General features: G+C 38.3%; 3 protein-coding genes and 6 long non-coding RNA genes across 11 annotated transcripts; 2 read left to right on the plus strand and 7 right to left on the minus strand.

Annotated features, from left to right (window-relative positions):
• Positions 1 to 4652: 4652 nt before the first annotated feature.
• Positions 4653 to 6245, minus strand: LOC6045833 (torsin-like protein). The gene is made up of 7 exons (XM_038257018.1): positions 5938 to 6245; positions 5755 to 5875; positions 5656 to 5672; positions 5436 to 5560; positions 5187 to 5373; positions 4866 to 5127; positions 4653 to 4797 (listed from the first exon to the last, which is right to left on the minus strand). The coding sequence occupies exons 1-7, from the start codon at positions 6128 to 6130 to the stop codon at positions 4689 to 4691; spliced, it is 1014 nt and encodes a 337-aa protein (XP_038112946.1). The 5' UTR covers positions 6131 to 6245; the 3' UTR covers positions 4653 to 4688.
• A 1843-nt stretch (positions 6246 to 8088) lies between these two features.
• Positions 8089 to 8707, minus strand: LOC119767667. Its single transcript, XR_005277637.1, has 2 exons — positions 8612 to 8707; positions 8089 to 8537 (listed from the first exon to the last, which is right to left on the minus strand). It is a non-coding gene; the product is annotated as an uncharacterized LOC119767667 (long non-coding RNA).
• Positions 8708 to 9213: 506 nt separating this feature from the next.
• On the minus strand, positions 9214 to 11180 carry LOC119767442. 2 transcript variants are annotated; one of them, XR_005277516.1, is made up of 5 exons: positions 10767 to 11180; positions 10408 to 10693; positions 10139 to 10318; positions 9605 to 10060; positions 9214 to 9224 (listed from the first exon to the last, which is right to left on the minus strand). XR_005277516.1 is itself a non-coding variant. In XM_038256057.1 (4 exons), exons 1-4 carry the CDS (start codon positions 10780 to 10782, stop codon positions 9886 to 9888), a joined length of 657 nt encoding a protein of 218 aa, XP_038111985.1. In that variant the 5' UTR covers positions 10783 to 11180; the 3' UTR covers positions 9581 to 9885. The 2 variants fall into 2 exon arrangements, 1 of the variants encoding a protein (XP_038111985.1); XM_038256057.1 differs by lacking the exon at positions 9214 to 9224 and having other exon boundaries at positions 9581 to 10060.
• Positions 11181 to 14740: 3560 nt separating this feature from the next.
• Positions 14741 to 22418, plus strand: LOC6045831 (kelch-like protein 18). The gene is made up of 14 exons (XM_001863088.2): positions 14741 to 15020; positions 15234 to 15364; positions 15428 to 15568; positions 16082 to 16560; positions 17022 to 17184; positions 17443 to 17492; positions 17555 to 17655; positions 21191 to 21260; positions 21322 to 21360; positions 21423 to 21493; positions 21553 to 21625; positions 21688 to 21807; positions 21912 to 21967; positions 22077 to 22418. The coding sequence occupies exons 1-14, from the start codon at positions 14889 to 14891 to the stop codon at positions 22173 to 22175; spliced, it is 1725 nt and encodes a 574-aa protein (XP_001863123.1). The 5' UTR covers positions 14741 to 14888; the 3' UTR covers positions 22176 to 22418.
• On the minus strand, positions 19532 to 20694 carry LOC119767202. The gene is made up of 2 exons (XR_005277389.1): positions 20276 to 20694; positions 19532 to 20217 (listed from the first exon to the last, which is right to left on the minus strand). It is a non-coding gene; the product is annotated as an uncharacterized LOC119767202 (long non-coding RNA).
• A 2201-nt stretch (positions 22419 to 24619) lies between the features above and the next one.
• On the minus strand, positions 24620 to 24942 carry LOC119767322. Its single transcript, XR_005277455.1, has 2 exons — positions 24903 to 24942; positions 24620 to 24847 (listed from the first exon to the last, which is right to left on the minus strand). It is a non-coding gene; the product is annotated as an uncharacterized LOC119767322 (long non-coding RNA).
• Positions 24827 to 30559, plus strand: LOC119767321. The gene is made up of 2 exons (XR_005277454.1): positions 24827 to 25346; positions 30490 to 30559. It is a non-coding gene; the product is annotated as an uncharacterized LOC119767321 (long non-coding RNA).
• A 3489-nt stretch (positions 30560 to 34048) lies between these two features.
• LOC119767783 lies at positions 34049 to 50728 on the minus strand. 2 transcript variants are annotated; one of them, XR_005277702.1, is made up of 5 exons: positions 50714 to 50728; positions 45554 to 45816; positions 34585 to 34674; positions 34394 to 34526; positions 34049 to 34186 (listed from the first exon to the last, which is right to left on the minus strand). It is a non-coding gene; the product is annotated as an uncharacterized LOC119767783 (long non-coding RNA). The 2 variants fall into 2 exon arrangements; XR_005277701.1 differs by lacking the exon at positions 50714 to 50728 and adding an exon at positions 50484 to 50498.
• On the minus strand, positions 46760 to 48761 carry LOC119767784. The gene is made up of 4 exons (XR_005277703.1): positions 48171 to 48761; positions 47564 to 48090; positions 46873 to 47192; positions 46760 to 46814 (listed from the first exon to the last, which is right to left on the minus strand). It is a non-coding gene; the product is annotated as an uncharacterized LOC119767784 (long non-coding RNA).
• Positions 50729 to 62626: the final 11898 nt, after the last annotated feature.

Raw genomic sequence — 62626 nt, forward strand, 5'->3', positions numbered from 1 at the left:
CCGGGGGTGGTACATTACGTAGGGTTTGATGTAAGTATAAGCGCCTAACCGTTTAAAGTGTGCCTAACAACTTTCATTAAAGCAAACACTGTTTTATATTTAGTTTGAATTCAAAAACTAGTTGTTATTTTACTGTGTATTGTTTTCTCCTGAAATCATTCCTAGTGTTGAGTCGTGTTTATATGTTGCTATTTCTTTTGTCGCGGTGTTTTGTTACAATTTTTGGTCCTAAGCATTTTATAAAAGTTTTTCAAAAGTACAATAGTAATGTTTCTGTTGATTCTTTGATCATTCCAAAAATTGAGTAAGGGCTCAAACCTCACTTGTTTTAAAGAAAAGGGTGAAGATTGAAAACAATGGACAGTGAAAGAAATATATTATTGAAGAATCAATAGTAAAAGAAAGATAGTAATTAATGAAGTAGATAAAGAAATAAACAATAGTTAATAAATAGAGGCAACAAACAAGCTTAGATTGTATAAGGGCAATTTATAGGGCAGATGAAAAAATATTCAAATAGCTAAATAAAGATAAACAAAATTCACATCGCTACCAAATTAAGGGAAAACAGACAGTTTGTTACAGCAGCATCAATTAGTAAATAGAGTGGAAAAGCGTTGAGAAATAAGAGAATCAAGAAAATAAAATCGAAAACAAATGGACGATAATAAACAGAAGGCGTGTTAGAGAATCAGTGAAACAAAATAAACAGAATATAGATGGTAGATAGAGAGCCTGGAGCCTATTAGAGGACGGACATCTCAAACTAAAAGCACCAATCGAAGCACGAGAACTTTCAAACGGAGGTACCAATCGAGCAAAAGACAAAGGATTTTGCTCGATAGGCACCTCCGCTTGACAGCCTCCGCGCCTCGATTGGCACTTCAGGCCTGAGATGTCCGTTCTCTAACAAGCTCCAGGCTCTCTAATGGTAGATAAAAACGGAAAGAAGAGAAACCCCGTTGTGCGATGTTTCAGGTACATCCACAGCAGTTGACTCAACATACTGCGAATCAAAACAATACCGTCTACAATCACAAATTACTTCCCTTTCCAACATTGTTGCGCCCCTTTCTTTTAGCCGTCTCGACTCTGACCCGCGGTGGTCAAAGGTTTACGATCCGTTTCCACAGGCCACCAGCTAGGTCATCATGAAAACCAAGCCAACGTGGAGGTAAGAAAATAGGACACTCGCAAGGAACCAGAGCTATACTGTTCTGATCAAGATAATTCGGATGATCTAACAGAACTACGGATGTAGTTAGTTACGCTCCTTCCAGGATGTTCCTTACGTGGACGTCAACCGAAGAGCACGCAACAAGGTCAGTGCCATTGCATGCTCTTAGGTATCAATCCTTGGCCTGCTGATAAATTTTGCTATAACTTGTTAACAAATTTTATATTTTCGGCCTGCTTAATTTGATATGATCTAGTATTAATTTAATTGTATAAACAAAGAACATTCCCAGATTTGTAAAATAATTAGCTGATTTTGTTTTGATTTCAGTGTAATAAGAAAAAAGAAAAAAAAATCCTCTTCAAAATTTAAAAAATAAGTCGATGCCCGTGTGCTCTCTTGTTCTATCTAGATAAGAATCCCAGCAAGCTTAGTACAAAAGAGCATCCCGGCATCGAAGTACAATTTTTCAAAATGCAGCCACATTTCGTCAGAACAATGAAGATCATTAAAAATCTAGCGCAATTCATTATGAAACATATTTTAATCATAATAATAAGAGCATTACATTTGGTACAAAAATATGAAGATAAGACATTTTCAATCATTTTTAGTGATTTGCCCATACGATGCTTGAGAATATTTTTCATAATTTTATGTTTTGATTTTTTTTTATGTTTTGCATTTTTGTTCATCAGTATTTTTGTTTATTTATTCTTAATTTGTTAAATTAAATTTTAATTTCTAGTAAATTGTTTTTTGCATAAAGCAAACCTGTTTTCAACCTAAAATATTAATATAATTTTTTTTTGTTTGAATTTAAAAAGTTAACAACACCGGTTAAGCTAAAACTAAAAAAGTGATGTTCAGAACAACTTGTGTTCTGTAATAATATTGGTCATGTTGGTGAAAATTTACAGCAGTTTCCCTATTTTAAAACTGTAGTATTTTGAAAAAGCGCATGTAAATTTAAATGCACGAAGTTGCTTAAAAGTGGAAATCGTGCTGAAAATATTTCAAAGGCCATTTTTTTAAACTCCAGAATGTCCAAATTTCAAAAGAAAGGTATATGTTTCAGTGTTAAAATAATTCCTATTTCAAAGAAGCTCAAAATAAGACCATATTTTTCACAATTTGGCTGATTTAAGTTCAGCAAAATTCGCAATTTTCATTGTAAGAACGGACCTTGACCGGTCTTATGCACCAGGTTCCCGTGTTAATCCTTTAACCATTCCATAAATTGAGTAGGTATGGGCTCAAACATCACTTGTTTAAAAAAGGGTGAACAATAGACCGTAAAAGAGAATATATTTTATAAAAAAAATCAAGAATCAATAGAATGATGATTGTATTTTAAAGAATAAAAATTAGAAGCTGGATGTATTAGATGTAAAATTAGACAATAATAAATAGAGATAAAAAACAAGCTTAGATTATAGTAGTGGTAATTTATAGGACAGATAAAGAATTATTTAAATAAATAAATAATATTCGCAATGAAATCAAAAAAGATTAGGTAAATGATAAATAGACTTGATATTATTAGTACATTAAGGAAAAGTATATTTTTAAGGAAAAAAAAACTAAGTTTGTTACAGCAGTATCAGTTTGTAAAAAAGAGTGGAAAGCTTTGAGAGATAAGAGAATCAAAAGTTAGTAAAATCAAAATCAAATGATGGATATTAAATAGAAGAATCAGTGAAGAAGTGAGAATCAGTAGAGCAAAATAAAAATAGGAGAGATAGCTGAGAATGAAAAGTAAAGAAACCCCGTTGTGCGATGTTTCAGGTACATCCACAGCAGTTAACTCAACATACTGCTTCTGATCAACATACTGTTCTGATCAAGATAATTCGGATGATCTAACAGAACTACGGATGTAGTTAGTTGCGCTCCATCCAGGATGTTCCTTACCTGGACGTCAACCAAAGAGCACGCAACAAGATCAGTGCCATTGCATGCTCTTAGGTATCAATCCTTGGCCTGCAACAAAGCTCATCTTAAATATGAAAAATTTTACAACCCGCAATTCCGGTCGCCTCAACAAAACAAAAATAAAAATATATTTCGTATCATTATCACTGAAATGTTTTCAAATAATACAGTTAGCAATTCAGTTGTAGACGTAATTTTCTTTACATTTCGTAAAATAAAAACTTCGTTGAATTCAATGTTTAATATTTATTTTTGACTACATCCTGTAAAGCCGGATTTTTCTTGGCCACGTCGTGACGGCCGCACTCTGGATGGCGTAATATTCGATCATCATGATCTCCAAGATTTGTTGCAACGATACGCCGTCACGATAGCACTGCAGTAGTTTCTTGATGCTGTACTCAAAGTTGCATCATTGCGCTTTATAATTCCGGAAGCGGTAGCAGGACCACACTCAGGATGTTGGTTTGTTGAGGGCAGGGATGGGTATGTTTGTCCCAACCTGCATAACGATTACGAGGATGAGGGGCGGCTTCGATCCCGGTGTCAGCACTCGGAAAAGGGGAGAAAGCAAATCAATAAAATTTGACGAAAGACAAAATAATCTAACCTTAATCCCAAAACAGACAGCAAATCGACTATGTCGACGTTCTCCATGAAATGTCCAATTCTCCGCAGCACCTTCTTCATAAATCCACGTCCGAGTCTCTTAAGGTCATGTCTCGTTCTGGCCAGGCGGATTAAGTTCCAGTCACGATACATCCACTTCTATGGTCGTTCCTCCAGCTTGAGCTTTCAACCTCGGTCCTTCAGACGTGGGTTGTAAGACTCCTCCGGGGATCGTAAGAGGACAAATTGGCCGTGGATTTTTTTTTTCGAAATTTGCAAGGTCACTTTGAGTTTTTGTTTAGATTTTCGAAAACAAAAAAGCACAATGTCAAATAAGTATCAGTTAAGTGAACAGTGACAGTGAACCGATCGTGCCAAGAAGTCTTAAAATTGTTGAGTCATGGTTCAGTGCCCACTGGGTAGTCTATGGCACCCAAGGAAAGCCATGTATGGCACCATGCTAAGAAGTTTTGGTGCTCCGGGACCCTCGAGGATGGGACATTGTATTACCACAAATGCCGTGGCCACAGCGCCACAACTCGCTCTAACCAGACGGGTCCTCGACCTGTCTTTAAACTTCCTTTCCCATCAGGCAAACATTTATTGGCGCGTATTTAGTAAATAGCAAAAAAAAATATATCTAGTTACAAAATGTTCAATATGGACTGATCTTTCCGAATTCGTGAAGCAGCTTCCTCTAGTTTTTCTGCCATATATGATAATGATGTCCAGGTCCAGTTAAAAATAGTAAAATGTCAACTGTTTGCTCTAGATTTCACTTGATTTTTCTTCTTTATGTCAATTTAAATCCTTACTTCACAATGAAAACATTTAAATCCGCGAAAAACACGCAAAAAAGTAAAATTATCGAGGACCGATCGAACATCTTCCTTTTACAGACAAACGGACTCCCTGCTTAAAAAGATGATTATTTATTGTGTCAAAATACATGACTTCTTTTTATTTATCACGTGTTCATATAACAATAGGCCTCAACTTTTTTGCTCAACCGTTTACACCCATTATTCGAATACACGTGAGTTTCATCAAATGTAACAGCCGCTTTCATAATATCACTGAAAATGGTTTCAAAATTTAGATGAATGAGTAATATTCAACATATACGTGCATGTTAATATTTTACCTTATGATTTTATCGCTTGTGCTTCTGTGACATATTTTGTTAAACTCTTTCTTGATGCACTGTTCAACATGTCTTTGTTCCAGTGGTAAAAATGGTACAAAATGGTCGATCACATGCGATTCGATTAGTTTGCTATCTTGTAACCCTCCGACCACATTATAAGCACCCAACTCAGCAATACGTTCAAAGTCCACCAAGGTTGTTTCATCTCGAAAGCGGCCCGAATCGGTGATTGATTTCAACTTTACTGCAATTTCAGTGCCTGAAACAAAATTATATATTAGTTTTTCGTGAGTAACTAGCAATTACAGAGCAAACTACCTGCACTGTTGGAAAGAAATATGAATATGGCCTTTGAAAAGTCGTATCCTTTGAGTGATGAATGATGATCCAACAGATTGACGATAGCATCAAACACTCCGGGTTTTAACTTTTCAATTTCATCGAAAATAAATAGAGAGTAAGGACAATCCTTGATGGCTTTCTTTATTCCCGCAGCCAGTGAGAACTGAAATGTTGTAATCAGATTGAAAAAAAAACGTAACGAAATTGTCGAAGTATGTTACATACTTGGTTCATCACAAGCTCGTCGAATATGATTATGTCGGCAGTGAATTTGTGCACATAGTTACTTTCAATCCCTTTTTGATAGAGGGCCTGAGCAACGAAGTCAGAAACAAAGTTTTTGCCAGTACCTGTGTTAGAATAAAAGTATTACATTTTTGGCTAACTCTTCTAAATCAGAAAGATACAAATTAAATAAATTTAACTTGTAAAATGATCAACTTACCCGATGTTCCATGGAAACTGAAACCAACAAAAATAATTCAATCAGACTATTAAAAACTCTGTATATCTATAATTCAAACAATATTATTTATTTTATTACCTCATTACAAGTGGTTTTCGTGACGATTGGATGTTCTTCAAGTGGGCACCGATTGCATTAAAAAGCACTGTTTGCACAATGTGCTGACCATAAAGGTTAGCACTCAGCAAACGCTGCAGTTCTGAAATTTGCAATTGAGCTTAATAATTAAGTCATCTAACAAAACCACGTAATCTCACTTACCGGAAACATCGTGCTTCAAGTACGGAGCAATGCAACACTCACGAAAGCGGCAATATGTATTTTCCTTCAAATAATCATATTTGAACCACCCGGCTCCAACTGCCCCGCCAATGGCAGCCAACGAAAATGGATCAAAAAGTGCATCAGAAAACGCTAGACAAATCGTAAAGACAAAAACGCGACAAAAAATCATATTTTCTGCATTAAATCAATAACTATTGCCAATCATGGAAATCAATCACCAAGCTAATTTTGAACCTCGTCTCAACGCATGTTTACAAACACCCGCGAAAAGCAACGCTGACAAAAAAACTGACAGAATATATTCTGTCAGTTTTTATAAGAGACAGGCTAACAATTCACAGACTACGTTACGCAATGAAGAGACGTAAGGTCATGCTGAAAAATATTTTGTACGATCAGCCTGTCCCAGTCACGAAATATTCTAGCAGAGCTGGTTCTGCCAGAATCCTGCTAGAACGGTTGAACATTTTTTCTAGAATACTGTAAGAATATCCAGCTCTGTGAGAACTCTGCTAGAATCCTGCTAGAACGTCGTGACTGGGTACGAGGTTTGATTCAACAAAATTTTTGTTGAATATAATCAACGCCGATTTTGCGTTGAAACAAATCTTGATTTTCTCAATTCCATATGGTTCAACAAAATGTTCTGTTGATTCAAATATGCCTTATTTTTCTGCGTGGTGAAATAGTAGTTTATGCAACAAGTTGCAAAAAGAGGATTTTTTCAGCACGAGTCGTACATTTATCCAACGAGGTTCACCGAGTTGGATAAATACGACGAGTGTTGAAAAATCAAGTTTTGCAACGAGTTCCATGCAATTTTTTTGCAATTCCGAAAAACACCCATTGAGTGAAATTTTATGTAAAATTTTCATGTATTTTTCCAATAAATCGTTTAAATAAAAAAAATGTTGAAAAGTTTTAATTTTCGAAACAAGTGCTGAAAAGTTCAACTTTTCAGCACTCATTTCAGTGCTGAAAAGTAGAACTTTTCAGCATTTATTTTGAAAAGTGTTATTTTTGGTAGGAAAAAGTAGGCCGTTTCATTTCTTCAGAAGGACAGGAAAAGTTGACAGTTTCACAGCGGAATTGCAAAAAGTATATTTATAGAGCAGGGGTGTGCTTTTGGGAGATTTGAGTGGATGACAACTAGAGATCCTAAATAGGGAGACTGGTCGAAGTGAATTTGACGTACCCAAACAGACACGAGTTTGACGTATCCAAACGAGCATTTGCCTTTACGCCCAGCAGTTCTCTAATGTGAACTAGAGACCCTAAATAGGGAGACTGGTCTAAGCTTCCTAAATCGATCTGGCAACGTATGTTTTGAGCTTGGCAACACTGATAAGTTTTGCTGGGCGTAAAGGCAAATGCTCGTTTGGATACGTCAAACTCGCGTCTGTTTGGGTACGTCAAATTCACTTCGTCCAGTCTCCCTATTTAGGATCTCTAGTCCAGTCTCCCTATTTAGGATCTCTAATCTTACACTCAAAATATTGTTCACCACAATGTTGCATGAAAATACAGGTGATTATTTTCCATATGGATGTTCATGCCAAATCTACGTGAACCTCTGGAGGCAAGGCTGTACCAATTTTCAAGTGTACCAATACAATCATACGCCACGTCACAAGAATTTCACGTTCAGGTTGCAGACAATTGGGTACTAAAGCCCTATGTCAATTTTTATGTACAACGGTAAAAAACACGATTAAAAACCATTTCTAATCACTTTTTTTCATTTTAAAGCAAAAAAAAATAGACAAGACAACATTTTTTCAATGGATTAACTATGGTCCCCTTGGAACGAGCTGTCAAGTAGGAGCTTTTCTGTCAAGAAGGACCGCGAGGATAATTTTTCAAAATTGATTTAAAAATCAATTTTAAACTCTTTGTGGTCGTACAAAGGGTCATTGTACTCAGAAAAATAAGCTTTATCACTGTAAAAAATAATATCAGCAATCCAAGCTCCATTTTAGGACCCAATTCACGCAACCCATGCCTGATTTGAATGTGAATACCATATGATTTTCTACTAACTTTTACAGTGTGGGAGGTTGGGGTGGGGCATTTTCTTCTTCTTTTTATTGTTATTTAGGTTCTCAAATGAATGAAAAAGTTGAGTTGTTCTTTTAAAATTTTATTTTCACAATCGCTGTTCATATTCACTAATACACCATCTCAATTAAAACACTCTATACAATACACTATTTTTTTATGTCTGGAAATTCCGAAGGGCATTTCACAAACGCACCCATGGTCCTTAGTTCCGGCGTTCTTGCTGCTCGCGGGGTTCCCTAACCTCCTGCCGTACGCGGCTGACGTTTTCGCCAACTTCCTAGCACCGACGTCACGAAAATCAGCGCCCAAGAATGATCCGTCGCGGCCTGGGGTTGGGCATTCTTTCCACTTAAAATCGTCGATCATATCAGCAAGCGACGGTCGGGCTCCAACTTGGCACACGAATTTTCTGTGGCGATGACCGAGGCAGTACACAATCATTCCCGTAGAAAATTTTCGGTTCGATTCCATTGGGGAGGGCTTTGAATTCGGGCCTCCTGTCGTGGAAACAAAACCTGAAAATAGAACATAAACAGAAAAATAAATATTGATTTTCCAATATTTGGCTGTAATGATTTATTTCACTTACCGAATACGGCAACAATTGCCAAACATTTGATCCGCCAATCGAACTGTTTTAATTTCAAACAACGGAGAACGCCAACACTTCATCCGTTCGACACGAAAATAATGGCTCAACTGAATGGAAATTTGCTAAGTGCCTATCGCCAAGGGCTGAAATTTTCAGACAGGAATTTCACGCAACCTTGACTGGATTTTCACCACAAAATTGCATGAAAAGGTGTACAGATTTTTTCCATACCAGTTTCCATGCGGAGGTTGCATGATTCTCATGCAAACACAAAACCAGCTGACTGCAAGCCACGCCTCCAAATTTTCAGGCATGGATTTCACGTGGCATTCGGTTGTGTGAGTGTAAGCTGCGTGAAAACCAAGCAGAGTTGACATGAATGCATGGTGAAAGTTGCATGACTCATGTGAAACGTTGTTTTGGACCAAAAATTGGCTGCCACCGGAATTTTCATGCGACTATCGAGAAATTAAAAAGAGAGATGTGAGCCGGTAACATGGAGTGAAACTTTCCCAGCTGTAATGGAATACTTCACAGCAGCTTGACAGAAAGTTTAACTCCATGTTGTACTTTTAATTTCTCGATATAGTGAAAGGTTTTTTGAGTGTACCTAGTACACTGAAAGAAAGGCACATAGTAATATCACATGTCTCACACGTGAATCTGCCCCATACACTCAAAATCAAATTAACCCTTAAAAGGGTACTTTCTATCCTTTTTTCAAGTTTACCCGTCGTCACCCTTTTGAAAGGGTACGAGGGCGAAACCCTTCGAAAGGGTACTGGCCTAGTACCCTTTAAAAGGTTACTTGTCATGGAGCGGCGCGCTCACTAGCGACATCTATGAGTCAATCAGATTTTGTTGAACCAGTGGCGCCATCTGTTGGATTTTTAATAAGTAGGGTGTTAAAATGCAGTTTATTTGAATAAAGGATAAATTTAATTTATTTATTTAAATAAACAATTAGTCAACAGTAATATTAGATACTACTTTCAAATTGTATTTTCATCGAGCGGCAAACGCTTTGAACTTCGCCATATGTGAACTTGGATGGTTCCTGTCCCTTGGCCCAAATCACGTGCATCAAATCGCCGCCAGCTTGCGACTAACACGATCGCCGTGGTGCCGTCCACCTCGAACCCTCCGGTGGCGGTCAGATCCGACTTGTCCTCCAGAAAGTCCTCGCGGTGTGGACCGATCACGGGTGTAGTAGTCACACACGCGGTAAGTTTCCTCGCGGGCTGTTCCGATCACGATGTCTGTGCAGTCCATCACGTTGAAGTCGTGCCGCGGAGTCCACGTCCACGTGTGTTGGTGGTTTTTGGTTTGGGTTTGGCCGTGATTTCGGCCATGGGTTCCGACACAGAGGACGGCATTGTTTTGGGTTTCGATTTGGGCTCCAGCTCGAATGTTGGCTCGGGTTCTCGCTCGCTGGTGGACGGGAGTCTGAAATAGAATGAGCATTTATGAGTCTGGAAGATGTTCAGAAAACAAACACTTGAAAAATACAAGCAAAACTCTCACCTCCGGTGGCACGCTTTATCTTCTTGGACTTGAGTTCCATTTTCTGCCTTCTGGTTCCGAGGTACTTTCTGAGGATGATCCCGGCTCGGAAGTACTTTCCGGTTCCGGTTTGGAGGACACCTCGGGCCTTGGATGCGGTCCTGGTTCGGCCGATGGTTCCGAAGCAGGTGCTTTCCGGTTCTATGGACAAAGGAGGCCGGAAGTTAGTGGTTAAAACCAAATGTTGCATAAATCAACGCGACACACACACACAAGCATTCATGTCTTACCTAGTTCCGTAGCGGGCTCCGGTGGCGGTCGGTGGCTCTGATTCTGCGCTCGTTTCCGGTTCGGGTTCTGCCCCTGGTTCTGCAGGTCCCGTTTCGCTACCTCCAGCAGCGCCAATCAACGGAAGTTTTTTGCACTCGACCGTTAGACGTCGTGGTTGCAAACCGAGTCGAACTCTGGACGTTCCGTTGGCTTTGAAGATCACCTCGATTTTCGCGTATTTCTCCAAGATGCGTCTTCTATAAAGCCGTGACAACCGGGTGCAACCTTGCGTGCAACGCAACTCATCTGCAGAAAGGAAATACCCAAAAACTTAATCCGGAACTCCCGGTAATCTAAATAAAAAAAACAAATCTCTCACCATCAGATAAGATCATCTGTTGGATCGAATACGAAGATTCCAGCGAGATGCAAAACGACTCGGTACCGGGAAACTAGTTGACCTCTCGATCGTGCAGCACATGGTCCACCGGAGTGGCCATAATCTTCAGGAACAACTCTAAAAGTTTAAGAAAAACTTGGAAAACTTAAAAAACACGCACCACGCACGAGCACGATCCAAAACGTCAAACAGATTTAAGTACCGAATTTAGAAACCAGGGCGGCGCTAGTGGTACTTGTTGCAAAGAGAGTTACCCTTTTGAAAGGGTAACGCCAGTGAGGAGAATCGAAAGGATAGTTTTAACCCTTTTGAAAGGATAAAATGTACCCTTTTGCAAAGGGTAAACCTCGAGTACCGTTTAAAAGGATACTTTTAACCCTTTCAACCGGTAACTTTATTTTTGAGTGTACGGTTTAGCATGTGAATGTCATGTGCAAATCACATAGAAAATTTCAACCATGATACATATTGAAACCAAGTGAAAATCATGTTAGCTTCATTTGTCATCGCACATGATTATCACATGAAATGCTGATGAAAATTAAATGGATTTCACATTCAAATCTAATGATTTTCTTTTGTTTTTCAAGTGAATAGTTAAAAAAGAGCGGATTGTTTTTTTTTTTTGAAGAAAAATACGTTTCATACAGTACATACATTGTTAGCTTTTATTTTTTAAATGCAAATTATATTTTAGGTCTCCTAAACCAACATTTCACTTTTTCACATCACATAAGGCTTTCTAGGCCCAGTGAAAAAAATATAATTTAACTCAAAAATGACGAACTCCTCGTCACAGTGTCCTGATGCAAACAATGATCGAGCTGTAGCTGTCACAGCCCTGCGAAGTATGTTGGCTGACATATCGGGCAGTCAGTCAAAAAAACCAGCTAGAAGTCGCTTGACAAAAAAAATTTGCTAGAAAGAGATAGGAAACCTGATGCAAACAAACGTCCAGCTGTCATGTAAACATACTTTGAATGTGTTGGTAAATTTCTGACTAGAAAGCCTTATTTCGACTTCACACGTTAAAATTAACTTTTCGGGCGATCGACGAACCTTGGTTCCGGTGCACAATCCGGAACACCTTGATAATTTTAGGATCTTTGTCGTCATCCGCAGTAATCTTTAGGTAGATACTTCGGAAGCCACTATAAGCAGCTATGGCAGCAAATCAAAATTGCTAAATGGAGCCTAACATTTCAAAAGGGCACATAACTTTTGTAAACAATAGTGTATCCCTTTCCCTCAAATGACAGTTTACATAAGGTGCAAAACACTTTTTTGACAGCAGCCGTTTCATTTTCCATATAGGTCCTCAGAACACAAAGCCCTAACCAAGTTAGCCCTAACTCAGTTGACCTAATGATGGTGTTTATTTACGTATTCGACCTCTTGTGGTGGAAGACTAACACGAAGTAATAAACAACAACAAACCAACAACGAATATGGCCCTTATCAAAAAATTAAATACCATACAAATTTTGTGAAGTATTGAGGGATGTTGTATTTTTTATGTGTAAAGGATGTTTATTCTTATGTATTTTATTCAATAATCCGATTTGTTTACATTTTTGACTTAGAACATTTTACATTGTTTTGCTTGAAATTACCACAAAAGTGTTCCGTATATGTGGGTGTTTCGAATGTGTGGGATGACTGTACCTAGCTGTTTGCTTTATTTTATTTATTTTTTAAGGAAAAAAAACAAATTAAAAAATATTTTTGACCAGAAAAGCGCTTGCACCAGCAACTTCTTGTCTCAATGAAGAAGCGCCCTTTTAAATTGTTTAAAGTCATTTGTACTTTTCTGGAAAGCCAACCTGAGAGCTGTCGCAGATAGTCGGCAAGTCAAGGAGCGATTTTTTTTAAAGTTTGACTGGGCGCGACTTAAAAAAATGTTTACAATTTGTCAATATGGAAATTTGACTGGAAGCGCCCCTACGACTTAAAATGTTGTATACAAATAGTCAATATGAACAAAGCATGACAGCCACACTTTTTTTTCTAAATCTGATTTGAATGCGATTTCTGTCAAATTTTAATCAAAAAAAATTAGAATAGGTTCAACAAAGTACCCCTATTTGAAACAACAAAATTTGAGGGTTGATTCAATGCAAACATTTTGTTGATTATATTCAATAAAATATTTTGTTCAATCAAACCTCGAACAGGCTGATTCTACAAAACATTTTTCTGCATGATGTTTTGTGAAAGGATTACATTTCAAAGAGGGAACGATGCGTGGATATACCGCACCAAAAAAGAATTCAAGCGTGGCAATAGAGCATTCTACGTGCGTATGTATTGCGTGTACGTACACGAAAATAAAGTGAGGTTAAATTTTGTCAGCCAGCAAAACCAAATGGTGCGCTAGTGTGCGTACGCGAAACGTCATAAAGCTCTATTGTTTCTCGATCTTGAGGAGTATAGTTAAAACCAATGGGGTTGAATTATCTCTCAACTTTCACTGGAAACGCTGCTCCTTCAATGCGTGCCCGCATAGTCATGAACTATATAACTACTTTATGACAAATAGTTACTCAACTATTTATCAAATGGTCTCTACTATTCATTAAATTGTAACCCAACTATATATGTACGATATATCAAACCATTAATTCCATTCCCAAAATAGTTTTGGTCGATTTTACTATATGAGAAATTAGTTGTTAGGCAGAAAACTATATGAGGTTTTCATACATATGTAAATATTTTTATAAACTTGGATTTTACGTCAAATAGTCATTGCCCAAAAAATTGACTATTCCTATATAGTTTCTGAAAAACTACTTTACCGACACTACTTTGCCGACACTTTAAAAAGACCGCAAAAATGAACCCTACAATTGTTGTGATAACTACTTCGGATATAATCAAATTTGATTTTAAGTTCTATCGATAGTTGGTGAATGTTTACCGCCATTATATGTGATGTTATTTACGTTGCTGCCGAACTGCTGCCGCCTTATCCGATTGATCTATATCTGTTGGTGGTTTTTCAGTGGTTTTGGTGACATGTTGTGTTAGAAGGAGCAAGCTCGGGGCAAGTATTTTTCGATAAGTCCAAGTAGTCCAAACAATTGACTCATTTTATAGTGAACAGTAATAGTCCACCATGTAGTACACATATTTTTGGTGTATGGTAAGAACAGCATGCCTACTTTTTCTGGAATAGTGAAAGTCAATTTCATGAGCCCTCGTAACATTTTCTTCTTTTGAGGAGTTTTCTGATAATCTGAGGAGAAGTGGGGTGTTGAAGGTTCTCTATCATCCAGAGGAATCGACTGTGATCAATTTACTTGATAAAAGTTGAAATTTTTGTACCAATCGTTTAACATATAGTTGGATTATATAACAAACTGTAATTGTACTCCATACTGTTGAAATATTGTTTGAACTATTTGGACTTATAGAAATTTTTAATTCAAAATAGTATGGTGTATAGTAATTTTACTTCATGTAAGTTGACAAATTATTTGGATTATACAAACTTATCGAAAAAAATGTGCCATCAATTGTGTTCTACTATAGCATTTATAGTAGGTTTTTAGTTCTTACAGGTTCTGACTATAAAAATCTAAAATCTGTGGAATTTTGCTATATTGTTCTCAATAAAGTTGATAAATTGTTTGAACTATTTGGACTTGTACATTTTTTCGTTGAGTCACGTTGTCTAAACAATCCGAACTGTTTAGTGTAAGGTTATTGTACCCCAAATAGTTCAAAAATAGTTAGAATCATTAGATTTACTTCAATAAAAACGTCATCATTTGACGATCAGTTTCGTTATGGTTTTGTATAGTGCCGTAACTATATGATAATGGTTAAGTATGTGGTAACTACATCTCTTTTAGTAGTAATATAGTTTGGACTATTCCCCCGATGGTTTTTGATTATGCGGGTGAGATATAGAAGTGTAGCATTACGTAAAGCAAACGCGCCAAGTTTTTTCAGTGCTCGTGCTCTGTCACCTTGGCCGTCATGTTTGGCTGAAACTTTCAAAGATCGATTGTGAATAAATTTAGTTGAGCAATGACAATTTCTGGCTTTTGTATGGAGTAAAATCAAGGAGAGTTAGATATTTTCGAGCCTACAGCAATGGACACTGCTTGCGATGTATCTCCGGAGGAAAATTATGTCCTGTTCAAGCAGGACAGTCTATTTGCGGAAAGTTTTCCTTTGATGAAGGAGATCCGACGTCAGGGAAAACTGTGTGATGTTACTCTGAAGGTGAGAATGTGAATATTAATTGTTTTAGTATTGTATTAATAAACTCAGGTTTGTTTTATTATATGGGGTACCTCCACGTTAAAAAAGCAGTATTTGAATAACAGCTCAAGTTTGCAGAGGAAATTCCTCTAAAATTTAAATAGCAAAATAAACTTATGCCTAGTTAAAAAAAAAATTAAGCAATACATTTAATGTTAATATTAATTCCAATAGGTTGATAATCATTCCTTCTCCGCCCACCGAATTGTGTTGGCAGCTACAATTCCTTACTTTTATGCAATGTTTACTCACAACATGGCTGAAAGCAGGATCAAAGAAATCACAATGAAAGAAATTGAGCCACAGTAAGTATTCTACTTTCATAATAATATGTTATTTTACAATTAAACCCTTTTTCCGTTTCTCAGTGCTTTAGAAAGTTTGATAAATTTTGCCTACAGCGGGGTGGTCAAAATCGACAACCAAAACGTTCAAGGTCTTATGGTTGGAGCATCCTTTCTGCAGCTAAGTAAAGTCCGTGACGCGTGTGCGGATTTCCTGAAGAGCAGGTGAGTTGGTATTTTGGCTACCATATGGTACGAAAGTTAACGCTGAAGAAGTGCAAGTAAGAAGATGGATATTCTGCCGGAGTTGTGCAGGTGTGTTGATTGGAACGAAACGTGGAAGTTCTACAAGAAGGTCAACTTGTCACGGTTTGGTCAACGGAACATCGCAACAAGCTAAGTTTAAATGAAGATGGAGACCAGGAAACTGAAGAACAATAGAGTTATCTACGTGCGCATGTATTGCGTGTTTGTATACGAAGGGTTTTTAGGTTAAAATTTGTACCCGCCAGCAAAAACAAATGGCGTTCTAGTGTGCGTGAGATCGGTCTTAGATAACTCTATAGGGTCACTGGCAAAGATCGGTTATAAAATGGAGATCTATGATTTGGGAGGTGCAAAACTATCGAAAGAGAGGATGGATGTGCCTCGGTCATGTGTTTCGGTTGGAATTTATGACCAGGAGACATGCCACATAGAAAAGAAGAATACATATAAAATTGTTTTCTTATTTTTTAGATTCCATCCGCAAAACGTACTCGGAATACGACACTTTGCCGATACCCTTGGCTGCTCCCAATTGATGACCTCGGCCGACCGCTACATTCATCAGTATTTTTCCAAGGTTGCCACTTCGGACGAGTTTCTCGCGCTCAAATTTGAGGAGCTTATCGACATTGTGCGGCGTGACGAGCTCAACGATTCCGAAGAGCGCATTTTTGAAGCCTGTATGAAGTGGGTTAAAGTAGACCAAGAGACTCGCTCTGGATATTTGCCAAACATTCTGGCAAACGTACGTTTGCCCCTGTTGCCGCCCCAGTTTCTAGCAGATAATGTCGCCACCGAAGAGCTTATACGGACTTCGCACAAATGTCGGGATTTGCTGGACGAGGCTCGCGATTTTCACCTGATGCCGGAGCGCAGGGCACTCGTGTCGGCTTGCCGAACCAGGCCGCGCTGCTGTGATTATGTCGTGGGGCAAATATACGCCGTAGGAGGTAGGTTCTTGATTTTGTCGGGTAGCTTTTGTAGCGACATCGACTCCGGCTTTTGATAAAAATGTGATTCCGACTCCAGCTTTATGATATACCACCTCCAATAATGACTCCCGTACAAAGTTGATTCCATATTGAAAATCCAGTCCATATAAATGCATAGAATTTTTGGGGCCTAGCTGACTCCTACATTGACTCCGGCTTCTGATACTGCTACTCTCCAGCTACTAAAAAAGACTCGACTCCGATTCCAAAAACTACTTCCAAATTTTAATACATAATTAGTCGACTCAAACTTCGATTCCGGCTGCTGAAGATTTAGTGAATTCGATTACAGCTCCAGCTATCCAAAAAGGACCGACGCCGCCGACGCATTTTTTTCTTAAACTATAGTTCTATTAAACAATTGAACGTTTTAAAATGTTGTAGTTTTGAAACATTTTCCCCCTCAAAACTATTTACAGGATTGACCAAAAATGGTGAATCGGTAAGCACAGTGGAAATCTACGATCCTATCACCAAAGAGTGGAAAATGGGAGAGGCAATGTCAATGTTACGATCCAGGGTAGGAGTAGCTGTGATGGATGGCAAGCTGTATGCATTCGGAGGATTTAACGGAACAGAGCGGTGAGTCAAATCGGCTGTCAAGCGGGTGAGCTATCCAGGTTTTTAAGCAAAGATGGCGTTCGAATGGCAAACAGCCAAAATGTCAAAGTCGCGCAGTAGCACCAACATTAGAAAACAAATGTGGCTGTCATGCCATGGCACACTTTTTCGGAATAATGGTACCACTGCGTGATTTTGACATTTCGGATGTTCACCATTCAAACGCCATCTTCGCTTAAAAACCTGGATATTGTACTATAATTTAATACAATTTTACAGATTGTCTACTGTTGAAGTGTACGATCCCATGCAGAAAAAGTGGAGCCAAGGTTATAAGGATGTTGCAGTAAATTTAATTTGCGTTTTTAAAATAAATAATTTTTGTTTTCAGGGAAGGCAATGCGATGCAAGCGTAGTGCCGTCGGAGTGGCTGGGCTTGATGACTTGGTGTATGTGTGCGGAGGATATGACGGAGTTACTAGCTTGAGCACGGTAATTATGAGTGTCCCATTCTATGAAATTCAGAGTAGTCATCAATGAGATGTTTGATTCTGGGGTGTAAAAGTCAATTATGGACAAACATAACTTTTTCACCCGTAGTCTGCCATTAACACCAAAACCAACATTTCTTCAAATTTCTTTCGACGTTCCACAGGGAATGAGGTGGGCTTTTATAAGGTTTGACCCAAAATTTAGAATGTACCCAGAATCCAGGGCTGTCTCAATGTTCTTCACTAATTTCAGCCCATGGGTAACAATGAGACCATAGACTAATAAAAGACTACACAGTGGGATCTGAACCATGACTCAACCTTTTTATGACCCCTCGGCATGGCCGGTTCACTGTCAAAAATGACAGATCAAAATGTCAGAAACTGGCTACACTGATGATTTTCTGACGTTTCTTTTTTTCTTTTTGTTTTGATTCTTGAATCTTTACAAACACATACATTCGTTTTATGGGAGGGTAATTTAGCCATCCAAGTAGAATCAGAGAACCGGAACGACCGACAACTTAGCCGCCGTCCGGTATGGTCCGGGTTATGGCCATGAAGTTTTCTTCACAATTTACATTTAATTTCCGTTCATTTTCACCTCAATTCACTGATGGAACGATTGGCCACTTACGCATCGGTTTCGGATTGATCAGCAGTTGCCGGATCATGTCATGTAACATCTCCTAGGTCATCCAACCACCGGAAGCAAAAGGAATCAAGTCGAGACTGACCGCGATGGCGGTAAGCGTGATAACGGTGATAACTACCGGTATCGTACCGGACCTGTCAGTTAAATCGAACATAATTGAACCGATAGGTGCCGGAGTTAATTATACAGACGCAAACCCTATCCGACTCGGACAGATCTAGACAGGCTGGCGGAATAAGCGCCGAAAAGGGCCAATTGCGAGGAATCTGGCGAAATAAATCAGCGCATACCCGGAGGTGAACGAAAGAAGAAGAAAGAATGACCCCCGGCGATTCCGATCAAGAAATTTTTCTTAATCGTCTCCAAAGCCATCAACATTTAGACGAGCGAGTTGGTCTTCGACAAGTCACGACTAAATAATACCGGAGGTCGAAACTCGCGTGCGAGCGAGCTGGCTCACTTTTGTAATAAAATAACGAATTATTTTCAAATTTTATTTCATACATTTTAACACATCATCTATTGAATGGATTTCTTTCAGAACTGTGCCTGAATTTAAAAGTATTGCATACAGTCATCCTACATATTCGGAACACCCACAAATTCGGAACACTTTTATGATAATTTGTCAATAGCATGCCAAAAGTAGCTTTTCTGTCGACCTTACTATTTTTAGAACCTTCATTTGGACATTATCTTGCTATTTCACTAGTAAAAGTAGGACTTTTTGAACAAAAACTTCATTCCAAGACTATTTTGTCCACAGCAGCAAAACACTGCCTCCAAATGGCCTGTTTCATAATTGTGGGATGTTATTGTGCCTCCCACAATTGTGCAACACATGAATTTAACTGATATTTTCACAAAAAAAGTTATCAAACCATGTATAAAACATCACTGAGCTTGAGTTTCATTGGTTTCAGTGTGTGAAGTCATTATTTGGTAGTAAATATGTACTCCTGGAGAGGTCATAAGTTTGTTTACATTCGTAAAAAAAAGTGTTCTGAATTTGTGGATTTCAAGGGTCAAAGTAATTCTTCAAAAACTTCATATAAAAGTTAAAATTTGCAGATGTTCGATAGTGCATTCGAAATATCGCAAGAAAAGCTTTCAAATGAAGGTAAAAGCGAAACATTAAGTTCAATTATCAATTTGCTATGATTTTTGAACATTGGCCGATCTGGAAACCGTTCCGAATATGTGGGATGACTGTAGTATTTGATTGCATTCTAACTAAATTTATTCGACCATTGAGATTCTTCACATTTTGGTTCACAAATACTTTTGGTTTGACTTGCTTTTCCCTAAGATTGTAGCGATCGGAGTTCCCGAACCTGCTCCTCGTGTACACAAGATGTCCTCCTTCCGCTTCTCTTCGCTGATCCATCGCCCGCGCAGCCCAGAACAGCATCAGGATCATCGGCACGGCCAATCTGTCCAGGTCGGGAAGCGATGACGGCCAGCAGACGTCTAGCGTTGAACTACTACTCCTGGGCGGAATCGATCTTGTTAGTCTTCTGACGCTTGGCGTACTTCTTAAGCAGATGCTTCCTGTCCTTTTGGCTAACACATCCTCCTAGCTGGCCTTCAGGTCACGTTTCTTGTCCTGCGACTGCAGGTAGTGGTTCTCGTACCACTGATGAAACGGCGCGGCATCGATCACGACGTGCCTAGCGTGCATCCCTCCGAAGCCCAGGCAAAGTTGCTGGCGTCCAGACGGTGCGCACAGACCTTCCTGTTTCCACAGCGGTTTGCACAAAATGGATCTTGGATTTGGCGGCCGGGCGTACCAACTTGTACCACCTTGTACTTCCTTTTCTTGCGGACGGTGGCCTTTTGCCCGCCTCTTGTGATAGCTATTTTACACTTGATTTTTGTGGATGATAACAGCGTGACGAAATGGTGAACCTAAAAGTAACAATTGTTTTGGAAACAACACAAATGTTCATCAAGAATCTTTTCTCACTCTTTCACTCCAGCGACGTAACTTTCTTTATGTTGGGCACCTGCTGGATGAAAAGCCGCGAACCTAACTGACTGACACAGTCATGTCTCCTGGTGCACTCCAACTCCAACAACCTGCACCGGTTTCAAAACGATTGCTTGAAGGCGTGATGCTGATAATTAATTTTACGAAATTATAAGCAGAAGTTGGCAAAAAAAATTCCACCCGTCAACAGATTTGCCAAAATAAAAACATAAACAAACTCGTTTTACGCGCGCAAATCAGCGCAAAGCAAAATCGAAAATAACAGTGCGGCCAAGAAAATCTGTCATACGGGGGGCGAGCCGATGCGGTACAACGTGGGTTCACGCGGTTCACAGCTTATAAGTTATATTTTTTTGAAAAAAATGTTCTGAGTGTTTAGTCTTTAATTAGTCTATGATGAGACACTCAATGATTTTGCTTCATTAAACTTTTCTAAAATCATTTGAAAACTTTCAAAACATGAATTGGAAGTGATTTTTGGCATATTTATTGATGTAACTTTTATTAATTAATGTTAAATGTTGGCAAAATTGCTTTAAAATGTTCAAGGCAAGTCACCTGCATTGGAACATTACAAAAATATGATGTTTTGTAGAAAAGTATTGATTTTCGTAGAGTGTCTCATTGTTCCCCAGCTGTCTCATTGTTCCTGTCAAGTGCGAGATAGTTGAATAGCTCTGGCTGTACAGATCGAATCGATCTCATATTTTGGTCAATGTTAGAACACATTAAAAGAAAGAAAATGCAACAAAAAGCTGATGAAAAAAAAAAAAATACAAAAATCGTTTAAAGTTGAAAACCAAACGTGTCTCATTGATGACTACCCTACCCTAATTATGCATAAAACGGCTATTGCATTTTGTCTCTTTTTTTCAATTCTTTGCAACTTAGGTTGAATGCTACTCTCCAAAAACGGACTCGTGGACGACAGTTGCACCCATGATGAAATACCGGTCTGCAGGTGAGGGCCAAGGGTATTTATACATGTTAAAAATAATTTACAAAAGTTCTATTTTTTTCAGGCGGGGTAGCTCCACTTGGTGGGTATGTCTATGCGTTAGGTAATAGCTCCGTTTTTTTGTAATTTTTGTGATTGATATTTTAACAAATTATTTGTTTAAAGGTGGACATGATGGACTGTCAATTTTTGATTCTGTGGAACGATATGACGTAGCGAACAACACATGGACCAAGGTAATTGTAAAATTTGTGACAAAATTGCTTTTATTATAACTTCTTACTTTCACCTGCAGGTTCGTTCTATGTTAAGCCGACGGTGTCGCCTTGGTGTTGCAACTCTCAACGGAAAGCTGTACGCGTGTGGAGGTAGCTTTGCGGTTGGTCTGCTTCAGAGAAACAAGAATATAATATTTGCTTCCTTTTTGCAGGATACGATGGTAGCTGTTTCCTACGATCGGTTGAAGTTTACACTCCAGAAAACGATCAGTGGCAGCTTATAGCTCCGATGAACGTGAAACGCAGCAGAGTTGCTTTGGCCGCCAACATGGGTATGCTATGGCGACCATGTGGTCGGATGATTTTTAATAAATAAATAAATAAATAAATATTGTCTGTATTATTCGAGAATTCAAGTTTCATTATTTCTGTGTAGGTAAACTTTGGGCTATTGGAGGATACGATGGAGAATCGAATTTATCTACAGTAGAAGTAAGTAATCAGTGTTATTAAAGTATGATTCGCCAAAAATGCCACAAGTTGGAAGGTTTATTGGACCATCGGAAACTATTAAATTGATTCAATGTCGTTGTTTTTTCAGGTTTATGACCCGAAAACGGATACATGGACTTTTGTAGCACCGATGCGTCATCATGGAGGCGGTGTGGGCGCGGGAGTTATACCCAATGTAGTCATATAGGAATACTGCTGAATAGCTCAGCTGGTGTGATTTGGCTAAGTATTTGTGTCTGTGTTTTGTAAATTATTAAGTTGATTTTAAGAATTGATCCTCATATGTACTAAAGGTAGGGCTTCGTTGCAATCTCGAATTAAGCTGTAGGGCCATAAATGTGAATATCTTTAACAAATATACTTTAAGTAAGGAAACCATTGTGAATCGCTATAAGATGAATAAATCGTGACTATTAAATCAACGGTAAAATATTGCTTGTAATGCCCATATATAAGGCTACCAACTCTTGTTGAGCAAAAATCCGTATACTTTACCGACATGACACTATGGTATAGGCTAGTATGGAGATCGGAAGGAAAGGGGTCAAGAAACAGCTTTACGAACAGCAGAGCAAAGGAGGGGAAGCGTTTTCTTGGGGCTTTTCTTCACCCTCTCTGGCTTGCTTCCGCTGCCGCTGCTGCCCATTTGAAATTTTTCTTGACCGATTCCTTCCGAAATGCATACACCGTTTATAACAAAAAATGTCAAGGAATTATTTAGATAAATTTGGAATTTTAGAAATAGAAATATTTTTGTCAAACGTTCAAAAGCTTACGAAATATCAAGTTTGCTTTTACGAATAATATCGTTGTCAGTGTTTTCACGAAAACATTTCTAGAGATTTTATTGGAAAGGTCCTTTAAATACAAGCACATCACAACCCTGACAGACGGACAGGGTAGAGACCCTAAATAGGGAGACTCACTTCGTCCAGTCTCCCTATTTAGGATCTCTAGGACAGGGCCGACAACGCACTATGGGCCATCTCCATACAAACAGGCGGCCAAATTATTTTTTTGCTTTTTAAATGTTTTTTTTCATACAAATTTGGGTAATTGTATGGTATTAAAATGATATACGTCGATTTTTATGACTTTTCATGTTTTTCAATAGTTGATTGTTTATAATAAATAGTCTTTTCATATATTTGCAAGTACGACAGAATTGCGTATACATTGTATTGCAAGTTTATATTATTAAATTGTGGATAAGCTAATACATCGCCACTTTAAGGACACAACCCCTCCCTCCTCTTTCTTTCACCCCTCCCCCCCTCCCCTCCTCCCCTCCAACAAAATTTTGTTTAGCGTAATAAATTCATTTTAAGTCAAATATTTATTATTTACTGCTGTGTGTTTCTTTTTGTGAGTCCATGCCATGTAATTTGAGACCCATTACGGGGGCACCCTTACGGGCATAAATTGCGAAAATTTTAATTGTTAAATCAAATAACAGAAAAATTAATTTTATTTAAAATATTAATTATGAAGTAAAACGATAAAATACAAAACATATTCTTAATAATCCTAATGTTCTTGTTCATGGAAATTCATTTGATTTTAGAGTTTCTGACGGCTTTAGGATATGTTAAAGGTACTTTTTATGATGTTTTGTACTAACCAACATAGAACTTAAATGTGGATCAGTTTCATGGATTGATCGCAGAAATTCATCATGCTAAGTCAATATTTTGCTGAATACTTTTTTCGGTATCAAACTGAGATTCTCCAGTTTCGCTTGAGAAACTTCGGTACGAATACCTTATTTTGACTAAGTTACTCAATTTTAAATATAGGCAACAGAAAATTCCAATAAAGTGATTTCGAACTTCTTGAAACCAGGTATTGATTTTTGAAGCGACGATGCCCACGGAGTAGGTAGCAAAGCAAGTGAAATAAACGGGCGCATATGTAGATTGCAGCAAATTTTGATAAAACGTAAATGTTCAAAATGGCATATCTCCGAAAACGCAAAAAATCGCAGGCTGGAAATTTCAGCAATGTTAGATTATGATCCAATCTTTCAAGTGATCTTAGTTTCATGTTTAGCATCGGTTAGCAAAAAAAGTACTCGATTAACAAACACAAAAAAATAAGTTTTGACAAAAAAATGCTCCAGTTATTCGATGAAAACTTCAGTTTTTGGTTTGCAAACAACATTTTATCTATTAACATTTTTTAAGCTTATCTCATTACCTTTCCAACGATGTATAATTGTCCTAATAAAATATTTAAAATGCTGAGCTATGTTAAAATTAAACAATCAGCCTTTTTACGAAAAACGCTAGTTTTTTACTCCATTTTTTGACTTTCAGCTTGCGTATCTCCGTAATGAACAAACTTAGAGCTTTGAAAATTTGGATTTTTCTTAGTTAGAATGTTTACTTTCGAGAAAAAAATACCAAAAAATATTTGGAGAAGGTCACTTTTTTGAAACTTGGCCACCCAATGTACCATAGTGAAATCCGGCCGACGGCTCGACAAAACGGCCCGAATGCCGACGGTTTGTCCGACGGAATTCGGGCCCTTTTCGTGCGTATTTGCAACACTTTTTTCGACGATCGTCGAAATCGACGTTTGAGAAAATCGACGTTGACGGGCCGTTTTCGGGTGACTTTGTTATTCAGATTGTCCTGCCATTGTCTGACGTTCGATTTTCGAATTTTTGCGATAATTAGATGTTTACAAAACAGATATACATTTACATTTTACAACAGCATTTTTTTTATTTCTCATCATAAATTAAACAATTAATTGTCAACATTATAATAGGCGTTATAAGTGCAGAGGCGTGCCTTCAAGATCTCAGACTACTCAGAATTTGTCTTCGGTGACAAAAGTTGCATGTTTTGATTTTGTCTGAAAGAGAATGTTGATTGAGGAAAATGTAATCAAAAATTGTACGCTGATTTACCTCTTCCATTACACTCAACCCCCGGTGGTTGGTCACTTTTTCGTTTGACACTTTTTTAGTTTGTACCCCGTTGGTATTCCGCAAAGCTGCACTCATTTTTAAAATTGAAACAATGTCACACCGGAAAAAAACTCATCGCAATGGCAACCCATATATAATGAACTGTCAAGGTCATAACTGTGTCATCGCCTGCCTAGTTTTTGGCAAACGCTGAAAAACGCACGACAATCGCTCGAAAATGGCAGGACTCAATCGACATCGAGCAGATCACGCTTCGAATCGCACGACCGCGGGACTCCAGTCTATCAGGGAAGGTTTTCCACAAGCTTTAGAAAGCCTTTTGATCTTTTATTTAATTTGATAAATAAGTTTTGTAAGGAATTTGAAAAGAACAATTATGGACAATCAAGTTTGCACTGAGGAAAACCAGGAAAGTTATGTAGGGTATATGACCCTATTTTGGACCTAGTACCTATTTTGGACCTATTTTTTTCATCGAGGTAGTTCAGGCTTTTAAAGTACGAATTCACTGAATCCAACCAACAGAAAGTGTAGACAGGATCGTTTTGTATCTTACCTCTTCCAAAAATGTTAACATTTTTGATTATTTCCGCTTTTTCAGCCACTTTTTCCAACGCCATTCGAACTTCCTTTCATTTTCCTAGCACATCGATTAGGTCCAAAAAATCCGGCCTCGTTGCTTATCAGATTTGGCTCGCGAAACCTTGATGATTTTTTCTGTTTTGCACTGACACCAAGCAATTTCGTCCGGTTTTCGAGCAATGTAACTGTTGTTTATTTAATTCTTTCTTGTTTTCCGTCACTAAACCATTGAAATAACTATTCTATTATCAAAAAAAACTCAATTCAAAATATTTTTTCAAATCAGTCGCATTGGATCAGTTTTTGGACCTACTTTGCCGTCGGTTCAAGGCTATCACCAACACATGTATAACAAGGTGTTGCCAGTTTAGTTTATGAATATATTTCGATATTACATTGAAATTAATTGATAATTTTTAATTTAATATTTTGAATTGAATTTCGTTACTGTAATTATTTGAAAGAAATCCAAGCTTTAAAAAGCAAATGATTAACAGAAACAATGAAAATATGTTTTTTAAACGATAAAAATGCAAATTGATGCTAGAGATTTAGATGATTGTTAGGACCGATTGCAAAGTATCCCAAAATTTAAACTGATGTTGATTTATTTTTGTCTTAACATCATTATCACCAATTTAGCCGCATATATTTTTAATTTTTGCTTCAAAAAATGCAAACTGGCTACCCTGTTGGAATTGAAGGTGAAACGATTGAAAAACCTAAAGGGTCTAGTTCATTAAATCGTCAGCTGTCACCGTGACAAGAGCTGTCAACATCGCTTACAAGGGGTTTTTGAAAAAGTCGTATGAATTAAATTAAAAAAAAAAAAACTTGAGTTAGTTTTAAAATGATCCTAAGCGCTAGTTGTAAACAAATCAATTTTTCGATTAGTTCTCGATCAATTTACGAATTATAAATAAAAAATGCTTTAATTATCATCTGCACGTCTTTTAAATGATCTTTACGAGAAAACAAACAAAATTTGGTTTGGTTCAGAAAAAAAAAATCAAAAATGTGTCGGAGATCGTGATGGCTTTTAAGACGTATTGCAAAGTAATCAGAGAAATATACACATGAATAATATATTTTTTGTAAGTTTTATCTGATTTTTGCATATTTATCTATGTATGATTTTTGAAAATACAGGTATAACGATTTTTTTCACAACAGAGCAATCTACGTGCGTATGTATTGCGTGTACGTACAAGAAAAAGATTGAGGTTAAATTTTGTCCGGCCAGCAAAATCAAATGGTGCGCTAGTGTGTGTACGCAAAACGTCATAAAGCTCTATTGGCAGCGTTGGTTTATAATAAATTACACTTTTAAATTTTACCGTGTCAATCATGTTAGGAACACAATTAACCCAGCTAGAAAAATAAAAAACTTCGGAAAAAATAAGCATAAGAGGTTAATGCGATGTTAACATTATGAATTTTATGATTTGAGACATATAGCCGGGGTGACTTTGATAGGTTTGATATTTTTCCGCAAAATGAAGAGTAAAAATTGAATACGTACGGAATGGTATGGAATCATAATGACCGGGGTAGAAAAGTGCTCAAAGTACCTCATGAAGAACTTTTCATGAAATTTTGAAAAGTTTAAAAGTATGTTAACTATAACTAAGAAAATGTTGATAAATAGCATTATTTCATCTTCTCAACATGTCATGATTTTTTTCAATGAACATGATTTTGAATCGTAAAACGGAATGCATTTTCGGATTCATCGGACAATCTTCTACTAGGAAAAGGGTACTAGGAAAAGGTAAAATAAGTAATATTAATATTATTAAATATTATTTGTTTTTGAAACATAATTTTAAAAAATCTCATAATTTAAATGCATTTCCAGTAAAACAAATTTCATATAAAATGTGAAAACGTTTGATTCATTATTTAAATTCAGTTATACATGTAATACAAATCCATAATTTAATGAATAAAACTAGTTTCAACGAATTTCAGGCAAAGTTCTGAATTTTTAACAATATTACCTAAAATTTATATGTATTATATTAAAAAGCTTATAAACATAATTAACTAAGTATTGACATAAATGATTTTCTTAAAAATTATATCAGCAACCTAATTGATGGTAAGTTTGAAGTAAAAATAATGTTTGAAAACCTCAAATCTGCTTTTAACAAGACAAACTATGACTATCAAAGGCACCCTGGTAGTCAAACAAAGATTTTTTTTCAAATACATATGGGTAATTCTCTACCAACTCACACGAAATCGGGAAAAGTTGCCCCGACCCCTCTTCGATTTGCGTGAAACTTTGTCCTAAGGGGTAACTTTTGTCCCTGATCACGAATCCAAGGTCCGTTTTTTGATATCTCGTGACGGAGGGGCGGTACGACCCCTTCCATTTTTGAACATGCGAAAAAAGAGGTGTTTTTCAATAATTTGCAGCCTGAAACGGTGATGAGATAGAAATTTGGTGTCAAAGCGACTTTTTTTTTAATTTAGACGCCCGATTTGATGGCGTACTCAGAATTCCGAAAAAACGTATTTTTCATCGAAAAAAACACTAAAAAAGTTATAAAAATTCTCCCATTTTCCGTTACTCGACTGTAAAAAATTTTGGAACATGTCATTTTATGGGAAATTTAATGTACTTTTCGAATCTACATTGTCCCAGAAGGGTCATTTTTTCATTTAGAACAAAAATTTTCATTTTAAAATTTCGTGTTTTTCTAACTTTGCAGGGTTATTTTTTAGAGTGTAACAATGTTCTACAAAGTTGTAGAGCAGACAATTACAAAAATTTTGATATATAGACATAAGGGGTTTGCTTATAAACATCACAAGTTATCGCGATTTTACGAAAAAAGTTTTGAAAAAGTTACTTTTGCGTTTCTCTTTGTTTCGTCGTCCGTGTCTGTCGCGGGTGACCATGAACGGCCATGATCGATGACGACCAACTTTTTCAAAACTTTTTTTCGTAAAATCGTGATAACTTGTGATGTTTATAAGCAAACCCCTTATGTATATATATCAAAATTTTTGTAATTGTCTGCTCTACAACTTTGTAGAACACTGTTACACTCTAAAAAATAACCCTGCAAAGTTAGAAAAACACGAAATTTTAAAATGAAAATTTTGTTCTAAATGAAAAATGACCCTTCTGGGACAATGTAGATTCGAAAAGTACATTAAATTTCCCATAAAATGACATGTTCCAAAATTTTTACAGTCGAGTAACGGAAAATGGGAGAATTTTTAAAACTTTTAGTGTTTTTTCGATGAAAATACGTTTTTCGAATTCTGAGTACGCCATCAAATCGGGCGTCTAATTTTACATAAAAGTCCCTTTGACACCAAATTTCTATCTCATCACCGTTTCAGGCTGCAAATTATTGAAAAACACCTCTTTTTCGCATGTGCAAAAATGGAAGGGGTCGTACCGCCCCTCCGTCACGAGATATCAAAAAACGGACCTCGGATTCGTGATCAGGGACAAAAGTTACCCCTTAGGACAAAGTTTCACGCAAATCGAAGAGGGGTCGGGGCAACTGCTGTGTGAGTTGGCGGAGAATTACCCATATTACATTGTTTTTAAAGTGCAACATGTAGTTAAACTTTTTGTCAAGCAACTGTAAAGTTTAACATGACAGATGAGAAAGTTTCACACCAAGATACAAGCTATAATCTCCCTTTAAAATTTCTTGATTGTTTAATAATATTTGAACAACAGCTCTGCGTAAAATTTAGAACCTTTTTTCATTGTAACTTGTTATGTATCTGTGTCATTCATTTAATTTTAAGATAAGGTTCTTTTATTGCGAGTAATAACGGGTTGTCTTTTATGTTCTAATGCTTGAACAATTAGGTTGTAAGAATATGCAAATTGTAAATAGGACAGAGACCTGCTAAAAATGCGTGAGTTTCCATTCGCCGAGCTCCCGTGGTGTAGTGGTACGGGTTTCGCTTTGTAAGCGGAAGGTCGATGGCTTGAAACCCATCTGGCGAGGCAAAAGGGGTAGGTGGCGGTCGAGAGGATATCGGCTGCTGCGGGAATTGACTTTGTCAAGTCCCAAGCCTCTCAAAACCCATCCCATCCAATCTCTCGGACGATCTGTTGGCGACTGAGTCTGAGCGTTGAAGAACTCTGTAACAATACGCAGAGAAGAGTTTCAAATGCTACTTTCGACTCGGTCACATGCTCTCAGGCAAAATTCGAGCTGAAGATTGGGCTATATGATCGGTAACGATCTCTAGATGGGTCAAAAATAAACGAGATTTCCCCTCAATCTCGCTCATCTCCACGTCCTCGGATCGGTCTCTCGTGCTCGTGTGGCATGGCATTTGGGGGATTGGTCTGGGGAATGAGAGGGGGCAACTGCTCGAATAATTTGTCAAATACTGTCTCGCTCAAACAATAGCGCTACGGAAGACGATCGTTCGGCAGGCTGTGTATAGCAGCAAAACAGAAAACCTGAGAACATATCATACTACAATAGATACGCAAGTGTCGCAGTGGTCCGTGTCTGTTCACAGTAAAAAAAAAAAGAGTTTCCATTCAATATGATTAAAACACGTTTTCAAATTCAAATCCATTGTTTCATCATAATTATTTAATTTCTGAAATAAATATTTTCTAAATTATAATCGTGGATAGGCCCTTTGGTTTATCAAACCGAGTTTCTGCAAGTGTGCGTGTTGCCACCGCACGCCGCAATTCGAGTTGTCCAAATTTCAACCAATCAGAGTGTAGGTCCAAAATAGGTTCAGCGATGTCTCCAAAATACATTCAATAAGTCCAAAAAGCATCCAAAAAATGTTTTACTTGAAATGCTTATTACAATGGAATGGTTAAATTATTTTAAATTTTCAATAGTACACTTTGTTCAGCATAAATTAAGGCACAAAACAATCCTGAAACGAGCCAAATTAGTTAGACCGTTCCTGAGAACTATGCGAAATATGTTGACGCTTTGCATAGTAGGTCCAAAATAGGGCCATATACCCTAAGTTATCTCTTTAAAATCAAACTGACAGTTAAATAAAAATGTCTAATTAGCAAAAGCTTTGACCCAATCAAACAAGCAATGATTTTTTTTAAAGTTGGGAAAATTCCGTACAAATCCGTATTATGCGAAAAATTCCGTACAAAAAATCCGGCCTGTTTAAAATCCGCGGAGAGGGTCGAAAATCCGTACGGTTGGTAGCCTTACCCATATATATATATATAAATTTTGCTATTGAAACACCTTTTTCCGAACATCCCTCGAAAAACTCAAATTCTGAGCAAAGTTTTTGAAAAGTTTTGTTTAAAATGATTTCGCCTAATTTCGTAAGAGTACCCATCATATTTGTTCTACATTTTTAAAAAGGATAAAGATCTGAAATCCTATCAAAGTTATGAGCGTTATGAGTTATGAGCTAGGTTATGAGTGTTATTTAAAGTCCCAAGGGATCTGTGAATGTAGAAGGTAAGTAGAACTTGAGCCTGAGATAAAGTATTTTACTTGTTTAATTTTCCATTAATCGTTAAACATGTTTAATTTAGTTTTCTCCTTTATCGATTTCAGCTTTTTTGCTTTAATTTGTAAATAATAGCTTTCCAAGAATAATGTTAAGTCATAGTTGATTTCACGAGAAAAAAACTACAAACTTATTTTACAATAAAATGTGCGAATGCAGTCCAGACACGATTATTCGATGGCCTCGGGAAAATAACACCCCTTTGAGGGGGTGACATTGGGTCAAATGTAACTAAAATGATGCTCAAATACAAAGATATAGTAAAAACAAGTCATCCAACAGTGTTTCTTGTTCGAGGGAATCGTATTGACATGCTAAAATATTTGAAGTAGAGATTTTCAAACATTTGGGTACTTTTTGATCAATTCCAACAAAAAATTTAAAAAGTTGATTTTTCGAGAGGTCATTTTTGGCCAAAATTGTACCTCAACTTTAGACAGCTACTAAAATGACAGATTTTGATCTAGGAACGAGATTTTTTTCAGAAAAGTCATCTTAAGATGTCCCTTGCACAACCTTTTTAACATAATTTAGTTTTATTGAGAAGTACCTGAGAAATGGTAAAATCCGTAAAAAATACTTTGACTCAATCTCACCCCCCAGACCCAATGTCACCCCCACTGACGGTATTGTATATAATATGTTTATAGGCTAGTATGCAGATCGGAAGGAAAGGGGTCGAGAAACAGCTTTACGAACAGCAGAACAAAGAGAGGGAGCAATTTCTTGGGCTTTTCTTCACCCTCTCTGACTCGCTTGCGCTGCTGCTGCTGCCCATTTGATTTTTTTCTTGACCGGTTTCTTCCGAAGTGCGTATACCGCTTATACACCCAAAATTCAGAGTCGTTCCCTCAAAAAAATGTTGAGTGCTCAGTGATAAAATCGAAAGAATAATGCTATGAACTCACACCATCATAACAAATGTGTTCATATAGGACCTTTAAAAAACGGAGATCGAGCGCGCGCGTGTTTACGTTTATGAATTCTGCTCCGCACTTTTTTCGTTTTAATATTTGCTAAAATTGTAATATTATTTATAATTTTTTTCTCGGATGTACTGCAATTATCAATAATGACAAGAAAAGTGCTTGGGGCATAATCTAATCACAAGACTTTCCATCATGCTTTCATCGGACTGGCTGCGTTTGTGTTAGATTAATTGTTTAATTGTTTATTTACATTCATCTGACAATGTTTGTCATAATGAATAAAAGTTTGAGTACGGTTGATTTTATCACGAAAACGGACAGAAGATTCACCAAATTCAAACAAATCTTCTACTGCTGTGAAGGCTCGGACCATGCTGGAAACTGGTTCGTTGAAACCATAGGCTATACGATGGAATCTGTGGGTTAGTAGCGTTGAGTCACGAAGTGTTCTTTGTGGTGTGCGGAAGTTGATAAGAGAGAGCAGATTCGGAGAGTCGACTTCACCGTTCAACAACTTAGCCACAAAAGTAGCCAGCTGCGTTGTACGCATTAAATTATAGAACCTTTAAAAAAAACTATAGAGTCGATGATTTTGCAATAACAAGGACTGACATTTCTAGGTTATTATTCAATGTAAAAAAATGTTATTCTCAAGTTAATTCCGTCTCGAACCTTCGAAAAACTCCAATGAAATACGTACGGATTGATATGGAATCATACTGACCGCTGTTGGGATTTTAACGAAGAGGTCAGGGTGTCTCTTGCTTCCTTTTAAAAACTAACTGGAGATATGACTTTTAAATTTTAGAAAAGGGATCTTCGGAAATTCGAACGAGATGTGGAGACACGGCATATAGTGTCCAGGGCATTCGTGGAAGTACAATGTCCCATCCCAGAGGGTCCCGGAGTACCAAACCTTCTTAGCATGGTGCTCCCAACGAACGACTACAACCAAATCTCGGAGCGTATGGTGGTGTGTCCCCACGCTTCTTCCTCCCCTGTCGATTCAGATTTGTGTTGTTGTTCGAACACTCAATGCTCAAACTCAATCCAATTACGAATCATCCCTGCGATACGGCTTTACGCAGTAGGCCTGGCCGCCTTAACGCTTATAATGTTTTAATGCATTCCGATGCAATGGCGCACTACAAATGTGAATAAATGACAAAAAGAGTGCTAGGCTTCATCTAACCTAAGGCATTCTCCAGGATCCCTTCGAAAGATTGGCTGCGCTAGGGTCTGATTAGATTAGATTAGATTAGATTAGAAAAGGGATCATCGGAAATTCAAAATTATGGTTGTCGAACACATTTTTGCAGTTAAAATATGTCTGGTGCTTAGGAGGACTGTTTTTTTTTTATATTCGTTTATTTTTATTCTGAAATGTTATTGACAATTGGTGATTATTATCAGGACTACAAACAGTTCAAAAACTATAAACATTGTATCTAGATCCTTATGGTATGTTGTATTGCAAATAATAGATAGTAAATTATTCTGATATGTGACATCTAATTTTAACTAGGACAATGGAGCATTTCCATTCGAGCAGTTTTTTTTTCTTTTTTCTACAATGTATTTCTTACGGGAGAACCTGGGAGACTAATCGAAGTGAATTTGACGTACCCAAACAGACACGAGTTTGACGTATCCAAACGAGCATTTGCCTTTACGCCCAGCAAAACTTATCAGTGTTGCCAAGCTCAAAACATACGTTGCCAGATATATTTAGCAAACTCCCTATTTAGGGTCTCTACTCGAATCGGGTGCTCCATTGCGAAATATTCTCGTGCATTCTTGTAAGAATTATTCGATGGAATTATTTTTTTACGTTTTTCTCTTTTTCTGTTATGTTAATATTTCTGTTATTTCAACTGGTACAAATCAAAATTACTGATACATTTTTACACTCTAAAGGCTGGAATGTTTTTTAAACAAATATTTTAAATTAGAAATAAATTGCACCCACTGCAGTAATTCATGTTTAATTATTCATTTTGCCTCCAACCTAACCGCCTACTCTTCATTATTATTTAACATTTTTATTTCAATCGTATGTCTTTTTGCCACGCATTCCCATAAAACCAGATGGTGCACGTTTTCCGATTGTGTTTGATTCAGTATCGTAGGGCTGGTTTGCATAGCTAATTGAATTCAATTGGTTTTGCCATTTCATCAGTAACTCATAAAAATCCGCTTCATTAGTAGGATAATGATAACCTTCCTCAAATGTTTCGGCTTTTTTACCACGCATGCCTGAAAACAATTGAAATTGTTAAAATTGAATGTAAACTGTTCCAAATATTATAAAAAAAAAACAATAATTTGGAATTACAGCAATGAATTTTTGATGCTACTATTTTATTGTAGAAAAAAATAATAAAATTTTAACCTGTCCAAATAAAGAATTAACGGTAGTACCAAAATATCTGAAGCATGAATTTAATTATATTTTTTATTTACCTGTAAAGCCATATGGAGCACGTTTTATTCCTTCGTTGTTTTGTTTCTTGCCTCTCATTCCGAAAAAGCCAGAAGGAGCTCGTTTAAACAAAAAGCCTGGATATTCCGCTGCAATTTTTTTCGCGTAAGTGTCCTGCATTTTAAACAAAGCATTTTTTTTATAGGCTTGAAGAAATGTAACAATCAATTACCTCTGGATCAACTGCATCAAAACTTTCAGGAATGGCCAAAATTATATGCAAGCTGCATATTGTTACAAACAAACCTAACGGATTCATTTTCTGGAAGAAATTTTTTTTAAAATATGATTAGAAATACATGTTTTATACCACGATAATCAGGACCAAAGAAAAAGGTATACATGTTTCCTGGCTTGGTGATTTTAGACATTTTCTGTAGCTCCTAGTATTGTTTTTTTCTCTCATTTAAATATTTTTAGTTGCATGTATGCATATGCATTATGTTAGTAAAAAACACGACAAAACTCTGTTTTTGTTTTCAAAACATTTGCACGTAAAACAATCAAATTGCTAAAACGTTTTTTAATTTATAAAATTTTGAAGCCGGATTTAAATAGAGAGTGTAAATGAGGTAAATACACCTAATTCTTTTTAAAGAGTCTTTTGCTAACACATGATTTATTGATGGCCCATATAGGGCAATGTTTACGTTTGTTCTTCGTGTTCAAATCATTTAAAATGCATGAATGAATTCTTTCTATTGTACAATTTCTCTGAGGATTTTTGCTTTCCACCAATAAAGGCTAGGTATAAATTTCGAACAATTTTCACAGTGATTGTGTTTATTAAACAAGCGTCCATGAAACAATTTACTCGTTGTATTTAATTTTAATTTCGTTTCCGATAATCCTTCCATAGTCACGTTCGACGTTTGTTTGCTCTAGAAAAATGTCGACAACTTAAAAAAAATAAATCGAAAAGTATAAATAAACAAGTCTTGCATCGATATCAATTTATTGCTCAGTATTAAAACTGCATATCATTGGAATTGCAGGCACAATAATAGATCAGGGTCGCAATTCATAATAGAATTATATTTTCCCAAGCTTATGCTTTACAACCAAAAACGTAGGGGAGGAGGAGATTATTTTTTCTTTGCATACATTTTTAAATACTTTCTGGGCAGAGTCTGATGTTGTTGTTATTAATTCATTTATTTCTGGCAGCTTTAACCTTCTTGGTCATTCGCTGCCCTATAGAGTCTGATATTTCATATTTTATTGTTGTATTTTTGTGATAAATGTGCAAACCTAGTTTTGATAGTTTTGTTTTTTTTTTCATAGATATTTATAAAAAAGCAAACATTTCATTTTAAAAGTTATTTTTTTTTATTTATTTTCAGATATTATACATATTTCATTTCTTGAACTAGCATAGTGGTTTAATAGTTGCGGTTTCTGTCTCACAAGCGAAAGGTTCAGGGATCAAATCCCGGTCGGTGCCCTTGAAATAAGGTGGTCCCAAAAATTGTAATTTTCGTCAATTTTCGCAAAAACCTCCTCTTTCAAAAAATTACAACTCCGCACCATTTCAACCGATTTTAGCTGTCTTAGATGCAAATGAAAGGTGGTTAGTTGGCCTTTCAAGAAAAATAATTTGATGACCGATGAAACTAGCCAAATATTTGAAAAAGTCTTACGAAAACTTTAAATGGTGTTTTGACCGTGAATGAACCAAAGAACCTATGTCTGAAAATATTTTTATCGGATTTCTCAAAAAAAATTTACGTAACATACTCAAAAACTGGAGGTGTTCATTTACATGATTCCGAGATATGATTTTTGGAAAATGAAAAGTGGGATTTTCGGCGCGCCGCGCACGGGACGGGATTTTTTTTTAAGTTACGACCTATACATTTTTGGGTACTTAAAAGACGCAATACGATAAAAATGTTTTCAGACATAGGCTTTTTGGTTCAGACACGGTCAAAATGCCATTTGAAGTTTTAATACGATTTATTAAAATTTTTGGGTAGTTTTATCAGTCCTCAAATAATTTTTCCTTGAAAGGCCAACTAACCACCTTTCATTTGCATCTAAGACAGCTAAAATTGGTTGAAATGGTGCGGAGTTATGATTTTTTAAAAAAGGTGGTAAATTGATCGATTCTTATACAAAACAAGCCGTACCCGACGAAATTCGTTCTGCCTTTTTTTGTTTGTTGACGTTTTTTTCAGCCTCCTGTGATCAAAATATGATTTTACGTAACTTTCTCCATACAATTTGCCGATGCTCCAGAATTGATTCCAGAGTGGCCAAAGTGTCAATTAGTTAGCTTCCCAAGTAGCACACTTTGTTCGCCAAAAGATTTCCGAACTTGTTGTTGAACTCATTTACTATGTTTGCCAACGTCCCTGAGAACTCTTGAACGCTGGAAAAAGCGCACGTTTTTCTGTTGTTGAACATCTCTTAACCTGTTAGAAACGTGCGTGGTTTTACCAGCGCACGTCCTTCTTGCATAGATAACGTTTGTTGAACATGTCATAAGAACTCTTGACTATAAGATTCTGAACCGGGTTGGATGACGTCGTTAGAACCGTTTAAAAACATTCTGCCTTTTAGATTCAGGAGGGAGTTAGGCAAACGTTTTTATAACCGTCCAAGAACATATCGTGGCAGATAAGAATGTTAAACAGGCTTTTCATTAAATATGTTCAAGGTGTTCGCTCAAAAGTTTTCTTTTTCTTAATTTAATCCTTTATTTGTGAGTAATGTCGCTTTACGATACTTTAACTACTAGTTTATTGTAATTTATTAGTTGGACAGGGATACGCAATTTATGAATGATAATAATATGAATGATGGAGAATAAAAATTATCAACCATAAAAATCATTCAATTTCCTAATTATGCCTTTGGGGATTTTTTTCAATTATGTTTAAGTGCTAATTAACATCGCTTGCTACTACTACTCTACTACTGCTGCTGGTTTCCGGTTCTGCATTTTCAGTTTTCCTTTTTGATGAAGAATGCTCAGGGCAAGTATCGAACCCAAGATCACTCCAAATGTCAAGTCCGGGCGCGCGTCCGCTACTTTCCACGAGGGGTTATATTGGATGAGCAGGCCTTAACGTCAATAAGAAGTTCACTAACTATTTGCCAAAACTTCTTTTGAACATAAGCTGTTTCTATTTTTAGAACTATCTGTGCTTGTTTCGTCAACATGTTCTTGCTCGATTTTTAAAACACGAACGCGAACTACACATAAACAACTTGGTTACGTAAAATCCCATCCGAAGCCAGAGGTCAATTCTACTATGTTATCATGTTTAGCAAACTGAAATGAAACATCATGTCTGCAAATGTCATTTTACTTTTCGAGTTCTACAAGCATGTTCCATTTGAGTCAGAATAAACTTCGAAATGAACTATTCGTAATCTGTTGCTAGATTTGGCATTTGTGTTACACAACCATGTTGAACAATGGTTTTTTGATCAAAATGAGAACAATTGACCAAATTTGATGACACTTGTTCAATAATTAAAATATAAACACGCTTGTGCAGTAGACCGTCCCAAAAAAATGAAAAGTTTTCAAAATGGGACCCTAAACCAAGTCAAAAAAAATGAAAAGTTTTCAAAATGGGACCGTAAACCAAGTCGAATGCAACAGGTTCGGGTCAAATCGGTTCAGCCAGTACCGAGAAACATGAGCTAGTTTGTTGGTCGCATACATATATACACACTAGGGTGGTCCAAATCCGGACTTTTTTGGGGCTACCCCCTGAAATCAAAGATTGACCCATCACTAGGCTAAATTCCAAATTTGAGCTCATTCTGACCACGGGAACCCCTCCCTCCAATCGCTTAAAGTTTGTATGGGAAAAATCGTCAAAATGTATGGAGAAAAGCAACTGTTTTACTTTTTTACCTGTGGAAGGTGCCATAATTATCCGATTCTTTCCATTTCTCAAATGTAGAACCTTCATAAAATTTAGAACAACTTTCCCGAAGACACCATATTTTTAGGATTTTTTCCCGCGAAGTTATTAGCGTCCAAAATTGACCCTTTTTGCGCGGCCAGCTGTAAGGGGCTACCTAACAACGATGTTTATTTCCAATTCGTACACGCACGTGCTCTCTCTCAGGTTCAAACTCTCTCACGAGCTTGCTTGCCTGGCTGCCTGCCTGTTTACCTACAAGCGCGCGCTGTTTCTCTGCTTAGACTTTTGTCGTCGTCGTCGTTTTCGTTTGATATCCGCTACGCTGCGTTCCTGGCATGTTTATCATAATGTTGAACTAAAATACCAGGTTTGTTTTGAGATATAAAATTTGATGTTATATGTGATCAACGATAGATATCATATTATAAGAGCGTGTGAGAGAGAATACAAATTTGATGAATTAGTTCATCCATGAATCGTCATCTGTTCTGATCCAAACCTAATTGCAAACGTTTTGGATTTTAATTTATCTGCTTTTGTTACAAGAAATACCATGCAGTTTTTTTTAGATAAAAAATGAAGGAATTTTCTTTAGATTTTTTTTTAAACTGAATCCAAATGAGTATCTTAAAGGAAGACCGCAACTGCGAGATCTGAAGGTAGTTAACGATTGTGCAGAAAGAGATGTTTCCTGAATCGAAAAATTTACAGGTAAACTTACAAAAAATGATAAACAGTTGCAATATTTGTTGCAGGTGGTCTAGGAACACAGAAAGAATAAAAAAATAATTTTAGAGAGTATGAATGAAAATTTGCAGCAATAATTGTAAAATTGCCTTGATTTGTTCTGATTTGTACTAAAGTATATTTTTGTTAAAGCAAACTACCTAAAGGAACAACATTTGTATTACCTGAAGATTTTTTTTTAAATAATTGAATCATTATCATGTTTCTTTAGCATATACGAAAAACTGCGTGTAATGCTTAGAAAAACAAACAACCCCTGTTTATGACATTTTTTAATCGAGCCTAAGCTTTCTTTCCTTTAAACTATTTTTTTCAGTGCAGTTTTTTTTATTTTTGACATTATTTAAGAATTTGTATGCTGAATATATTTCAAAACAATCCTGCTATTTCAGTTGAAAATTATAATAAACATGCCAGAAACCCAGCGCAGCGGATAGCAAACGAAAACGACGACGACGACAAAAGTCTAAGCAGAGAAACAGCGCGCGCTTGTAGGTAAACAGGCAGGCAGGCAGGCGAGCAAGCTTGTGAGAGAGTTTGAACCTGAGAGAGAGCACGTGCGTGTACGATGGAAATAAATATCGTTGTTAGGTAGCCCCTTACAGCTGGCCGCGCAAAAAGGGTCAATTTTGGACGCTAATAACTTCGCGGGAAAAAATCCTAAAAATATGGTGTCTTCGGGAAAGTTGTTCTAAATTTTATGAAGGTTCTACATTTGAGAAATGGAAAGAATCGGATAATTATGGCACCTTCCACAGGTAAAAAAGTAAAACAGTTGCTTTTCTCCATACATTTTGACGATTTTTCCCATACAAACTTTAAGCGATTGGAGGGATGTGTTCCCTTGGTCAGAATGAGCTCAAATTTGGAATTTAGCCTACTGATGGGTCAATCTTTGATTTCAGGGGGTAGCCCCAAAAAAGTCCGGATTTGGACCACCCTAATACACACACACACACATACACACACACATTTGTTCAGTTTTCGATTCTGAGTCGATAGGTATACACGTCACGTCTACGACGTTTTTGTACAAAGTTCATTTTTAAAGCAGGATTATAGCCTTACCTCAGTGAGGAAGGCAAAACATTCGTAAAATTTTCCGATCTTTTCGAAAACAAATATTTTGAACATTTTTAAATCAAGACTAACATTTTAAAAAGGGCCAAACATTGAATATTAGGCCCATTTAAACTTCAATTTTCCTGTTTCTTTTTCTCAAAGCGGTTCTATCTCAGCAACCCGCGGTTCAATCTTCAATGTCTCTTAGACAACTTTATTGCAAATTTTCTGAACTTCTCAAAAACAATATTTTTAGAAATGGTCACTTATGGTCACTATTTTTAAAAATTAAAAAGCTGCAAATATTTCGCTAAAATCAAACTTTCGGTGGCTATATCTTGAAAACGGAGCCCTTTATCAAAAAATCTGTAAAGTACTTTTCGATTGCAAATTCAATTTTGCATTAAAAAATAATGTCAAATTTGTTTTTGCATGAAACTTCCATTTTTTCCAAAAATCACTTTTTTTTTTCAAAAATTCATAACTCGGCGGCAGATTTTTTGACCATGTTTCTCTATGGCTCAAAAGTTGCGGATTTTTGTCTCCTAAAACATATAAAAAAATCTCGAAAATAAAAACAAATACGTATTTTGAGAAATTGAGTTTTAGTGAAAAAAAAGTTGATTAAAAAATCTGCAATTTTTTTTTCGTATACCTATTTTTTTCTCAAAAGTCCTCAACAATACCTACAACTTTGCCGACGACACCAAATTGATCAGAAAATTCACTCAAAAGTTACAGTTTTTTGAATATTTACGTACAATTTTTGTATGGACAGCAGCCACAATTGTATGGAGACTTGTATGGGTGAACCAATGACGCAAAATAGCTTATTTGGTTATTTTGGGAAGGCCCCCACAAAGTTTGAGCCAAATCAAAAAATACAAATAAAATCCATTTCCGGTTTTGGTAGAGAATTGCTCAAGAATTATAAAATCACATTAGGGACCATCCATAAACCACGTGGACACTTAAGGGGGCGGGGGGGGTATGGCGATTGTCCACGCTCCATACAAAAAAGATTTTTTTTGTATGGACAATTGTCCACGAAGGGGGGGGGGGGTTGAGAATCCCAAAAAAGTGTCCACGTGGTTTATGGATGGTCCCTTACAGGTGGTCCACAGAGCCATTTTCATGATCATTCAAAATGGGTCCGGGGGCCACATTTGGCCCGAGGGCGATACTTTGGTCACCCCTGTTTTACGTGTTTCAATAACATAGATTGTTCAATACAATATTTGTTTTATATCATCGGGATTAAAGTATGGAAAAATCATTAGTTTTATATTGAGAATACAGCAATTCCATTTGAAAAGAGCCTAAACCGAAAAAAAAGTTGTCCGATCGGGCTCAAAAAATTTCTGGGGGTTCCTAGGCCAAAATAATTAGACCCGTATTTTTTTGTTTGGCCATTAGGGTGACCTACGCCGTATTAGGGTGGTCTGAAAAATTGCCATTTTCGTCATTTTTTTACAAAAATCTCTTTTTTCGAAAAATCATATCTCCACGCCATTTCATCCGATTTTAGCTGTCTTAGACGCAAAAGAAAAGTGATGAGTTTGGCTATTTGGAAAAAATAGTAAGAAGTTTCAAAAATCTAGCTTACCATTTGAAAAAGTCGCATGAAAATTTAAAATGTCGTTTTAACCGTGTCTGGACCAAAGAGCCTATGTCTGGGAATATTTTTATCGGATTCCTCGGAAAATTTCACGTAACATTTAAGAGCGAGTCCACGAGCAAAGCATACCCATCTCGCATCGACCTCACCAATCTGCCTGGGGGGACATCTGGGACTACCATCTGAGACTGAGAACGCTTTGGGTAAGGCAGTTTAACATATTAAATAGACACTTTTACTTTTAGTGAATCTTTTGGTTGTAAATTTTTGCTCGGGGGACCCCTTAGATCCCATTTTCTGATGATAATTTTATCATATTCGTGTTCCTGAGACAATTTCACAATAGAAACATGCATAAAAATGTTTGTTTTCATCCATTTTAACCCTTTAAAAAATGAAAGTTAAAAAAAAATGAGATGCTGCTTTTTTTTCTGGTGTCATCTAGTATCCTTTGAAACGAACTTGAATTTCAATAAATGTGAATCGAAGATTTTTTTTAACTTTCATTTTTTAAAGGGTTAAAATGGATGAAAACAAACATTTTTATGCATGTTTCTATTGTGAAATTGTCTCAGGAACACGAATATGATAAAATTATCATCAGAAAATAGGATCTAAGGGGTCCCCCGAGCAAAAATTTACATCCAAAAAATTCACTAAAAGTAAAAGTATCTATTTAATATGTTAAACTGCCTTACCCAAAGCGTTCTCAGTTTCAGATGGTAGTCCCAGATGTCCCCTACAAGCTGCAGGTCGAACCGAGTTGATATCTGGATGGAACACTTTTTTATTTGAGTTTGAAAATTGTGCTATTTTTTCACTAAAATGTCAATAACTCCCTTTAGATTTAACCAATCGGGGTGTTCTATCCTGCATTTTGTTGCATTTTTTAAGCCCTTTCAGATGCATTTTGAATTTTTAAATTAAATTGAATTTTGCCCAAGTTACAGCCTTTTTACGATTTTTGACGTTTTTGAACCTTCAAACTTTGTGTCCCGATTTGCCCCACTTCCCGTTGACCTAGAGTGCTCATATTTTGGCCAGATGCTAGTTTTATATGTACAAACAACCCCTGAAAATTTCAGGCAGATTGGTGAGGTCCAAACGACGTCCCATACAAAGGGGTATGCCCTGTTCGTGGACTCGCTCTTAAATAAATTGGCTATGTCGAAACGTACGTTTCAGAGATATGAATTTTTGAAAATAAAAACTGAGTTTTTCGACGCTTATCGCGCAAAAATGGGAAAAGGACGAATTCGGCAAAAAATCAGCTTTTCCACTAAAACTGCGATAACTTGCAAATTTCAGCGATGATCTATAGATGTTATGGTACCGTAAACCGGGGTGACTTTGATAGGATTTCAATTTGTTTTTAGAATATTTTCCAACAGGTAAGGTTTTTCTCAAGATTATTATTTTTAAAACATGTACTGGGGTAGGCCACACAAAGTCCATGCACTATTTTGGAAAAAAAAAGTTTTTTCAATAGTGTTTAGAAAAAAGTTACGTTAAAAATTCTTAGTTTTAATTCCGGGGTGACTTTGATAGTCAAAGTTTTTCTTGTTAAAATCATATTTAAGATGTTCAGACTTTATTTGTACGTTAAATGTATCATTACTAATGTAGCTGATATAGTTTGTAAGAAAAAAAAATCAATGTTTATGTTAAGTTAACTAAGTTTATAAGCTTTTTAACAAAATACAAATACGGAATTTTGCCTGAAATTTGTTAAAACTTGTTTTGTTTATAAAATTATCGATTTATATTGCATTTTATACTGAATTCGAAGCAGGAATCACAAGTTTTCACATTTTACATGAAATTTGTTCAACTGAATTTGCCTATAAATTTGTAGATTTTTTTTATTGTGTTTCAAAAACACATATTATTTATTATTTACAAACTTATTTAACCTTCTCCTAGTGGAAAATTGTCCAAAGAATCCAAAAATGCATTCCGTTTTCCGATTAAAAATCATGTTCATTGAGAAAATCATGACACTTTGAGAAGTTTAAAATAATGACTTACATCAACATTTTCTTAACTATAGTTAACTAACTTTATAAACCTTTCAAAAATTTATGAAAAGTTCTTCTTGAGGTACTTTGAACACTTCTCTACCACGGTCAGTATGTTTCTGAACCATTCCTTACGTATTTTAATTGTACTCTTCATTTTGCGGAAAAATCGCAAACCTATCAAAGTCACCCCGTTTTACGGTACCAAAAGTTGCGTCTTTCAATAACCAAAATGTTGATACCCAAACATTTATAGGTCATCGCTGAAATTTTAAAGTTATCGCAGTTTTAGTGGAAAAAGTTGATTTCTTGCCGATTTCGTCATTTTCTCGTTTTTGCGCGTGACGCGTCGAAAAACTCAGTTTTTATTCTCAAAAAATCATATCTCTGAAACGTACGGTTTGACATCGCCATTTTTTGATATGTTATGTGAAATTTTCCGAGGAATCCGATAAAAATATTTTGAGACATAGGCTCTTTGGTCCAGACACGGTCAAAACGCCATTATAAGTTTTCATACGACTTTATCAAATGTTAAGCTAGATTTTTGAAACTTCTTACTATTTTTCGCAAATAGCCAAACTCATCACCTTTCTTTTGCGTCTAAGACAGCTAAAATCGGAAGAAATGGCGCGGAGATATGATTTTTCGAAAAAAGAGGTTTTTGCAAAAAAATGACGAAAATGGCAATTTTTCAGACCACCCTAATACGGCGTAGGTCACCCTAATGGCCAAACAAAAAAATACGGGTCTTATTATTTTGGCCAAGGAACCCCCAGAAATTTTTTGAGCTTGATCGGAAAACTTTTTTTTTCGGTTTAGGCTCTTTTCAAATGGAATTTCTGAATGAATAATCTTAATTTTTAGGAATTATAAAATCACTTACAAATGCGTCAAAGAGCCATTTTACATTATCATTTAAACTGGCTCCGCAGGCCACAAAAAATCACCTCGCGGGCCACACTACATCCAAATAACATCAATTTACTCACATACTTTAATAGAGGCAATATGTACTAAATGAGAAGCGTAACGGATTTTTTGCAATTTTAAACAACTTTATTTTTTATTTAGCAAACATCTATGCACCAGTCCTTTACGATTTGTAATGATTAACACTGGAACGCCCAACGCATGTCCAACTTACACGGACGCCCAAGCCTCCCAAAAAAGTTGGAACGGTAACTTCAACACGCCCGTTCTCGGGCATTACTCAACCAATCGGGACGATTCTTGTTCCCAGTGATTTTTAAGAATGTCTAGATGATCCTAAAATTTTGCAGAACTTGATTTGAACAAATCTGTAATTTCTGCGACCGAAAACATCGTCCAACTTTTTTAAAAACGACTGCCCGCGGAATTTTCGGCGAATTTTTTTTTACACGCGAAAAAAAAGTTGGAACGATGTTTTTGATCGCAAAAATTACAGATTTGATCAAATTAAGTTCTGCAAAGGTCTAGAATCATCTAGACATCCTTACAAATCACTGGAAAGAAGAATCATCTTGATTGGTTGAGTTATGCCCGAGAACCATTGAGTTTAAGTTACCGTTCCAACTTTTTTGGAGCCTTGGGCGTTGGAATGTTAAGCAATTTACACAAAAACCATATATTATTTATAGAGTAAATTTTCATAACAACCTATGGGTTTCCTATGCAGATAGGACCTTTTGAAATTTAATCTAGATTTCTTCAGCAATTTTTTAAACTACACTTTTCAAAAAAGTTCTTCACTGGAAAACTTGCACCGTTGTCATCTAATTTTAACACTTCAGGGTTGTCTATTCTTAGAAAGTTGGGAACAATACTTACCGGTCTAAAAGAAAACGGCTCTCAGACAAAACGACTTTTGAAAATGCCTCGAGGCCACGAGCACTTGGAAATTCTGTGATCAACTGCCGTTTTCGTCAACGTTGATATATTTCTTTGCAAGTTGTGGGAGCCAACAACGTTCCCTGGAGCTGATGAACCGAATGAGGACAACCACTTTGGAACGGTGAGTTTTTACACCAAGTTCAAACCCAACCACATTTTCGTCACCCCGAACCAGTGGGTGTCATGCGCAACTTTTTCCACTGCAAAAAAAAAGTATTTTTGCACTTGTTTGAGTTAAATGATATTGTCAAATATGCATTTTATGTAGAAGTTATCTCAATGAATTATTTTGTTTGACACATGTAAATGAAATCAACACTAGAATTATAACTTAGTTCAAATGTCTTGGTAAACAAAAGCTGAAACTATTTTTTATCTGTGCATTGTGAGCTATCTGCTCTCCTCTGTCTTATTCCGGCGCCGACACCGGTATGGGCCGAACATGTCGTACTTCCGCCGGCCATTATTAGCAACTTCTTTTCGTAACGGATGAAACAGCAGTCCTGTTGCACATGGAGGGTACCCGTGAACAAGGCTGAAAAAAAATCTCTTCAAGCGAATAATGATTGCCTGAAGAAATTCCCCTGAGTATGCTTTGATCTCTCGAATAAAAATTTGAGTGATTTTTCCCATTTCCCGAATTTTCCCCATTTATCGCCAACAGTCAGCAGTCGGTTAGTCGTGGCAATTTGAAAATAAAGACTATTCTCAGCAGTCTTATTCGTGGGAAGTAAATGGCAGCGTTTATTTGCAAAATTGATCATAGACATCGGATTTTCAACACTGCCCGTGAATGTAAAAGAACAACAGCAGTAAATGAATGAATGTCAATTTTACCACCTTGCTCTAGAAAAAAGCGAGGAAAGTGGCAAATTCGAGAAAAAAAAATCACTAGCCAACTTTAATTATTAACGACCGCCGTTTCTCCGACTAACAATGAAAGAGAGTTTGAAGAACTAGTCCCTTGTTTTTTATCGTTTTACCAGAAACCAGCCATCATCTTGCTGACATCGTTAAGTGCAGAATCTGTGGGCTGTAGCATCATCAGGTTGAAATTTAATTCTTAAATTTGGCATATTTCAAACATAGAACATTTTCTTAAATCACACACCAAGACTCCTTTTAAATACCAAGGAACCTTACCTGTTATTTGAAATATTTTCTGTTTTTTTGCCTCTTGTAAAAAAGTTAGGTGCCTCTGTAAAAAAAGTGAATATTAAAATACTTTGTTTATACTGTACCTTGCGTGACATCACCGTCCGGCAACTTGTACACTATTTTCCAATGAACACCTTTTTTACCATGTTCAGTATGATTCCTATGAGGACAGTGGAGTCGGGTACCTCTTACAGTGAAGTTACTCCGACTCCGATTTTGTGACACCGAATCCGACTCTGGCTTCTAGAGATTTAGTTACGTCGACTCTGACTCTGACTCTAGCTCCGCCGAGACTCGGCTCCACCGTCTCCAACATGTAACAAATGGTGGGCTACTCCAGCATCAGTGAGACCCCCCTCTTTTTGCCTCAGGGTCGGCATGTTAATCCGGAATCGGAAAGGGAAACACTCGATTGGACCTACGGACAAAACAAACCCACTTTATTCCGAAAACTCGTATTTTATTCGGCAGACTAATGGTACGTTCGTTTGAAGAGCCGGTACGGCACTGAGTGCCGCACTAGTCGGTGTCAGTTTTGGTTCAATCGAACGTCATTTGTCAGTGCGCGTGGAACTCGCATGAAACTGAAAAAATATCGAGTGCGGCACTAGAGTTTCAGTTCCAAGATGGCGGCGAAACTCGTGCGGAACTAGCGCGAGTTTCTTCAAAGAAACACTTTGACAGCTCTGAGTGCGGCACTCAATGTGGCACTAGCCATCAAACGAACGTACCATAAAGCTGCGCGTTCTTCGTACCTCGATCTCCCACTTTCTTACTATCTACTCCTACCTCACACGTCCTTCTTCCTTCTTCTTCGGGCCCTTTCCGGAACTGCTGCTTCCGCTTTCTCTCCACTCTCAGCTCGCGTTCCTGGAACAACGGCTACACGCCTCCACCGACCTCCGGGACTCGGTCAACCGGGGCGGGACACGTCTTCCTCTCACATTCGGCGACCACTATGGGCGGTCAGCTGCTGTTCTCGTACTCGACCCTCTTCTGCGCCACCTGCCGCGACGCTCCCGAGTATGTTGACGGACTCTGGGACTACGGCGGATGAATCCACCGGTCTGCCTGGTTTCCGGCGTCGGTTGTTGTAACGGATGGCGAGGCTGGCGTCTTATCTCGCGACGGTTGGTCCGCAGACCAAAATGGCGGCTTCGCGAGGGCGGTTCCCACACCGGAACGGTGTCGCGGGCGATCCTCGTGCGTGAGCGATCGTGCTCGGCGGTACGATGTACCGCGGGTGTCGGGTGGCTTACGGCGGACGGATGCGTCTGTGCCGGCCTGTACGCGAAGCATACGAACACCGAGGGGTTCTGTGGGCACAATGGGACGGAAATTAGCGATGGCGGAGGGAGGTTAGACGGCGCTAGATCGGGGAAGCGACGACATTTACCTGGATGTCCACAAATCAACGCAGGCTCCTCCTGCTTGCGTCCGGATCTCCAGATCGTCGGACGGCTTTCCTCCGGGATGGCGTCTACCAGATCTTCCTCTTCACTTCCACAAAACTTAACGTACGTAACGGCGATTTTCACGGGTATCGACCGTCCTCTTCAAAATACCAGGCAAAGTGACCGTTGCAATGGCGGGGTTTTCCCAGCGATCCTCAACCCCCTTCTTCAGGACTCCTATGTCCCATCGTCCTGAACTTGTGGCTACTGATTGAAATACTTATCGTCACCAAATTGGTGACGAAAACTAAAACGCGTTTTAATTGAATTCCTTGATTTTTGATAATAACCGAAATATCAAATACAAATTACTGTAAGATGATTTGAAATTGATACTACGATCAGAACTGACGAAATACGTTATCAAGAGTTTCTGCACAATATTTGTATGGCGACAAAATGAACATCTCTCCTAACCGGATGATTAATACAATGTTTCAAAGGAAGATCGAAAGCATCCTCGAGGCAATTCATGCATATTCTACCGGTTGTTCTCACCCTGCATTCACGTATATTTGAGTTCACGAGGAGTTTGTGAAAACACCGTGAAATATATTTTTGGAATGAGTGCTTGATTGTTTTTTTGGAAAATAGATACCGTAAACCGGGGTGACATTGATAGGATTTCAATTTATTTTTGGAATATTTTTTAAACTGATAAGGTTTTTCTCAAGATTAATATTTTTAAAACATGTACTAGAGTAGGCCATTCAAAGTCCAAGCACTAGTTACAGTTACGTTAAAAATTCTTAGTTTAAATTTCGGGATAGTTTTTCTTTGTAAAAACAGATTTAAGGTGTTCTAACTTTATTTTTACGTCAAATGTATCAAGGTTGCTGGTATAGTTTTTAAGAAGAAAACTCAATGTTTTTATTTAGTTAACTAGGTTTATGAGCTTTTTAACAAAATATATAAAAATGTTAGGTAAAATTGTTGAAAAGTAAGAATTTTGCCTGAAATTCGTTTAAAACTAGTTTGGTTTATAAAATTATCGATTTATATTGCATTTTAAACTGAATTTGAAGCACGAATCAAAAGTTTAGTTCAAACATTTAGATGTCTATAAATTGAAGATTTTTTTGAACTATGTTTCAGAAACCCATATTATTTATTATTTACAAACTTATTTTAGCTTCTCCTAGTGAAAATTGACCAAAGAATTTTGCATTCCGTTTTCCGATTCAAAATCATGTTCATGACACTTTGCTATTCACCAAAATTTTCTTAATTATCGTTAACTATCTATTTAAACTTTTCATAATTTTATGAAAAGTTCTTAGTAAGGTACTTTGAACACTTCTCTACTACGGTCAATATGATTCAATACCATTCTGTACGAATTTAACTCGAACTCTTCATTTGTCACCTCGGCTATCAAAATGTCAATGTCACCTCGGCTATCAAAATCACCCCGTTTTACGGTACCTGAATTTAAGATTACAACCGAAACCATCGAAGCACAGCCTAAAAATATTTTGGGCGATTATAAAATTCATAAGCACATATGATTTACGGCTACGGGAAATTTTCTGTAGGTAAACCAGAAATGAGTGGAAAAGAGCTATAAGTGAGAACAATTTAGAAGCCTCCATTCATTGCGATCGAAAGGGCATATGCTAAATAGATCAAATTTACATTAAAGTGTCCCCATTTCAATGAGAAAAGCAAAACTTTCACCTGACCAAATGTTTCCCACACATGTGACGGAAAAGTAGTGTTGGTATCTTTTTGAATTTTATCTATCCGACAGCTGGCAGAAGTAACAATGTACTTTCCAGAGTCAAGGACAAGCAAATAAAAGTTTTTCTATGAATAGGTGGAAAGAAGCGAGTCATAATTTATCACGTACAGCACTCGGGGTCGTTTTGCACGGCTTTCGTTTTATCTCACTGCCAAAACAAAAAGCAACACATTAATGATATGCTGTTATCACTATACTTATGAAATGGCGATATTCAAATGTATAATTATAATGTTGACTGACTTGAAATCCCCCTGCTGTACCACTTAAGCACATAAGTAAATAGTGACAGAATGTTTCGGATATTATCAGCTATTGCCAAAAAATATGTTGATTGATAAAAAATAATAACCACGCGGACACTTTTTTTTGGTAATCTCAACCTCCTCCCCCTCTCCCTTGGATAAAGTGTCCACGTCCAGTATGTATTCTAGAAAACCTTCATCAATAATTTGATTAAAAAAACATATTTTGAAAACTGTCCCCCTACAAGATTCATGTAGGGGAAATATACCTTTTTTAATCACTCTAAGCCGTTCGACCAATTCTCATCACTTTTGCCGTTTTCCGCTATTAAATCAATATTTTCAGATGTATTTACAATGGAGAATTACTTGCTCACTTTTATTTGAGCTATTTATTACTTTGGAACCGTCAAAAACACTTTATGAAAGCTGTAATTCATGATCAAAGTGCTGATAGGCCGAAAATAGAAATAGGCTGAAAAGGGTATAGTTCCCCTACCATTTATTTAAAAAATCACAGTGTTTTGACGTAGACTACGTCTTACTCGAAGGTACTGGGGTGCCATTCCTAAAAACTCGGGCCGAAGGCCCTGGAATACTGCGTCATCCGTCAAACGCAGTATCTCGGTCCGAAACTTCAAACACGAACAAAAGCAGCGAACCGAAGATTGGCAATGACGTTTTGGAATTTTGACAGTTTGGAACGCATGAATTAAGTCTGTGGTTGACAGAGCAGCGAGTCAGACGTGCGTCCCTCGCACACCAGAAAAATGCTAAAAAGTGCAAAAATGCCTCAGGGCAAGAAAAAGAGGCGGTCCTCACCAGCAGGATCGGCAGATTTGAAAAAGCTAAAGAATGCCGAAGCGCTACCTGCAAAGCCAGGCAGTTTGGGCAAGGACGCTTAAAATTCGTCTGGAAACCGGTTTGCTACCCTCCATGTGGACGTGAGCGAAAAGGAAGAATTTGAACGACGGGAAAATTTGCCACTTATTTTTGTGAAAACATCGTCATCGGATTCGGTGCGAAAGTGGCTGATCGTGTTTATCAAATCTGGTGCTTTACGAGCTTCCATTCGCTTGTGTGCTGATGGACTCAAAATTCTGCTACCTGACAGAAAGGATTACAACTACGTTCGGGATTTCCTGAACAACACAAAGATCGAATACTACAGCCATGACGATCCAGGTAAACGCCCCATGAAACAGGTCCTCCGAGGTCTGTACGACATGGATGTGAATGTTTTGAAAGAAGAGCTCACATCTCTGAAGTTGAACGTGATTGAAGTCTTCAAGATGACGAGACACAACAAGGACATCAAGTATCGTGATCCACTGTACCTGGTTCATTTCGAGAAAGGAACGACAACGCCGTCGGAGCTGAAGGCAGTTCGGGCAATTTTCAACATCATCGTGTCTTGGGAACGTTATCGTCTAGTGCACCGTGACGTGACATAGTGTTCGAACTGTTTGCAGTTTGGACATGGTGGAAGGAACTGTTTCATCAAGAGTCGTTGTGCAACCTGCGGAGGTGAGCACAAAACTCAAGCTTGCAACACAATCAACGAGAACATCGAAGCGAAATGCTTCAATTGCGGCGGCGACCATTCTACCAAGAATCGTAGCTGCCCAAAACGAGCTGAGTTTGTAAAAATTCGGCAGCAGGCGACGACGAGGCACCAACCAAATCGTCGCAAAACACTACCAACTTTCACGGACGTGGATTTTCCTGCTTTGGCGTCACCTGGAGCGGGATCTGTTCGAGTGGTTCCAAATCTGCAGCCATTGCCGTTGAATCAGCGACAAAAAGTTGCAGACAACACAACACCTCCTGGCTTCAGACAGCAACCGAGGAAAAACCAACCACACGGAGAGACCGGCCGGGGCAAATCTAAGAAAATTTTGGTTAATTTAACTACAAGTATGGGTTAATTTTTTACACAGCTTTTTTTCAACAATCGATTGTTGATTTTGTTAACCCGAAATTGCTGAACGTCAGTTACTAAAATTAACTAAAAAAAAGTTGGAATTGCCATTTTTGTTGGTTAAATGGCTGAAAAAAATTCTAGCAGTCGACTGTCGAGCACGTTCATTCGAGTTCGGGATATCTGTTAGCTTTTTGCCTTTAGCATTTTTAACAAACAGGTTATTAAACTAATACTGAATTTTGGTTAATTTAACTGAAAATTGGCAGTGACAACTACGTTTTTGTTAAAATTAACGAAAGTAAAATCAACAATTTTATTTGTTAAAATTTCTGGGCACAGTCTCTCCGTGCAACATCAACGGATGAAGGCAGTAGTGACCTGTTTTCATCACAAGAACTTCTGAACATTTTCATCGAGATGACAACAACACTGCGTGGGTGCAAAACTCGCCAGGAACAAGTAAGAACGCTTGGAGCATTCATCTTAAAATACAGTTCATTGTTTACTCGATTTTGAATAATTCAAAGAATTTTTATTTTAGTTTTAAGTTAGGATTAGTTGTCAAAGTGATTTTTTTTCTTTTTTACCCAAATGTATTCGATTAAATGCAAAAATGTAAAACAATTTGAAATAAATGAATGAATGTGAACAGCAATAATAAACCGAAAAATACTACAAAGATGAAGAGCATTAGTCCATACCACTTAGCATGTAAAAAAAATGTAATTATTATAAGAAAGTTCAATAAAGCCATATGTAACACTGAAACGCCCAACGCATGTCCAACTTACACGGACGCCCAAGCCTCCCAAAAAAGTTGGAACGGTAACTTCAACTCGCTGGTTCTCGGGCATAACTCAACCAATCGGGACGATTCTTGTTTCCAGTGATTTGTAAGAATGTCTAGATGATTCTAAAATTTTGCAGAACTTGATTTGAACAAATCTTTAATTTCTGCGACCGAAAACATCGTCCACCTTTTTTAAAACGACTGCCTCCGCGGAATTTTTGGCGATTTTTTTTTTACACTCGAAAAAGAAGTTGGAACGATGTTTTTGATCGCAAAAAATACAGATTTGATCAAATTAAATTCTGCAAAATTCTAGAATTCATCCTTACAAATCACTGACACACATCACATCCTTACAAATCACTGGAAAGAAGAATCATCTTGGTTGGTTGAGTTATGCCCGAGAACCATTGAGTTGAAGTTACCGTTCCAACTTTTTTGGAGCCTTGGGCGTTGGAATGTTAAGGTGAAAAAAACGCATGAATTACCCCCCATTATAGGTTTCCCGCACGGGTGATGTGGAAATTGTTGCACATGGCTGAAGTTGGGAATTTTGCAACTTGTTTTAATTTATGTAAAATTTCAAAATTTAAACACTAATCTACAGCGAATCGATGTGGAAACTAAAGATACACTAAAGGCACGATGATTTGCTGTGGCAATTTTGATCAGAATCACGATAAAAGAGGTTAAAATTGAAAAATAATAATAAAGCAAATTCTGGTCTAGAATTTGACAAAATGTTGTTTGTTTTGTAAGACTTAATGTTATTGCACAATAATTATAGATTTTTTTTTACATAAAAGTAAATTTTTCGGTTCGTCCACAATCAATCTACTGTTTGTAAACAAACGACGCCATATTGCCAATGTTGTTCGGTAGCTCATATCAGGCCATCGCCGGGGCCCTGTTTCAGAATATGCCATGGACATGGTTGCCAACGATTTTCAGCATGTATTTCATACACTACACGGTTACTGAAAATCGCACTTTTGGGAGTTCAGAAATCGCACTTTTGACAGTTCGCTTAAACGAACTCAAAAAAGTGTGATTTCGCGAACTCGAAAAATGGTAAAAATCGCCAAAAAACGAGTTCAGTTATGCGAACTTCCAAAAGTGCGATTTTGGACTTAGCGAAATTTTTTGCAAACTTTTTGAAACCTTTCATCATTCCATTTTGACATTTCTGTTAAGTTTGCTGGTAGAGATAGATCGCGGAATGGAACAGGTAAGTGAATTCCGTTCGTAAGTGGATTGTTTCGTCGGCAGAGGTAGCCAAGTGCAGTCGGTTCCCCGGATGACTGGTTTAGATTCCGGATTACAGATTTATTCAAAGAATCCATCCCCTGGAAGACGGATTTGTTGACAGTGTTTTGTAAGAGAAATCCGTCCACCGGTGGACGGAATTCCAGCCAAAGTAGGCAAGCGGAACTGGTCCACCGGTGGACGGATTTCTGGGCAATGTTTGTAGAAGGAATTCGTTCACCGGTGGACCGAATTCCTGCCAAAGTTGGCAAGAGGAACTGGTCCACCGGTGGATGGATTTCTGGGCAATGTTTTGCAGGAGAAATCCGTCCACCGGTGGAGGGAATTCCTGCCAAAGTTGGCAAGAGGAACTGGTCCACCGGTGGACGGATTTCTGGGCAATGTTTGTAGAGGAATTCGTCCACCGGTGGACCGAATTCCGGCCAAAGTTGGCAAGAGGAACTGGTCCACCGGTGGACGGATTTCTGGGCAATGTTTGTAGAAGGAATTCGTCCACCGGTGGACCGAATTCCGGCCAAAGTTGGCAAGAGGAACTGGTCCACCGGTGGACAGATTTTTGGGCAATGGTTTGCAGGAGAAATTCGTCCACCGGTGGATGGAATTCCTGCCAAAGTTAGCAAGAGGAATTGGTCCACCGGTGGACGGATTTCTGGGCAATGTTTGTAGAAGGAATTCGTCCACCGGTGGACCGAATTCCGGCCAAAGTTGGCAAGAGGAACTGGTCCACCGGTGGACAGATTTTTGGGCAATGGTTTGCAGGAGAAATTCGTCCACCGGTGGATGGAATTCCTGCCAAAGTTAGCAAGAGGAATTGGTCCACCGGTGGACGGATTTCTGGGCAATGTTTGTAGAATTCGTCCACCGGTGGACCGAATTCCGGCCAAAGTTGGCAAGAGGAACTGGTCCACCGGTGGACGGATTTTGGGCAATGTTTTGCAGGAGAAATTCGTCCACCGGTGGATGGAATTCCGGCCAAAGTTAGCAAGAGGAATTGGTCCACCGGTGGACGGATTTCTGGGCAATGTTTGTAGAAGGAATTCGTCCACCGGTGGACCGAATTCCGGCCAAAGTTGGCAAGAGGAACTGGTCCACCGGTGGACAGATTTTTGGGCAATGGTTTGCAGGAGAAATTCGTCCACCGGTGGATGGAATTCCTGCCAAAGTTAGCAAGAGGAATTGGTCCACCGGTGGACGGATTTCTGGGCAATGTTTGTAGAAGGAATTCGTCCACCGGTGGACCGAATTCCGGCCAAAGTTGGCAAGAGGAACTGGTCCACCGGTGGACGGATTTTTGGGCAATGTTTTGCAGGAGAAATTCGTCCACCGGTGGATGGAATTCCGGCCAAAGTTAGCAAGAGGAATTGGTCCACCGGTGGACGGATTTCTGGGCAATGTTTGTAGAAGGAATTCGTCCACCGGTGGACCGAATTCCGGCCAAAGTTGGCAAGAGGAACTGGTCCACCGGTGGACAGATTTTTGGGCAATGGTTTGCAGGAGAAATTCGTCCACCGGTGGATGGAATTCCTGCCAAAGTTAGCAAGAGGAATTGGTCCACCGGTGGACGGATTTCTGGGCAATGTTTGTAGAAGGAATTCGTCCACCGGTGGACCGAATTCCTGCCAAAGTTGGCAAGAGGAACTGGTCCACCGGTGGACGGATTTCTGGGCAATGGTTTGCAGGAGAAATTCGTCCACCGGTGGACGGAATTCCTGCCAAAGTTGGCAAGAGGAACTGGTCCACCGGTGGACGGATTTCTGGGCAATGTCTGTAGAAGGAATCCGTCCACCGGTGGACCGAATTCCTGCCAAAGTTGGCAAGAGGAACTGGTCCACCGGTGGACGGATTTCTGGGCAATGGTTTGCAGGAGAAATTCGTCCACCGGTGGACGGAATTCCGGCCAAAGTTAGCAAGAGGAATTGGTCCACCGGTGGACGGATTTCTGGGCAATGTCTGTAGAAGGAATCCGTCCACCGGTGGACCGAATTCCGGCCAAAGTTGGCAAGAGGAACTGGTCCACCGGTGGACGGATTTTTGGGCAATGGTTTGCAGGAGAAATTCGTCCACCGGTGGATGGAATTCCGGCCAAAGTTAGCAAGAGGAATTGGTCCACCGGTGGACGGATTTCTGGGCAATGTCTGTAGAAGGAATCCGTCCACCGGTGGACCGAATTCCGGCCAAAGTTGGCAAGAGGAACTGGTCCACCGGTGAACGGATTTCTGGGCAATGTTTTGCAGGAGAAATTCGTCCACCGGTGGACGGAATTCCTGCCAAAGTTGGCAAGAGGAACTGGTCCACCGGTGGACGGATTTCTGGGCAATGTTTTGCAGGAGAAATTCGTCCACCGGTGGACGGAATTCCGGCCAAAATTAGCAAGAGGAGCTGCAGATGCTAGGCGAAGAAGGACTTCCGGAATATGTGCTTACCCGGTCGACGAAGTACTGTCCAAGGCCAACAAGCTGTGCACGGGATTCGTCGGCAACGACTGCTCAGCGCCAAACAGGACAAAAATAAACACCGTAAGAAAACACGGCGTCTTTTCGTATTATTTTTATCACCATTTGCGATGGATCCCTCGTTCCTACCAAGTACGCGTTCTGGACTCGACCACCCTCAAACTGGTAAAACTTCTTCTTGATTAAGCTTATCTGTAATTAATCTTCGTTTTTTTAGGCCAACTCGGACATTCCCGGAATCCCGGAAAAAAACATCTGGACGCTATCGACTGACGGGAATCCTCGATCCGGATCATCTGCTAGACGCGATCACGGAAAAGACGGCCTCGACGCATTGTCTTACCGTGGAGCGCTGTGGCCAGAGGAGAACGTCGCGTGCAACAAGTTCAACTCGAAGATCATCCAGGGTGAGGTCAGATCTGAAGCTGGTGGGAAGTCAGACGAGTGCGCACCGGTTCCACAAGGTCGTGTGGAGTCCGCTGGATTTTGGTACGGCCACGAACCCGAACGGGGTCATCGTCGGAGCTGGCATCATCCAGGTTTACAGTGCTTTGAAGCTGTTGGCCGGGAGAACGCGCTGATGGCTCGGGAGCGTCGGAGTCGGAAATCTTCATCTGGGATCTGAACATCACGGCGGCGCCGATGACCTCAGCAACGAAGGCGCAACCGTTTGAGGATGTTCAGGGTCTCACGTGGAACCGACGGGTCCAGCATATCCTGGCCTCCATCTCCAGCTCGTGTTGTGTCATCTCCGTTCAACTGTGGGATCTCCACTACGAGACTGCCCCACCAAAACCTTCCACATCCACCAGCGGGGTGTCCTCGGTCTGACCTGGTGCCCGAAGGATTTCGACCTGGTCGCTTCCTGCGGCAAAGACAACAAAATCCACTGCTGGAACCAAAACTCCGAAGAGCAAAACGGGAAATCCTCTCCGAGCTCGCGACCACCAACCAGTGGAACTTTGACGTGGCCTGGTGTCCGCGCAACCCGGCGCTCATCGCCGGTTCCAGCTTTGACGGCAACGTAACCGTTTATTCGATCAACGGGGAAGCGCACGCCTAGGTGCAGTCGGTGAACAAAATAGCCGATTCGTTCCCCGGAGTGGACAGCATCGAGCACGAGCCAGTTCACCCGTTCGAAGGACAGCCGCAGCTCACCTGCAATGATCTGAAGCGACCGGCAGGAGCGTGCTTTGGGGTGAGCCTCCATCATATACTTTTACAAAAAAAAAACCTAAAATTTTCAACCCCTCACAGTTCGGCAGCAAGTTGGACACGTTCTACGGAACGAGCCGCACCGTCATCGTGAACCAGATCGTAACGGATCGCGAGCTGATCGAACGCTCGAACCATCTCGAGCAAGTACTGGCCGAGGGCACTCGCTCCGACGCCTGCGTGAGAAGGAACTTGAAGGATTGCTGGGAGACTTCTCGGCTTGACTGCACGATCTACTGCGATGCCGGGGACATTTGAAGCGACCTAAATTTTCTCGAAGCACCATTTAATGAAAAAAAGGTTATTGTTTTTATTGTTGTACTATTTTATACATTAATAAATAATTGTGCCGTTTTGATTTCATTTTAGTTTATAATTAAAATTATTTCAATTCCAATCCCTCAAGAAAAACCAGAAAGCGCCCGAAAATAGGCAACATCCGAACAGATTTGATCCAGTGAAATATTTCCCCACGCTCGAACTCGGCAAATCATGAAAATCATGATTTTGCCAGTTCGACCCACTTTACCAAAAAAAGTGTTATTCGAGTTGAACTCGAAAAATCATGTTAATTACCATTTTTTTGGTTTTATTTGGTAAGCGTGTAGCATGCACAGGGTACACTCAAAGTCAGAAGTATCCCTCAAAAGGGTACTTTCAATCCTCAAAAGGATACTTTCTATCCTTTTTTAAAGTTCACCCGGCGTCACCCTTTTAAGGCTTGAGGTCAGGCCGGCGGGGCGATTTTTTCGCTTTTTTGTTTACGTTATTGTCGCTCTCAGCGCGAGCGGCGAATGCGACGAAAACTCTCTCGTTGCTGTGCCGTGCTGCCAGACTGTGTGTTTTACACTATAGGCAAGACACGAATTCAAAACAGGTGCTTATTGTTGGTATCAAGAAGCAAATTATACTAATTTGGGGTCGCTGAACTCGAATATGACCTCAAAAATACTCCAAAGTACACAGGGAATGTGTAATCCAAGATGGCGTCCAATATGGCGGTAGAAGAATATTGGAAATGTTTATACAGAAGTTTAGCAAGCAATCAGCATCTCAAATTTAACTAATTTGGGGTCGCTGAGCTCGAATATGACCTCCAAAATACTCCAAAGTACACAGGGAATGTGTAATCCAAGATGGCGTCCAATATGGCGGTAGAAGAATATTGGAAATGTTTATACAGAAGTTTAGCAAGCAATCAGCATCTCAAATTTAACTAATTTGGGGTCGCTGAGCTCGAATATGACCTCCAAAATACTCCAAAGTACACAGGGAATGTGTAATCCAAGATGGCGTCCAATATGGCGGTAGTAGAATATTGGAAATGTTTATACAGAAGTTTAGCAAGCAATCAGCATCTCAAATTTAACTAATTTGGGGTCGCTGAGCTCGAATATGACCTCAAAAATACTCCAAAGTACACAGGGAATGTGTAATCCAAGATGGCGTCCAATATGGCGGTAGAAGAATATTGGAAATGTTTATAAAGAAGTTTAGCAAGCAATCAGCATCTCAAGTTTAACTAATTTGGAGTCGCTGAGCTCGAATATGACCTCAAAAATACTCTAAAGTACACAGGGAATGTGTAATCCAAGATGGCGTCTAATATGGCGGTAGTAGAATATTGGAAATGTTTATACAGAAGTTTAGCAAGCAATCAGCATCTCAAATTTAACTAATTTGGGGTCGCTGAGCTCGAATATGACCTCAAAAATACTCTAAAGTACACAGGGAATGTGTAATCCAAGATGGCGTCCAATATGGCGGTAGTAGAATATTGGAAATGTTTATACAGAAGTTTAGCAAGCAATCAGCATCTCAAATTTAACTAATTTGGGGTCGCTGAGCTCGAATATGACCTCAAAAATACTCTAAAGTACACAGGGAATGTGTAATCCAAGATGGCGTCCAATATGGCGGTAGAAGAATATTGGAAATGTTTATACAGAAGTTTAGCAAGCAATCAGCATCTCAAGTTTAACTAATTTGGAGTCGCTGAGCTCGAATATGACCTCAAAAATACTCTAAAGTACACAGGGAATGTGTAATCCAAGATGGCGTCCAATATGGCGGTAGTAGAATATTGGAAATGTTTATAAAGAAGTTTAGCAAGCAATCAGCATCTCAAGTTTAACTAATTTGGAGTCGCTGAGCTCGAATATGACTTCAAAAATACTCCAAAGTACACAGGGAATGTGTAATCCAAGATGGCGTCCAATATGGCGGTAGTAGAATATTGGAAATGTTTATACAGAAGTTTAGCAAGCAATCAGCATCTCAAATTTAACTAATTTGGGGTCGCTGAGCTCGAATATGACCTCAAAAATACTCCAAAGTACACAGGGAATGTGTAATCCAAGATGGCGTCCAATATGGCGGTAGTAGAATATTGGAAATGTTTATAAAGAAGTTTAGCAAGCAATCAGCATCTCAAGTTTAACTAATTTGGAGTCGCTGAGCTCGAATATGACCTCAAAAATACTCTAAAGTACACAGGGAATGTGTAATCCAAGATGGCGTCCAATATGGCGGTAGAAGAATATTGGAAATGTTTATACAGAAGTTTAGCAAGCAATCAGCATCTCAAGTTTAACTAATTTGGAGTCGCTGAGCTCGAATATGACCTCAAAAATACTCTAAAGTACACAGGGAATGTGTAATCCAAGATGGCGTCCAATATGGCGGTAGTAGAATATTGGAAATGTTTATAAAGAAGTTTAGCAAGCAATCAGCATCTCAAGTTTAACTAATTTGGAGTCGCTGAGCTCGAATATGACTTCAAAAATACTCTAAAGTACACAGGGAATGTGTAATCCAAGATGGCGTCCAATATGGCGGTAGTAGAATATTGGAAATGTTTATACAGAAGTTTAGCAAGCAATCAGCATCTCAAATTTAACTAATTTGGGGTCGCTGAGCTCGAATATGACCTCAAAAATACTCTAAAGTACACAGGGAATGTGTAATCCAAGATGGCATCCAATATGGCGGTAGTAGAATATTGGAAATGTTTATACAGAAGTTTAGCAAGCAATCAGCATCTCAAATTTAACTAATTTGGGGTCGCTGAGCTCGAATATGACCTCCAAAATACTCCAAAGTACACAGGGAATGTGTAATCCAAGATGGCGTCCAATATGGCGGTAGTAGAATATTGGAAATGTTTATACAGAAGTTTAGCAAGCAATCAGCATCTCAAGTTTAACTAATTTGGGGTCGCTGAGCTCGAATTTGACCTCAAAAATACTCCAAAGTACACAGGGAATGTGTAATCCAAGATGGCGTCCAATATGGCGGTAGTAGAATATTGGAAATGTTTATAAAGAAGTTTAGCAAGCAATCAGCATCTCAAATTTAACTAATTTGGGGTCGCTAAACTCAAATATGACCTCAAAAATACTCCAAAGTACACAGGGAATGTGTAATCCAAGATGGCGTCCAATATGGCGGTAGTAGAATATTGGAAATGTTTATACAGAAGTTTAGCAAGCAATCAGCATCTCAAGTTTAACTAATTTGGGGTCGCTGAGCTCGAATATGACCTCCAAAATACTCCAAAGTACACAGGGAATGTGTAATTCAAGATGGCGTCCAATATGGCGGTAGTAGAATATTGGAAATGTTTATACAGAAGTTTAGCAAGCAATCAGCATCTCAAGTTTAACTAATTTGGGGTCGCTGAGCTCGAATTTGACCTCAAAAATACTCCAAAGTACACAGGGAATGTGTAATCCAAGATGGCGTCCAATATGGCGGTAGTAGAATATTGGAAATGTTTATAAAGAAGTTTAGCAAGCAATCAGCATCTCAAATTTAACTAATTTGGGGTCGCTAAACTCAAATATGACCTCAAAAATACTCCAAAGTACACAGGGAATGTGTAATCCAAGATGGCGTCCAATATGGCGGTAGTAGAATATTGGAAATGTTTATACAGAAGTTTAGCAAGCAATCAGCATCTCAAGTTTAACTAATTTGGGGTCGCTGAGCTCGAATATGACCTCCAAAATACTCCAAAGTACACAGGGAATGTGTAATTCAAGATGGCGTCCAATATGGCGGTAGTAGAATATTGGAAATGTTTATACAGAAGTTTAGCAATCAATCAGCATCTCAAATTAAACTAATTTGGGGTCGCTAAACTCAAATATGACCTCCAAAATACTCCAAAGTACACAGGGAATGTGTAATCCAAGATGGCGTCCAATATGGCGGTAGAAGAATATTGGAAATGTTTATACAGAAGTTTAGCAAGCAATCAGCATCTCAAGTTTAACTAATTTGGGGTCGCTGAGCTCGAATATGACCTCCAAAATACTCCAAAGTACACAGGGAATGTGTAATTCAAGATGGCGTCCAATATGGTGGTAGTAGAATATTGGAAATGTTTATACAGAAGTTTAGCAATCAATCAGCATCTCAAATTAAACTAATTTGGGGTCGCTAAACTCAAATATGACCTCCAAAATACTCCAAAGTACACAGGGAATGTGTAATTCAAGATGGCGTCCAATATGGCGGTAGTAGAATATTGGAAATGTTTATACAGAAGTTTAGCAAGCAATCAGCATCTCAAGTTTAACTAATTTGGGGTCGCTGAGCTCGAATATGACCTCAAAAATACTCTTAAGTACACAGGGAATGTGTAATCCAAGATGGCGTCCAATATGGCGGTAGTAGAATATTGGAAATGTTTATACAGAAGTTTAGCAATCAATCAGCATCTCAAATTAAACTAATTTGGGGTCGCTAAACTCAAATATG

The sequence above is a fragment of the Culex quinquefasciatus genome, chromosome 2 (assembly GCF_015732765.1).
Source record: "Culex quinquefasciatus strain JHB chromosome 2, VPISU_Cqui_1.0_pri_paternal, whole genome shotgun sequence".
Lineage (NCBI taxonomy): Eukaryota > Metazoa > Arthropoda > Insecta > Diptera > Culicidae > Culex > Culex quinquefasciatus.

What these genes read in the sequence shown, in the direction of transcription:
- LOC119767442 (XM_038256057.1), bottom strand. An exon ending in GGAGCCCGCTACGGAACTAG is followed by an intron (nt 10,319 to 10,407) that starts GTAAGACATGAA and finishes CTTTGTCCATAG; the next exon opens with AACCGGAAAGCACCTGCTTC. An exon ending in GATAAAGCGTGCCACCGGAG is followed by an intron (nt 10,061 to 10,138) that starts GTGAGAGTTTTG and finishes ATTCTATTTCAG; the next exon opens with ACTCCCGTCCACCAGCGAGC.
- LOC6045831 (XM_001863088.2), top strand. Translation starts at nt 14,889, where the DNA reads ATGGACACTGCTTGCGATGTATCTCCGGAGGAAAATTATGTCCTGTTC. An exon ending in GCGGATTTCCTGAAGAGCAG is followed by an intron (nt 15,569 to 16,081) that starts GTGAGTTGGTAT and finishes CTTATTTTTTAG; the next exon opens with ATTCCATCCGCAAAACGTAC. An exon ending in CGAATTTATCTACAGTAGAA is followed by an intron (nt 21,968 to 22,076) that starts GTAAGTAATCAG and finishes TTGTTTTTTCAG; the next exon opens with GTTTATGACCCGAAAACGGA.
- LOC6045833 (XM_038257018.1), bottom strand. Translation starts at nt 6,130, where the DNA reads ATGATTTTTTGTCGCGTTTTTGTCTTTACGATTTGTCTAGCGTTTTCT. An exon ending in ACGAGCTTGTGATGAACCAA is followed by an intron (nt 5,374 to 5,435) that starts GTATGTAACATA and finishes ACAACATTTCAG; the next exon opens with TTCTCACTGGCTGCGGGAAT. An exon ending in ATTTCTTTCCAACAGTGCAG is followed by an intron (nt 5,128 to 5,186) that starts GTAGTTTGCTCT and finishes ATTTTGTTTCAG; the next exon opens with GCACTGAAATTGCAGTAAAG.